Genomic DNA, 72,089 nt, shown 5'->3' on the forward strand with positions numbered 1-72,089 from the left:
AGTCCAATGAGACTAACGAGATATTATTCTGAGTATTATCACTCACTTGAGTTCATTATCATAATCATGTATTTTGGGATTAGTATTGAACATCAATTTAGGTAAGATTTTAAATAACACAAACCCCATAAACAATGCAATCAGCGTAGGATAGGAAAGAAAGGGCATTTTAGTCACAAAAACGAAATGGGGTGGGACCCACCTCCGGACCTCAAAGAATTTCGTTCGAAAGATGGAATCGTAGATTCCGTCGATACGAACACAACGAAAGTTACCTCACCCTCAGATTCCATCTACAGGTCCTCAAATTTGCAAAAGACTGAAGTGATCACTGTTCATTATTCGAGTGAGGAGCTGCTGCAAGCTGAAAAAATCATATCCTTGAGAAATCGTGGATTGCTAAAGATTATAAACAATATTGGAGATGATTCTTCATCCCATATGCCAACCACAGTACAAAATTCACAAAAATATTTTGTCCCAATTGAGAAAAATGCAGAGGCGCATCAGCTCAGCATCGCCGCCAATGCGCCACCACTGCGCCTTCAATTTCCAGCCACCTCCGGCGATATTCTAGCCCTCGCACCACCTGGGCTTTGTTCGCAAGGACAAGGCGCCCCGCTAGGAACAAAAATCTCTGGCGAAATCAACTCCGGCGAACAAATTATTGTCGGCGCCGGAGCTCCGGTAAGCCATAACGCACAAGATGAATGCCAAAATGTTCCTCAAGCTGTTATCAATCTCCCCATCCATGTGCGCCATCTCGAATCACTGCCACACTATTCGAATTTATCCTTGAGCTCTGACAACAATGGAGTCGCCAGAGCTCCGGCGAGTCAATCCATCCAAGACCAATACCAAAAGGTGCGTAACAGTGTGGATAAGGTTTCTAACTATAACACATGTCTCGAATCTCTACAAACAAGTTCAAATTCAAAAAGTCGTCAAGACGACTTTGGTGGTGCCGGAGCTCCGGTGAACCAATTGGCAAGAGACCAATTCCAAAAGACTCATCAAGGTGTTATGAAGCTTCCAAGCTATATAGAGTGACTCGAATCACCATCAACAAGCTCAAATTCAAAAAGTCGTCAAGACTTGCATCTCCCTGAAGAACACTGTCACAGTGTTGTTCGATCTGAAGCTGTGGCTGTTGTATTGGATCATGTTCAAAATGACCAACAAGGAAATAGAATGCTAATTTTGGAAGGCATTGAAGAAAATGGTCATGCCCCAAAAGAAATTTCGAAGGGGAACTTCACTGATAAGCAATGGAACAGTGCTCCTACTGTGGCTCATCCAGGTAAGTCTTCTAACTATTTCAACCAATATCTAGTAAAAAGTGCTGATCATAGTAACAATGTTGTTCAAATGCATAGTGACACTGTCGAACCTCATGAACTTAGCTTACTTGATAATAATGTACAAAAAGGAAATTTAGCTAATGCTGCTACTGTTAAGCCTACTAATTTGCATCTAGTTGTGACCAAGAATAATGAGGAAATTCAGAATTCTACTCACAATGTTGATGCTGATCTTGTTGCTAAGCACAAGGAGCAGGGGAACATAATACTTGGTAATGTTGAAAAAAACAAACAACCTGACCAGTTGAACAGGGGGCTCAATGTGAAATCTCAACCTGTCCATAGACCTTATGTTCCTAATAGCAATCCTATGAAAGTGTCAAATAATTTTGATGTTATTAAATCTACTAACAAACCTGCTGCTCTGAATACTGGAAGCAACCTAGGTTCCAGAAACTCAAACCAACTTAGAGCTCCAAGTTTTAATACTCCTACTCCTAATAATCATGTGGTGCTTCCCAATACTAATTTACCTGCCAAACAAACCAAGCACCCCAATACTAATACTCCAACCCCTCCTAATCCTGTCATCCACCAAACTCTGGCTACTAAGTTGAGAGCCCAAGAAGCTATGAAAACAGACACTATTGATATTACACCTCCCAAAATTACCACAAAGCAAGGCTATCCAGCTGTAGTTTTTACAGAAGAAGATTTCCTGGTGAAATTGGCTAGTGATTGTAAGTATACTCTAATAGGAAAATTCACAAATACTATGCCTAAGATGGAAACCATTAGAAAGGAATTCATCTTGCAAACAGAGCTCAGAGGAGGAGTGAAACTTACCCATTTTAACTCTAGGCATCTGTACATAGACTTGGACAATGAGTATGATCACTCTACTGTTTGGTCCAAAGGAAGAATGTACATAAATGGCCAACTTATGAAACTCCAGCTGTGGACCCCCACCTTCAAGCCTGAAGAAGAAACATCTCTAGTTCCTATATGGGCTATATTACCTGAATTACCTTGGCACTGTTATCGTCTTGCAGTGGTAACCCCATTACTATCCCCAATTGGAAAGGTGTTGTTCTTGGATTTGGCAACCTACAAGAAAACAAGGGGTAGTGTTGCAAAAGTCAAAGTACAAATTGACCTTACAAAACAAAGACCACAACATGTATGGATGGGGTATGGTGAGGATGAAAATGGAGCAGGAAGGTGGCAGTCTATCCAATATGAGGGGGTGTCAGATTACTGTCAACACTGCAAACATCAAGGTCACACCATTCATTTTTGTACTGTGAAAAGAAGGGATGAAGATAATAAGAAAAAGCAAGTTCAAGAAGAAGAAGCAAGAAACAAAGATAAGTCCAGCAATGAAAAGAATAAGGAACAACAGAACAAGGAGCTAAAACACCAAGAAGACAAACAAAATAAGGAACAACAAAACACTAGCAAAGCTGAAGCTGAAAAAAGAGACCAAGAACATGCAGGTTGGCAAATTCAAAGGAGGAAAGGCAAAAAAGATGGACAACACAACCAACAACAACCACAACAACATAAAACACAAGTATCCATGACAAAAGGGGAAAGTTCAGTACCACCCCAGCATATTATCAGCAGCAGCAAAGAAGGAAAATCTCAACAGCAGGCAGGTATGCTTAATAACTCTAACTTTAATACTTGTAATATCCAAGCTTGTAATGTAGACTCCGGAGTCCAGAGCCTACTCCCCACTCCCCATACAATATTGGATCCCAGCCCCCATAATCCCATACAGCAGGTATTACATGTTAATGAAGATAGCAGACCTGCAGACAAACAAAAAGAGCAAAATTTTACTGCTAGGTGTGCACCAAATATTGGTTTGAATAATGTGGAAAGCAACAAAGCCAATGGAAAAATCCTAGTCTATGGAGGTCAGGTTGGAGGAATACAGGAGCAAATCACTAATCTGCAGGAAGGGGAAACCAAGGGGAGGGAAAGTCTATTGGTTGACCATAGGAAAGACCCTAGAGCCCCTGCCATTGGTTGTTTTGGACTAAGGATGTGGACTGCTCTATTGTAGATCAAGATGAACAACAGTGTACTTGTGAAATCAAACATGTGGCTAATCCTAATTCTCATATTATTACATTTGTTTATGCCAAGTGTAAGGATTACCTGAGAAGAACTCTTTGGGATAAAATGCTGCAGTATGCTGACACAGACAAGCCATGGTGCATTATTGGAGACTTTAATGTGATCACTGATGTTGATGAAAAACTAGGAGGACAACCATACAACATGAACAAAAGCTTAGAGTTCATAAGTGTAATTGAGGCATGTGGTCTCACTGATCTGGGATTCTATGGGCAGAAATTTACATGGTGCAATAACAGGGACATGGAAGTTAGAATTTGGAAGAGACTGGACAGGGCCATGGTGAATGATAGGCGAGCGACCTTGAAAACAATCAGCTGCCTTAAGCATAAAGAGAAAGCATTTTGCTGTTTGGAACTTCCAACTTGGGCAAAAAGCTTTCAAATTTTTCAGGTGTAAATAAAAGGCTATAAGTGCAGACCTCATAAAGTTTCAACTCAAACGGATAATTGGAGACGTTAGTCGAACGACTTGGAAAAAGATAATAGCCTCCAAAGCTATTACTGAGGTCCCCCCCTTTTTGTTAGTTTGTGCAAGCTCTGTTTTGTTTGGTTTTGGTTGTTGTATTATTTCAGGTGACTGGAGTGATGTATCAACATTCTTTAACAACCAATACATAGAGAAAAGCATAAATACAACTTCCAACCACCCTGCAACAACTAAGCTTCAGCAGGGCAGCATGTGCAGGGTGAGATGCAGCATGTAGACCTGTCCAAATGGCTCCAAGATTTGCAAGGTTTCAGAAAATAATATATTGACAAGGCTGAAGAAGTTTCAGCCCAAACGGACAATTGGAGGCGTTAGGCGAGCGACATTGAAAAATTCAGCTGCCTTAAGCCTAAAGAGAGGGCCTTTTTCCCAACTTGGGCAAAAAATCTCCAAATCTTGCAGAACTAAAGAAAGGGTTGTTTGGGTATATCTCAAGAAGTTTCAACGCAATCGGATAATTGGAGACGTTAGTCGAGCGTCGTTGAAAATTCTGACAGACTCCAAAGCACTCTTGGAGGACCTTTCTTTTTTGTTAGCTGGTGCAAATTCTTTTTTGCTTTTGGTTGTTTGTTGTATTGTTGCAGGTTGTTGGATTGATTCATCAACATGCAATGACAACAACTACATAGAAGACATCACAGAGACAACCATCAAATCAAATAGAATCTCCAAGACCAATGCACAAGGACCATCCTGCTGTCTGTTTGGCTATTTCATACCTAGGATTAGAGTAGCCTTTTTCTTTTTCTTTCCTTTCCTTCTTCTTTTTGACTGTGCAGGAACTTGTACACATGCAACATATCAATCCACAGTTGGAGGGTCAGCTATGTGTGCTGCATATTACAGCAGTGGCATGATGGAGCACTTCACTATTTGGAGCTTGCAGCTTGTGGAATTCCTCCATGCAACCAGAACTATCAAGGGGATGGTGCTGGAGGGTCAGCAACTGAGTTTGGAATTCCAACAACATGCAGCATACAAGGAGAAACTACAGCACAGTTTTTGCTGTGCAGAACTCTTTGCAGGTGAAGGGATCACAAAGTGCATGGTTGCACTTGTAGGTACAGCCAAAAGCTACCCTGCTACAACACCTGCAGCAGCCCTCCTGAATTGTGTGCAGGCTCACAAGATCCATCCAATATCCAAGGCACCATATTTTAATCCTCCTGGCAGCAGCAGCACCCTCTTTGGAAATCCATCCTTTTGGACATGGCCTTTTTCCCTTTATGCAGACCCTCTTTGGAATTGCTATAAGGGCTGCAATATCCTGGGGATTCTATGGAGCAGCACACTCAGCTTTCCATCCACATTCTCTAACATCAACACACCCCAGCAACAACTCCACCAAATTGCAGCAAACAAGGACCATGGTTACAGCAGCATGCAGATTTCTTGGGTTGTGTGGTTTGTTGGTTTTGTTTGTCTGTGCAGGTACTCTAAGAAGTTGAACCATTTCAAAAAAAAAACCAACAAGCAGCCTAATTACAATGGCAGCAACAAGAAGCTGCACACAAACCTGCACCAGCCTTTTCACCTCCCACAATTGCTTTCCCTTTTGTTAGTTGCTAATGCAGCACAGCAGCAGCAGTATGCAGCATATGCAGCACTCAATGAGCATCTACAAGTCACTAGTACATGGTACAGCAGCATCCAAATTTGTTTGCTTGTGTATTTTTCTGGTTTTGTTTGCCTGTGCAGGTATCCCAAGGACTTGACCACCATCCAAAAGAGGAATCTACTACTGAACCTAACCTGCAACAACAAGCTTATTATCACTGCAGCTAGAGAGGCAGCAAGGAGCTGGTCACAGGACTGCAACAACCATGTTGGTTTGCTTCCTTGGCTACTTGTAGGTGCAGGTCCACATAGTTGTAAATGAATGGACACTAAAGCATGGCTTACTAGGGCCTCTCCAGCACACCCCAACACTCTTCAATACCTGCAGCAACCATATATTTGGACCCCCATGCAGGTGTTCGAATGCAACTACACTTTTCTCCACAACAACTCCAAGGCTGTTGGCTACTATAGCTCCATATACTTCCTCTCCTTTCAGCCTCCGTAGCTGGTAATCATGATACTGATACAAAGGCACACTTCACGTGGATTTACTTGGTACAACAAGACTAAAAAGAGCAAAGATGAAAAGAATTTCCCATCCCATGCGAGATAGAAGTTTCGTATACTTGTTCTTCTTCAATGTAGCTATGTCTGGTACATAGCATAGTTGGAATAGGACTAGTGTAGGTTACTTTCCTTTTTTCTCATGGAAGGGGAGAGTCTCCCTCATTTATGCTTTCATAGTTGAATTGTACCGGGAGGAGTCCTCTCACAGGTTTACTGCTTTCTAGTTATAGTTAGTCTCTTTTTTGTATCGGGGATGAGTTAGCCGATCTTAATAGGTTAGCCGACTTATGAACCACCATAGGATCGGAGGTAAGGTTTATGTCCCCCTCCTTGTATTTTATTTTGATTATTTATATTAAGGCTTGGGGGTGTTGCTTAACCCCTGACTGTGCACGAGAGGTGGAAGCCTCGTGTAGGGTCTGTTCCCATTAAAAAAAAAAAGCGTAGGATAGGATCGTACTATAGGTTTAGGAAACTCCTCTCTTCAGTCCCTAATATGTACTTTTATTGGATCCATGAGACGAGTTGTTTTCCTTACCCTAGCAAGGTATTAGATGTTTGTGGCAATGACAGTTGTTCGTTGTATCATTACGAGGTTCATAGTGATGGTTGTCGGTTAGAGAAACTCCCTAAAAAGTAAATAAATATTATTTTTTACTGAGTTGCACTTACTTATTTATACTTTGTAAAGCATTGTCTTATTCATATATTGCTTGCTTTATTGAGTTGAGTTATTTTTGTATTCATCATGTTGAGTTATTTGAGTATTCTTTTAGCATATTTCCTTTCAGCTATTTTACATACCATACATTTCATATATTGATATCTTTCAATGCTACATTATTTTATGCTACAGATACAGGTTTTAGAGATCCTCAACAGATGCATCATTGAAGATGAGTCTCTTTCAGCTTTTGGTGAGACCTCCTTGCATTTGGAGGGACTCTCTTAGTTTCATTCAGTCTTATTTCATTAGTTCTTTGAGGTAGTTGTGGGCTTGTCTTGTACCTATTTTATGAGTTTTAGAGGCTTCATAGACAAAGATAGAGATGAGTCGGTTTTACCTTTCAGAGTTTGTTTTAAACAACATTTCATTATATATATATTTCAGAGTATTGAGATTTATTTTAAAGAATTAAAATTTATATTCTTTTGCATTCCCCTCAATGTAAACTATCATTATTGAGTTGAGTCATTCGCTGAGTAGTTTGCCAGGCCTAGGGTTCACTTAAGAACCAACATTTATTGTCGAATGCCGACCACACCAGCATGTAGAGTCGGGGCGTGACAACTTATTTGGATTGTGGTGAGCTCTTGACGACCAGAGGCTTGCCACTTTTCCCCTCTTTTGTATTGTTTATGTATTTTGTATTTTGATTAGACAGGTTTGTTGTGTATATTCCTTTTTGTACTTAGATGCACTTGTACTGGTGACACCAGGTCCAAAGTTGGTTCTTGAATATAGTTTTGCCTTTTTCAGTCACTTTCGGTCCCTTTTGTATATTTTGTGTCGTTATATACACATGTATGCTATGGGCCCCTCTTTTTCTTATTATTGCTTCCGCATAGTTTTATTTTTTGGTGTATTTATCACTTGTAGTTGGGTCTTAGCTTGCCTACGGGAGGTTTGTGATAGGCGTCATTATGGTCCGATTTTGGATCGTGACATTAAATGAACTAAAAAGAAAATTAGAATAAAAATCAACTAATAATTAAAATTGAAAGTTACATGCAACAATCCATTTCCAAGATGCTTCAAAAAAGCAACTGCCTTTCCATCTCACCTTTTCAACTCTTTTATTTGATTGTTTCCAATCCATTTCGTTACCTGCATTAAAGCGTAATTAGTAAGAACAACAAACTTTTAGATGCACTAACCTAATTTATAATACTAGAAACTCCAACATGTGAAATTGTGGTAACATATTATATTCACTAAATAACCTAGAGAAAGAATCGTGATTTACTTTAAAGTGACATATTTCTATTCTTTCTTCTCATGCTTCTACTTTTAGTTCTTTATATATATATATATATATATGTATGTATATATATATATATGTATGTATATATATATATATATATGTATGTATATATATATATATATGTATGTATATATATATATATATATATGTATGTATATATATATATATATATATGTATGTATATATATATATATATATATGTATGTATATATATTAAGTTTTTAATTATCGTGACTTACAGTACTGTTTACTTAATTTTTGAATATATAAAAGAATATAACAAATATAAGATAAACAAATTAAAATGGAGAATGACCAAAGTGTTTGCCAAAGAAGACATGTTGACCTGCTGCTTGCTTTGGCATCAGATTTTTATCTTACAAGAGAGTAATAAAATAATAACTTCCTAAGGGTGTGCAAAAATTGAACAACCAATAAAGCGAATCGAAAAAAATGTTATTGAAATATTGCTACTAGGTTATTGGGTTAACGAGTTTTTAATGGTTTTATTAAAATATATATTGAGTTATTCGGTAAATCGATAACCTATTAAAATAGTAGTAATTTCCTAATTTACCCCTACATAAATATTAAATATTAATATCAGTACTTTATTGGTTATTACCTGTCACAACCCAAAAACGAACATGATGACACTTGCCTTATTCCACCAAGATAAGTCAGCCTATTACCCCAAAAAAATCAGAAATAAAAAAAAGGGCAGCCCGGTGCACTAAAGCTCCCGCTATGCGCGGGGTCCGGGGAAGGGCCTGACCACAAGGGTCTATTGTACGCAGCCTTGCCTTGCATTTCTGCCAGAGGCTGTTTCCAAGGCTTGAACCCGTGACCTCCTGGTCACATGGCAGCAACTTTACCAGTTACTCCAAGGCTCCCCAAAAAAATCAGAAATGCCAAAGTAAAATGAAAGAAAAAGCAGTCTAAACTTAACATATCGGATAAACATGCTCATAATTCAAAATCCCACAAGGACTGATTGTCACATGTACAAGCCTCTAAATATAAAAATATATTTAAAAAAATACAAGTCTGAATGTCATTGTTTCTAGAACAGAACAAGAACATAAACAAAGAGAAAGAAGTGTCCGCTTAGATGACGAGCGGCAACCTCTCAACTCTCAAGAGAAAGCCTCGGATGCAGAAGAGAAGGAGTAATCACAAAAACTCGGGCTCATAATCTACACAAGTGTAGAAGCAAAGAATGAGTACCAAACAATAAAGTATTCAGCAAACAAACGACTAACTTTAACTAAAGCACACAGAACACTAGTACTCTCAATACTCCAACCGAACTTCCAAAACTACAACCTGCATAGAACTTGCCCGATCTAAAAGTGCTCATAAAGTATAACACACAGCACGTACAACAACACCTCATAAGCAGGATATCAATACATTATTTCATATTCAATAATCGCATGGTCAATACACACTCACAAAGGCTACAATGATAATGATGTGCAATGCAACGAAATGAAATGTCAAGTAAAGTGATGCATGTATGTCCTAATACTACACACCCACTGAATCTCAATCCAGGATCCATGAGGAACATATTTGTCCATGTAAGCTGTCACAGAGTGTGTGACCCCTCATATAGAATATTCCATGGAGTGTGTGACCCGAATCCTCATGTAGAACATGTCATAGAGTGTGTGGTCCGATCCCTATTTCTCATAGAATCTGTCATGAAGCATGTGGCCCATCCTTTATTTCTCATAATTTCTCAAACTATCTCATCATTGTTTGTCCTAGAACCTGTTCAAACAAGCATACTCATATGTATAATAAGAAAATAAGAATGTCCATTTCAAAACATGATTCATATCAATACATTCACGATGCATCATCAATAACGAATCAACCAAATCACTCAAACCGTTCACAACATATCACATATCATTATATCATCAAGGTTCCTCTTATTTCCCTTTTTTTCTTAATTAGAATTATTTAACATGAACAAGTGATCTCAATTATCAAATGTTTCACCAATTTCCATTACTACCCAATGCGCGCAAGTAAGCAATACAAGATTCTATATACTTAACAAAAGTTTAGAAGTTCATTTACTTCAACTAAAGAACACAATCACTCCGTAACGTGGGTCTTTTCTTTTTGATGGGTTTTCAAATCAATACAATATATTCAAATATGAATTCACAATAAAAGTTGGGACTATCAACACCCATACCAACAATTTAGAAAAATGGGGTCAAATTGACCCAAAAATCTAATTTTGAAAATGAAGAGTAAATATGAAAATTTGCGTAAATTCATGTTGCCCTATGAATTTGAAACTCAATAGTGAAAACCATTTCAAAAACGAAGTTGAAATCAGTCTATAATCATCAATTTATCAAAACTTGCAGTTCTTGAGAAAAACCACAAGGTTTGAAATCAAAGAGGAGTTTAAATCATCAAAATCACGAAATATTTAGTGGGTATTGAAATTTTTAAGTTAAAATCACTTACTCAATCGAAAGTTTTTTAAAACTCACTTCACAATCGTCTACACAAGGCTTGAAAAATTCAAAAATGAAGGACATGGGGTTGGATACCCAAATTTTGGAAATAACACTATCAGGCCTTGCTTATGCGAGCTCAGGCCAGCTTTCGCGACCATTGCAAATGCGATGCCTTGATCGCGAAAGCGATCTTCGAATAAAAAGACCCATAACAAATGTGCTCGGATTTTCGCTAATACGAACGTCGCGAAAGTGACCAACCCATGCTAACGCGAGGTCTGCAAACACCAGCTCTCACGAAAGAAACCAGCCAACACACAAGTCTTTAGATTGACCTTCAAGATTCTTTTGGAACCTCGTGTACACAAACCAAATATGATGTCCTACTTAATTCAATGTCCTGGACTCAATTTAACCATTAACACACGGATTCAAGGTCTTCTTGATTCAAAATCCATTTAGTCGCAACCAAAGTAACTTAAGGCTCAAAAATACCAAATCAAGCTCGGGGCCTCTAAAAATTCAATCAAGATCTCTCTTAGGCCTAAAATCATTCTCTAAATCCAACAGAACCATTGGAAATCTATTCCAAGCGTCCGAACTCTGAATGTTCACCAAAGTCAATTCAAAGGCTAAATTTCATAAAGTTCCAACTTAAGACATCTCTGAAACCAACAACTCTCCTAGACCAAATTTCACATTCCGGAGCTGATAAAATTGAAGGAATTCCATTTCGAGAGTCATAGCTCCGTTTGGTATCAAAAAATAATTTTAAACAACTTAAGGCTTTAAAACTCTAAAACTTCCAAATTTTCCAACTTTTTAATCAAATTGCAAAACTGACTTCATAAACTGATCAAACATGACTCAATGCAACTATCGGGAGGGGTAAAACGATAAATTTTTAAAAATAACCTTCAGGGTCAACACTACCTTTGCCCTTTAGCCTTCAATTTACATTATTACTCTAATTCTTTTATTTGTGTTGCACTTTTATAGTTTTCTTCATGTTAGTTATTACAGTTTCTATTTTATGAGCATTCTGTAAAGTTAAATTATTGTCTTGTCGCACCAAATTATTGGAGAAGTCATATAGTTATTTTATGAGCATTTTCTTATTGGTTAAATCGAATACTGAATCGTTAAGGACCAAAAATCAATAAAAAAAATACGCCTTCTATTTCATATTAAGCGAATTTTTGGGGTTTTATTCATTATTCAAAATAATTGAATTGTTTAAATTTCAAAATAAATGTTTGAATTTTTTCCCCATATTTGTCATTTTTTAATAGAGTTTTATATTTTCTAGGAGATAAATGTACTACATGAGAATAAACGAAAGTGCAATTAGTGAAAAATATGGTTTAAATTATGTCTTTGTATGTTTTTCTTAATGGGTGTGCACTGCCTCACAAATTCACTTAATATGGAATAGAGGGAGTATCTTATTGGGTTGATTATTGATTTAGCGTATTTAAAAATTAAAAATCGATAAACCGAACTAATAATACATATAACCGAACTGATCGGTGCACACTCCTAATACTCCCTCTATTTTCAAATTAAGTGATTTTTGGAGCTTTTTTCATTATTTAAAATAATTGAATTGTTCAAAGTTTAAGATAAATGTTTGAATTTTTTTTTTCATATTTGCCCTTTCCTTAAATGACGTTTTATATTTTCTATTAGATAAATTGCAGTTATTTACAAAGTTATATTTATGATTTTATAAAATGATGATTTAAATTATGTTTTTGAATATTTTTTTCTAATAGGTAAGCATTACATCATAAATTCATTTAATATGGAATAGATAGAATAGCATCAACAAATAAAAACAAAGAGAAGAAAAAAAAACGCAGAATTCCACTAGTTGAATACAAAATTTGATCACCTAATTTTCTATTTTATTCGTTTCATATAAGCATCTGAAAAGTAATTAAAAAGAAAAAGGAAAGAAAGATAGGCGGGAATTATTCGACGCTCACGGTAAGCAGTGAAGATGTGAGAATCAGAAAGTGATTGAAGCGTCGCAATATTTAATTTAAACGTGATCCGACTTGTTCAACAATAAATCCCATCACTTTCATGTTCTTACCACATAGATTTAGATCTTCCTCAAATGAATTTTATCAACCAAGCACTTTGAGTCTTCTCTATATATTAATCTAAGTCTCTCTCCTTAGAGCATAGAAATTAGAAATAGTCAAGGGCTATAGCTAAAGAATTGTGTGTGGAAATGGGAAGTAGTTATAATTATTACAGAATGTTCGGGTGTTTTAACCGTAAATTCAAGATGAGGGAGACGGAGGCACCGCCGGACGTGAGGGATGCGTTTTGCCGGTACACGGGTAAAGGTAGCCAGATGAATGCGGATCAACTTCTCCGATATCTGGTTGAAGTACAAGGAGAGGAAGGATGCACTATTAAAGATGCAGAGCAAATCATACTGCATGTTGCCACTCGGCGACACCATCTCATCAGGCGCCTCAACCATTCACTTGAACTAGATGATTTCTTTTTTTTTCTCTTTCAGGACGATCTCAATGGACCCATCAAATCTCAGGTTCCTCTCCCTCTTCCTTATTCCTGTAATTGTATTTGTTTTATTCTCTTCATTCCCAATGTGTATTTATTTAATTTGTCGTCCTTCCAGGTACACCATGACATGACTGCTCCATTGCAACATTATTTCATCTATACAGGTCACAATTCCTACCTAACTGGAAACCAACTCAGCAGCGACTGTAGTGAAATTCCTATAGTTAAGGCTCTACAAAGAGGTGTCCGGGGAATAGAACTCGACTTATGGCCAAGTTCAGGGAAAGATAATATTCATGTTCTTCATGGAAGGTACAATATGCTCTCCTCATTCATAAACTCATTCTAATTAAACTTTCTTTTTTTATATTCATTAAGAGAGCTTAGTCTGCAACACTATATAGCTTTATAGGGTGGTGTCTCATTACTGTTTAACATGATAGCAATCTAAATACAAGTAGCATCTCTTAATTATCAATCTGAAGTAGTATTTCTTATTCAATAAATTCAGCGTTTCCTTTACCAAATATATAACTGGTTAATTGAACAGGTATAAATCTGTGTTATCGAATGTAATGTTCAAAGTAACTTAGCATTTCTTATGCTCTCTGATGTCCAATGTCTAAAGTTCCTAAATTTGACTTCAAATTTAGGAAGGTCCATTAATTAACTTTGTTAAATGATTCCGGTTCTAATCATTTGCAGGACCCTGACCACACCAGTGCCACTTCTTAAATGCTTAAAGGCCATTAGAAACCATGCTTTTGTTAAATCGCCTTACCCTGTCATAATCACATTGGAAGACCACCTGACCCAAGATCTTCAAGCTAAAGTTGCAGAGGTTAGAATTCGTTTCGCTTTGTGGATAACTGCTTGAAATATTACATGTTTCTTTTTAATCTAGTTTTAACTCCTGGGCTCCCCTTTGTTCCTCTAGATGGTTATCCAAATCTTTGGAGAAATGTTATATTATCCTCACTCAGAATTCTTAGAGGAATTTCCTTCACCTGAAGGTCTTAAGAATCGCATTATTCTCTCTACAAAGCCACCCAAAGAGTACCTTGAATCAAAGAATCTGACTGAAACATCTCCAGTTGGAAAAGATTCATTTAGAGAGGACCTTTTGAAGAAGGAGAAATCAGAAATTGGAGCCGAGGATCATGACACTTATGAAAGGGTAAGTCGACATTAAACGGTCTCTTGATTTTCTTATTGTGAGATGCTGATCTGCTTTTATGTGCCATTTTTTTATCTGGACACTAGAGTGATAGCGATCAAGATGATGAAGACGGTGATACCTCCAATGATCAGCAATCATCCCAACCAGGAGCACCTAAGTACAAGCGTCTGATAGCAGTTCACGCTGGGAAGGCAAAACATGGTTTGAAACGTGCACTAAGAGAGGGAAGTAATAAAGTCAGTCGACTTAGTTTGAGTGAACAAGAACTTGAAAGAGCTGCAGAAAATTATGGAACTGATTTGGTTAGGTACTCCACAATTTTGTGCATATAAAAGTGAATAAGAATGCTCTGGCTCTTCTTGACTGAGTTTTCCTCTTGGTTCTTTCATTTGCTAGGTTCACACAGAAGAATATTTTAAGGGTGTACCCTAAGGGAACAAGAGTGACCTCCTCAAATTTCAAGCCTATGACTGGCTGGATGCATGGAGCTCAGATGGTAGCATTTAACATGCAGGTTAGTTTGAACTTCTGAATGCTGGTGCATCCAGAATTGGCACCAGGTTTATTTGAAGCAGATCATAAATTTATGTGTGAAAATCTACAAAATTGCAATAAATAGTAGATATGTATTCATTACTTCAAAAATATAGTGGTTTTAGTGCTAAGATCCTTAAAGGTTGAACCCATAAAACTTAAATCCTAGATCTGCTTCTGGACCGCATGACCGCATCACCATGTTATATTTCCTGAACTTGCTATTGCTCCATGATATTGCATTTTTTGTATTCTTATCTTGGTTTCTCCTCTTCTGTCAACTCACCTTATCACTTTTCCCCCTGCAATTACCTTCTTATTTTAACCTTTTGTTCACTCTTCTTGTAGAAAGAAAAACTGAGTTTTTCTTATAAAATAAACCCCTTAATTGAGGGTTACGTCCAGCAAATTGGTAAACAAAATATTCCTGGGGTGGCAAAACTAAGATTTATGTTTGTACAATGTTGTGAGGATATATCCAAGAATTTGTCACGATATGTGCACTAAAATCATGATTAGTATGAGGTGTTTGTCAGAAGTTCTTGTACAGGCTGGTGTATATCAACCAAAATGCAAAGTTGCATCTAAGATACTGTACCAGCTCTGCAGCTTGAGCTTGTTTGACAAATGTTACATATAAGGGCATCCATGCCTTATATCTCATTTCGATTGCTTCTGCATTTCTCTGTGTCCCTAAGAAACTCCTCTTTCTTAAATGTGTTGGCAATGAATATGATTTAACAGATAATTGAACTATTTTGTCTCCCAATTTTATCGTTTTAATCAACTTGGTCCTATATCTGCTGTCTAATTGCTATATTAATCATATAAATAGGGATATGGGAAGTCACTTTGGATGATGCACGGGATGTTTAGGTCTAATGGAAGCTGTGGCTATGTGAAAAAACCTCATTTTCTCATGGATAAAGGCCCACACAATGAGGTGTTTGATCCTAAAGTGAAATTGCCAGTGAAGAAAACTTTACAGGTAAGCAAAAATTGTTTTCATGTGGAAAGCTTAAAAAAATTCAAGATACTAAATATGATGTTATTGCTTAAGAAGTACAATTCATTTTTTAAAATTTTCTGCAGGTTAGAGTATATATGGGAGATGGATGGCGCTTGGATTTCAGCCATACACACTTTGATGCCTATTCACCACCAGACTTCTACACCAAGGTTGGTGATGGTGACGATTCCCTCTTCCATGATTCATTTGCTTACCTGAATTCAGTGGCGGAGCCACCTTGTGCCGAGGGGTTCATCCGAACCCCCGTCGGCAGAAAATTATACCATTTATATATGGGTAAAATAATTTTTTATGTATATAAAGTAGATATCGAACCCCCTTTGACTAGCCCGTATGTCTACTTATTCAGATTTTGAACCCTCTTATTCAAAATCCTGGGTCCGCCACTACCTGAATTAACACACTCCTTGCCACACCATGCTTTGAGAAGCTAGATATTGGTTTGATCTACTCTGATCTTTCCATAATAGAGAAGTGTTGGTGACTTGATGAATAGTTCAAGGACTTGTTAATCTTCTTTTAGAATTCAGTACATTAACATATATCAAGATATCTAGCACCTGGTAAATTATATTCTGCTACTACTTTTTTACTGGAAAAGAAGAAGAAATCTGCATCATATTTGAGTAAATAAGATGATACCAACTTAAGAGATTTGTTCTCCAAAGTGCATCCTAACTGCAGGAGTATTTGTGCCTTTCACGTATAATCATTCAATTAAACATAATAGTCACCATCGTTGTCATTCAAGTATACCTGTTGTACTTCAGCAATATATATGTTATAACACACTCACTAAAGAAATGTTCACTTCTTAAATAGATCTTGAGCTCATAAGGTGTTATGATCCTTGTTTGGTGTGTCCTCGCCTTTTAACTTCACATATTTGCATGGTCTTTGGTGTTCTGCTTTATACTCCAAGAGGCTGCAGGAACTTACTACAACTCTATTGATCCTTGTGTGGCAGCTATATATAGTTGGAGTGCCTGCAGATTCTCGTAAGAAAAAGACAAGGATACTGGAGGATGATTGGTGTCCCGTATGGGATGAAGAGTTTAATTTTCCATTGACAGTGCCAGAGCTGGCTTTGCTTCGAATTGAAGTACGAGAATATGACATGTCGGAGAAGGATGATTTTGGTGGACAGACATGTTTGCCTGTCTCAGAGTTGAGAACAGGGATCCGATCAGTCCCTCTTTATGATAAGAAGGGTCATAAGATGAAATCTGTTAGACTTCTCATGCGATTTCAATTTCTCTGAACAAAGGTTTTTTTTTTTTTCCTATTAGGAATTTCTCTTGTACACACATACTTCACTTTTTGTCCCTCATGTAATTTGCAGCTTTGGTATAGTGGAGTGATATTGCTTGTATTATTAGGAAGAGAAACAAATCTTCAGGGATTACGTTATGAGATTCTGATTTTGTGACATTTGTTTTGTACTCTTGTTAACATTTTCAGCCTAAAATTATGTTTAAATTTGCCGGGGGCCTCTTAATTTGTATTTTTACGAACTTGTGGATATCTCTTAAAACCAAACACAAATTGTGTTTGGAGCTTCTCCGATCTTCCTTCACCTTCTCTTCCCCCCTTCTCTCCCTCTCTCTAGAAATCTTTTCTAACAGTGACTTGAATTTATATATGGAAAAAGGTCAAATATATGATTGTAATATTAAAAATAGTTTAAATATAAACATCGTTATACTTTTGATTTAAATATATCTCTTATTTTGATACAAATATACCCCTAATTTTAATGAAAAGGAAACATGTCGACTTAGGAATGAAATAACCCACCTCCAAATTTAAATACCCAAATACCTTTGGGAACCCACCCATTTAACCCGTTTTCAGAGTCATTTTGCTCCATCTGAAATTTCCATTAAAATCTCCGCCTCAATCACTACGGAAACTCCAGAACCACTTGGAAACAGCCTTTGATAGAAATACAAGATAAGGTTGCGTACAATATACCCTTGTGTTCGAACCTTTTCCCACACCCTACACATAGTGAAAGATTAATGCAATGGACTGCCCTTTTTTATTTAGAATTTTCAAGCAGTGAGTCAATATGGATTAACATATTGGGCAATATGAGAAACGGAACTTAGAATGTTATGCTACTAATTGGAATTGTTGTTTGTATTCATTATTGTGGTCGTTGAACCAATAAATACCCCAAACTTTCCTAGCTCTAACAAAAAGATTAAGAGCCAGTTTGGAAAACCACTTTGGTAATTAGATTTGGTATAATTGGATATAATTACATTTTTTGACATGTTTAGTTGATCATGTAATTACTTGATCAACAGATAATTGAGTGTAATTGGCAAGGGGGGGGTGTATTTGAAGGTTTCACCCATAAAGGGCCTAATGCATTTTGGTAACAAAGGAAAACCGAGTCTTAGATATGTAAGACTATATACGATATTGAAGCGTATTGGCAAAGTGGCATATGAGTTAGATTTTCAATTTGAGTCAGCTATGGTTCACCTGGTATTTCACATGTCAATGTTGAGAAAGTTTGTGGGTAATCCAAACGCTATTGTATTATTGGAGAATGTGAACGTCTAAGAGAACTTGACTTATGAGGAGATTCTGGTGGAAATAATAGATCGGCAAGTGAAGAGATTAAGGAATAAAGAGGTTGCATCCGTCAAGGTGTTGTGGAGAAATAACAAGCCAAAAGTGCTACATGGGAAGTGGAAGTGGACATGATAAAGGGTAATTCGTATATCTTTCCTTTCCCTCAATCCTATGTTAATAAGTTGCTCGTGTTCAAATCACTTAAACTCCTACATTTTGATTTCATATGTCCCTCATATGCATGTATATTCATGAAGATTGTTTTAAAGTCATGATTTATGTTAAGATGTAAAATCTCATGGTTTATGTTTTGCTACATGTCATTGCATTCATGTTGGGCTGTTAGTCCTCATTCCGTATTTTTCCATGCTAGTTGAAGCTCATTTGAGGACGAATATTCTCAAGGGGGAAATATTGTAAAACTTTGGAAGTTGAAAAGTCAAACAAAATAGAATTCAAGGAAATTTCGACAGTGTATAAGTCTACGAGTGGGTCTACCACTCGTAGGGACTCTTACAAGTCATAGAAATGATTCGTGAAGGTGAGTGAAGGACTGAAAATCTGATAAATAAAGTGTAGGGGTCTACGAGTTGTTTCATGACTCGTGAAGGAGTCTATGACTCGTAAAAGTTAGTCATAGTGCAGTGTCCGAACACCTGCAACTACTGACTCTCAGAGTTGAGTAGTATGAAACTTCAGAGACCCTCAAATCGGAGAATTTCAAGGACCTTCTAGACGAGTCGTAGGCAACTCGTCATCACATCTACGATTCATAAAAGGTCTTTCGTGGGTCCAAAAATCTAAACTTAAGAAGGGTATTTTTGTCTTTTTCCATGTTTGTTTCAATGAACCTAGACACTTTTATGGCAAATTTTAAAGCTTATAATTACCCTACTCTTCAAATTCCCCTCCTATTCTATTCATTCTCCTAAATTTTCCTAAGGAAAGACTTTAAAATCTCTCTCAAGCTTCTTCCATAATTTCAAGCTAGGGTTTCAAGTTCCTCAAGGTTCCTCTTCAATATCTGAGATAATTTCATCAAGGTATGTGAGGATTGATCCACGAGTTCCTTTCACCTATGGAGTCCCAAGGTTTTCCTCAAAAATCTCTTAAAATTCCATTACTTTTAAACCCTAGTTTTGATGAATTGTATTGGGTTGTTTCAATTGACTCTCCTTCATTTATTTCATCTGTTTTGTAAAAATCATTTTCCAAAAATATGACATCTCATGGTACAATTTCAGTAATACTTTCATCCTCCAATTCATCAATAAACACATACCCTTTGGAGCGTTCTAAGTGTCTTATAAAGATACATTTCTTTTCTTTTGTATTTAGTTTACCAAATTTATCAAAATGATCTTTAATATATGCAGAATAACCCCAAGGTTGTAGATCATTTAGGTTTATTGTATGACCAGTCCAAAATTCATAAGGAGTGGAAGATACTGATTTAGAAGTTACTTTATTCAATATGTGGGCCGCAGTCAATAAATCATCTTCCAAGAAAAAGATAGAAAAATTTGCTTGCATCATCATTGATCTTGTCATGTCCAACAATGTTCTATTCCTTCTTTCTGCTACACCATTTTCTTGAGGTGTATAAGGAGTAGTTAACTGTCTGATAATGCCCCTTTTAGTACATAATTTTTCAAATTGTTTTGAAAAATATTCACGTCTTCTATCGATTATTAAGGCCTTTATGTTTTTATCTAATTGATTTTCAATTTTATTCATATATATTTTAAAGCACTCAAGTGCTTCAGATTTATGGAAAATCAAATAGACATAATCAAAGTGTGTGAAATCATCATCATAATAGATTAATTCAAGTGGGAACTCAAATCTTTTAGATTTCCAAATGATTTACATGTAATCTTTCATCAAGACAATTTTCTTAAGTTGACATATCAATTTTGGAGAAAGAACCTAAATGTCCTTTCTTTGCCAACTTATTTATTCGATCTTTCTCTATATGACCTAAACTTATATGCCATGCAATAACATTAATATCATTGTTACTTGGATAACATGCCATTACACAACGATCAACATAATAATCATAAGTTGAAGGATTATAATCTAAAACGATAAAACAATCATAACGAAGTCCAAAACCATATAAAACATTATCTAGAGTTATTCCAACACTATTGCGACTAAAAAATAAATCGAAACCAATATCTAAAAGAATAGAGACATATAGGACATCATACAATATCAAAGATCGGTCACCATGCAAGTCAACTTTGCAAGTGCCTATTCCTTTGACTTCAATTCTAGCACTATTTCCTACATAAATCCACCTTGATCTAGGTGAAACTCGATGAAACTCCACAAACGCTTCTCGATATAGATTCAAATGGTCGGTGGATCCTGTAACTACAATTCACATAGGATAAGATTCGGTCAGCAAAAAAGTGCTAGAAACATATGTAGCACTTAGATATGTATTTAGAAATGCTATATTATTTGGCTCGGTACATTCACGAGAAAAATTAGAACTTGGCAATTGTAGCACTTCAGTTTTCTCTTGTCTCTCTTTTTGAAAAATCATCTTTCCTTCTTAGAATTTGATTTGTTCTTTTTCTTAGAGGGTCCTTCTCTAGTCTCCTTACCCTTCCCATTTTTTTCCAATTCTTATTGCGCTTGAAGCCTGAAGATTTTGTGCCACTTTATTCTACCACAAAGGTATTAAAAACAGCTTTAGTAACACCAAGCCGCTCATCTTCAAGTTCAACATGATGAGCAACATCAGAAAAAGTTTTGATGCTATCATTATGGGTGAAGTTAACCTTCAAATGTTCCCAATTGTTAGGAAGAGATTGGATCACTGCTTGAACCTACTACTCATTAGAAAGAAGTGACCAACACTTTTGAGTTGAACAATCATATTTGACATCACCCTAATGTGCTTTTGATATTCTGATCATTACGCTTCTTATAAGTATCAAACTTGATAGTCAACTGTTGGAGGCAGGTCACGGACGTACCCCTATATGTTCCTCTCAAATGTTCCCACATGAAATAAGCATTTGGAAATTCCTCACATTCATGTATGAGGTCATCAGAAATAGAACTAACTATTATTCCATGTGTAGTGGAGTTAGACTTTTTCCAAGTTTTATAAGCTTCAAGGTCTCTTATGTGTTGTGTAGTGTTACCCTCTTCTGGTTGGTTCAAAATATGATAAATACCTTCAAGATCATTTTTTCTTTCAGTACATACCATATTTTAGGAATCCAGACATCATAATTATCACCAATCAGTTTCTTAGCTTTGTTTAAGTTAGTAATAATACTTTTTTATGCCATTCTGTTTATAAGAGACAATTTAAGCAAGTTTTACTCATCAATATTAACTCTAATTATTTTAAGCATGATATATTTAAACACTTCACTCAAACAAATTAATTTTTATAATGACTTCACATTTAGAATCGAAATAATTACTAAGTTTCTGATTATCATCTACAATCTAAATATTTAATCAAAAGTAAAATTTATTTCTTAGTGAGTATATTAATAAAGATTAAGTTTCAATCCATTCTAATAATATAACATGGATTTAAATTAAGAAAGACAAACTACATATTTCTTATATTGAAAAATAAATTAACAATGACAAATTACAAGTCATTTAAAGACTAAAAACTTCCCATATATCTTCGAGACAACTAATATACACCCTAAAAGGCTGACTAGGTCAAACCTCGTAATACACATCTGTTAATCTACTACTCCAAAGTTCACGGAGAGTTTCTATTAAATAAACTAAGTGTAATGACCACCAAGGTCATTTTCGTGCTTTTGTATATTTTTACCATTTTACCCCTTCCTGTAGCTTTTTTATATCTCTTATGTGGTATTGGGATGGGTGGCACGCTCTCCATGGTGTTCGGTTTAGTTTTGAGGTGGTTTGGCTATTTTTGAGGCTTAAGATTTGAAAGAGTTGACTTAAGTCAACAACCGGAGATTCGAGCGTCGTATGAGAATTCTGATAGTTCCATTAGCTTCGAAAGGTCCATTTTGGTCTATAAGGAAGGTTGATTTGGGTTTTGGAGTTTTCATTTTGAGTTTAGGTGGTTTTGCCATTTTAACTTTAAGTTTTGGCCAAGGTTTGACTCTAGTCAATATTTTGAGTAAACACACTCGAATGAAAATTCCGTTAGCCTAGTTAGCTCTAGAATGCTGAGTTTAGTCTAGCACGCCCTTTGAATTGGTTTCTGAGGTGATCAGAATGAGTTTTTTTTTCTTTTGTGCATTTTAAGTATTTTCTTTAAAATCCTTTGATTTTGGTCAACTTTACATTGAAATGACCTCTATTGGAAAATCTGTCGATTTCATTGAGTCCAGAATGCCATTTTTAGCTGGGTAGCATAGTACATTTGTATTCGTGGGGTTCCAAATGAATTCTAAACCCCTATTGGAGAAAAACTTAATCCTCCAAAGTTCAGCACCAGCTGAACTACTGGTGCAAGGGCTTTTGCTCTTCGTATTTGCAACCCGGTGGTCCCAATGTCAAATTTTGACCCGATTTTAATTCTTTTTTAATTATAGAAGTATGGGTATCGTTGGTCTTATTTTGATGTTTGCTTCGATAATTTGATAGAGTGGCATCATTTAGAGGCGGCCCGAAAAGGAAAGACTAAAGTTTAGCATTTTGGGTGTTGTTCGTGCTTTGAGGTAGGTTATGGCTTACTCTTGTTAGAATTGGCTTGGTTAGAATTTTATATACTGAGAAGTAATGCATGATTAAGGTGGTGATTTAAGTGTTGATATCCTATTGAGAAATTGGGAGTCGATGATCATCGTTCGTGACTAGTTGGGATTTTAGTTGTTGGATTCTTAGTCTAGGTGATATCTTGACTTGTTTACATCATTTAGAGTCCTTAGAATTTACTCCTAGGTGATTTGAACTTAGGATACCGCTTGGTTGACTTGTACAGTTTCGGTTGGTCACTTGATATGATTTTTGGCTAGCTTATGCCTTGGTTGCTTATGATATTGAAATGTTGGGCCCGAGGCCGTTCTTTCAGTACACCAGACTTATAGGTGAGTGTCATATGATCTTTGACATACTATTTACCTCATCAGTGTTAAAAGCAATAGCCTACTACAATCACTCACATATGTACAAACACGCATTCAAGCCTACCATTCTAACCACTTTATGTCTCTCTTGAAGTCATCATCACTTAAGAATTATTTTTCCTATCTACATTAGCATCTCTACATCTACATTTGCATTAACTCCTACCAGTGAACACACCAATATACTCTTACCTATATATTATACACAACAAGATCCATTTAGATCTTCCTCCATGTCGATAACCTTAAATGAAATAAGTACATTTCAACCATCACAATACGGAACACCCACTCTTCTCTATCTATCGTGACTTGTCTAATATCATAAACCTTAGAACACATAACCGACCTTGATAACTAGGTACTCTATCTCCCCCTTAGGAAAAAACTTCTACTTTATTATCTCCCACCAATTCCTTCAACTTTACCAATGACGGATCAAGGTCTTCTTTGACTTAACACCTACTACCAAAGACGATTCAGACCCAATTTGCACCACCATAATCGGAACTACTCAACCTCACCCCTAATCTAGTCAACTGATAAATATTCCTTACAACTCCCTCTTTCATTCATCAACATGAGTCATGCTCCCCATAAACACCCTACTAAGTGCACCGTCTACACATTGGCCTTACACGAATAAGAAATCACACTCATGTCATAAAACTCATTAGCCACGGGAGTCGACTTAAGAGAAGGACTTTCAGAGTTGTCATCCCTAATTCACACAATATGATATATGCAATTGTTAGAATCAACTTTCGGGCCTTAAGAAAAGATATAACCTACCCTTAACTACTAAATCATGACCTTTCGATTCTAGAATAGACTCATTTGGGAATTGAAACTTGACTCAATGAGTTCTATAATCTATATAAGCATAAAATGCATGCAACCAATCCATACCAATCATTATCATTTCTATCACGACCAAACCCCGTAAGCTGCGATGGGTGCCTGAATTGGACACGCATATGTACCTCTGCCAACTATAAGTAAATTTGTGTCCTGCTTGACTCATAGTGTAGCCGACAAGGCTGTCATAACATATAGGGTCATTCCGTAATGCATACACACGCTAGATGACACAACTGTTACGACTTCAGAACGCCCAAATCATAAGTCATATGAGCCTAACTGTACATACATACACATACCATCCATACTACCCATGTACATATCCACAAACCTTTAAGAGTAAAAACAGAAACATAAGGCGGGACAGGGCCTCCGCCATACCCGTGAACAAAAGGAATATATACATCAAGATTTAGTACCCAAAATTAGGCTCCAGCACAATGGAGCACCTCTGGACCACTGAGTGGGACTCCTATGCTGGCGGATCTCCAAACTGTATACCTGTACCTGCGGGCATGAACGCAGCCCTCCGAGGAAAGGGGGTCAGTACGACATATGTATTGAGTATGTAAAACATAACATAACATATCCAAAAGCATATCTAAAACAGAAGTAGGGGATAAAACATCATAAGGAAATTATAGTTACCGTGGGGGTGCAGGGGACAAGTATAAAATTTAACAGAGTACTGTACCTGAGCCTTACAAAGTAAGGTCATGTATATCACTATCACATACTGTATCCGGTCCTCTTGGGGACCCGACATTACAAATGTATCATTTTATCAGCATAGGCATATGCATACTATTAGTGATGTGGGACGTATAGCCCGATCCATATAGATATGATAGGTTAGTGCCGAGGAACATCCGGCCCGATCCCTTCACATATAACATGTTAGTGCCGAGGAGCATTCGTCCCGATGCATATATATAATATGTTAGTACCGAGGAACATACGGCCTGATCCCTATACATATAACACGTTAGTGCCGAGGAACATACAACCCGATCCCTACATATAACATGTTAGTACCGAGGAACGTACGGCCCGGTCCCTATACATATAATAATGCATATACGTGCACATAAAACCTGGTAACGTAACAACCACCTCCCGAATATCATCATAAGATGTGTTAAAGAGTCTCTAGGTATAAGGGTTTACACATCCAATCATTACTCAGCCAATAAAAGGGTCGAGGAATATGAGTTTTACCACTTTAAGAATCCTAACCTCAAGAAGTGAGTACAAGTCAAATTTATACTCGAAACCTATAAATGGGATCACCTCTAACTCACCATATATCGCTTCACTTACATCCTACTGTTTCAAAAGAAGGAAGGGATAGGTTTCACGTGTACTACTTTTTGTCAGGTAGAAGACTTACAAGTCCATAACTCAACGATCGCAGGAGTTCTAATATTGAGAAGTGAATAAGATTGGCGAACCATACTCGGGGTTCTATGAATGGAATTATTCCCACATTACATACACAATCCACTTAGGACTGAGATATGCCAACAGAAAATAAAGATAGACTTTACGTACTCCTCACCTCCTAACGTATGAAAGGCTTGAGAGGTCCTAGTTCAATTAGTGTAAGAGTGCTTTCATTAAGAAGTAAATAAGGGTCGTGAATTACGCTTGGCATTTATGAGTAGATTTACCCTCAAGATCATATCATTCACTACTTAACTTGAAAACATGCCAAAAGAAGAGAATGAATAGGATTTACATACATTACCTTTTATCATATAAAAAAAACCTTAAAAAAGGAAATAGCTTGACTATTACAGGAGTTCCACCATCATGAAGTGGATAAGAATTATGAATTGTACTCGGAGCTTTACGAATGAAATAACTCCCAATTTTACATACATAACACTTACATAGACATGCCAAAAGAGAAGAAAGGGTAGCTTCACATACCTTTTACGGACTTTTATTAATTGTGTTCATGTCGTCGTCCTCCAAACCTATTTAACATGGAAGAAATACGAATATCAACCATCTTAGACTTTTTTAGCATCTTATATTACCTACGAGTATTCACAACATTCATTTCCTCGCTCGCCTTCTCGACTAGTTCCTTAACTAGTTAAGGCGTTAACAGAAATCGGACAACATCTCCCCTATAATATGCCCTATCCGAATTTCCAATTACACTCCTCATACCTATATTCAACCAACAACAAAAACCTGCAGCATATGTTTAAGCAATTCATATCAACAATATACAACATAAACTCGAAACAACTCGCTCGAAATTACACAACCAAAATAGGGTTTCTAGTTTCCAATTTGCAAAACCTTTAACCGTACGAAGCGGGGATCGTTTGTATGCCACCAGCAGCTCCCACAAATCTTTTAGGACAAATTTAGACCCTGCAACCCACATCAAAAAACCAGCAGCAGCCTCCACACACACAACGCCTCATTTTGACTATAATTTAACTACGACGACTTCAATTTTGATTGTTTCTTTCGCTGAGCATATCCACATCTTTTTTATACTTCAAGCAGTATAAAAGGTACATAATACACTTCATAACAATCCCATAAAGTCTAAATTTAAAGGAGAAACTTACCTTACCCGAAATTGGCCAAAACTAGCCAAAATTGTGCCTCGGAAACCTCTTTAGCGTGCTGGAAGTTGCGTGGACTGTTTGCTGTCCATTTTGGCTACACCAAGCCATGATTTTATACTTATAATACCTCCATATCATCGTGTTATATGCTGTTTAACTAATTTACGGAACAAAATCGGGACTTACCTATTTTTTTTCTCCCAGCCGTCCTCTTTTTCTCTCTAGACTTAGGGTTCTTTTTCTTGTTGCTGCTGAAGTTTTCTGCTGGTGACACATGTCCAGCCGTGATTGGACCACCGCATCTATGCAACCTATTAGGGGATGTCACATGGCAGTGGGGTCCACCCCTAAGCTGCTGCATCACCTACTTAACCATAAGTAGGTGCATCACCTGCTTGCTTGAGGTGCTGCCATGTGTCGCTCCTCCATTGGCTGCCACGTGTCGTCCTCTTCTCTTCCTCGTGGGTTCGTAATCTAGTCCTATTTTAAAAACCTATGTAATCCATGCTACGTAAGCTTGGTATGTACTCAAATAGCTTGAGTATGTAAGACTTCTAAGTTAGTAGCTTACGTAGGTAAATCGAGTCCTACGACTCATTACTTAGCCTCCAATTCCTTCCGGATTCTTATGAATTTATTTCCAACCTTCTCTACTATGGGGTATCACATTCGCCTTTTCTTAAAGTCATTTGATAGTGTCATAGCTTATCCGGCTCACATGATAATGTCTAAGGAACTTAAGAGACATTCCGAGCTTGAGAGTGTGGGGTGTAACCTCCTTCCCCCCTTTAGAACATTCGTCCACGAATGTTGAATAAAACTTCCCTTAAGACTTTATACAAACTTAAGGGAGATTTCTTTCTATTGCGATAGCATACATTTTCATCCAAGTAATTAATATACGAGTTCCAGGAGTGGGGGTTACTTGTAGACATTGGGGATAGGTATGGATACCTGTGTTTCGTGTCCTCTTCAGCTTCCCAGGTCATTTCTTCACGATTCTTATTCCACCACAGCACCTTGACAGAAGCTACGTCCTTAGTTCACAACCTTTTACTCTGCCGATCCAAGTTGGCGATAGGTTGCCCCTCGTAGGATAACTTTCCTTTTATGTGGACCTCACACACGAAGAATATTCTGGGAGGATCTCTTATATATTCCCGGAGCATTGATTTATGAAAACTGAATGTATTGCTTCAAATTGGACGGTAGGTCCAACTCATAGGCAGCTTTATCTATCCTACGAATAACCTGAGAAGGACCAATGTATCCCCTTCTTGCTGACTCTAGGCTGCTAATCGATAGCTTGTCCCTGAATAAGCTTCACTTTATCAATAATTTAGTGGATCACATCTGCGCCTGTCCATTTCCAAGTCAGAATTTCTATCTCCTGTAATTGGTCATTTGACTTCTGATACTCGATCTTGTTTAAGCTATTTCATAATTTCTCTTACGCCAACTTGTAATAATCCAGGTCTATTCCACTGTGCATTTACTCAAATCTTCTTTCCAGTTTTATTACCATGCATTATATTGTAATCCTTACACAACGTGTGTAGGTACTTAGAGCAATTCAGAAAATGACTTAGCATCGCTATATTAGTCTCTTACTTTCTTCAGTCGAGGTCAGGGCTCTACTATGGCTTTTGTCCTTAATACCAATTTTGTCTTAATAGTTCTGCCTCGAACCATCTTATACTTTTCTTTAAAAGATTCTGAATATGGCAATCACATTGCTATTACTGACTTCTTTTTATCGAATAATCACTTAATCCTACTCTTAAGATACCAATGCTCGTAGGCTGCACAATTATTCTTATGCCATTTGCATGAGGTGCATTCCAATTTAGTCATAATCTTTTGTGTTCTTAGCTTACTCTGTTCTATATGTGTTATTGTACTAACACGCGCTTACAATCTCTTTTTGTCCTACTTGTTTCGTTTCCTTTCTCACTTTCTAGGGGGTCACCCATCCCAGTGCTACTCTCACCCAAGCACGCTTAACTTCAGAGTTTTGATGGGATCCGGTGCAGTAGTGCGGGTATGATCGCATCCATCCCTTATGGGGTCTCGTTTGAAGTTTAAGCGTTCTCATTTACATATGATAGCGTCAGTTGATTTTCTCTTACGTTTGTACTTCTCTTGTCCACTTCCCCCCTTTTAGGGTGTACCCATGTCATCCTCCATTTATTTTCAGCTATTCACACGCAAATGATTCTACTCCAACATATTTAACGTGTTGCACTATATCTACATTTTCTGTTAAATCATCCCTATCAGTGATTAGCTCGTGCTCATAATTGGTTCAAATTCTCCACTTGGGAGCACTTATACTTTGATGATTCGTGTATCAAGCTCCATCATTATACTAGCCTTATTCCAGTGGATACCACTTATTCTTTTAATAACCTCGTAATGCAGATGTTGTTCTGCAAATCGACATTCCCTCTTCTTACAAGATCTCACTAATCATCAAGGTGGAGTCACGTATACACAATACTTGTTTATGCCTCCTAAACTTTCAGCTTTGTCGTGTTCTTAAGGCTCACTTCTAATCCTGCTTAAAACCATAGCAACTTCATTGTAGTAGTGGCCTTGTCTTATCACCTTTTCATCGTACTATACCTTCAGTTCGTAAATGACTATTTTCCTTTTTGTCCGATACTCATACTTAATTAATCACATCTATCTTGAGTGCCTCTATTCTAACTTCTCTATTATTCCTCCAGCTCATATCCATTTTTGGTTGTGCGCAAGGAATTCCATATTACTCTTTATTTCCTTGCACTAGCTATCCTTTTCGTCGTCACATACCTTTTATTCGAAACTTTCCTTACAGAACTTGATAAATCTTCCTTATTTAATCCATAGCTTGTTTTTCCATTTCACACCTATCTTTACATTCCATTCACATGGAAAACGCCATACCTTTTAGTTATTTCCTTACTATGGGCTACTTACCCTTCTTAGTTAGTCTTATCCTTAATGTCTCACAAGCTGTCTTAGGCCTCAAAAGGAACCATTTGGATGCTGGAATGATAACTGTTCTTGTATGCGAACTCCTCCAGAGGTAAGTGTTGATCCCACCGAGCACCAAAATCAATCACACATGCCCGTAGCATATCCTCAAGCACATAAATAGTCCTCTCAGGCTGTTTGTCCATCTGAGGGTGAAATGTGGTACTCAGATCCAATTGGGTACCCAACCCACGTGGGTATCCAATTTCTCATCCTTAAACTGCCTCTCTCAGATCTAATCCATCAAAGAAGAGCGGGCCTCTATGAAAGAAAACACTCAGCCTATATCAGAAAGCTGCAATCTCACCAACCCATTGGCCAATCTCTGAACATCTCTAGCCAATGGTTTCTCCTCAACTCGAATAGCTGCAAGACTTTCCATGCTAGAAATCTTCCTACTCAATGCATCAGCCACCACATTGTCTTTCCCGGAGTGATATAGAATAATCAAATTATAATCCATCAGAAGGTCAACCCACCTCTTTTGCCTCAAATTCAAGTCTCGCTGGCTGAAGATGTATTCTAGACTCCGATGATTAGTGAATATCTCACAATGAACTCTATACCAATAATGCCCTCCTAACTTCCAAACAAAGATAACTGCTGCCAACTCTAAATCATGTGTGGGGTAATTTTTTTATGATTCTTTAATTACCTCGAAGCATAGGCAATCACCTTCCCCTTTTGCATAAAACTCCACCTAAGCCCACTTCTAATGCATCATAATACACGGTGAAGTCAATGCCCTCCTCAGGAAAGGTTAACACAGGCACAATAGTCAATAATACCTTGAGCTTTTGGAATCTATTCTCACACTCATTCGATCAATGAAATACCACATTCTTCTGAGTGAGCCTGGTCAATGGAGCTGCTATCATACATTCACAAGTGGGTATGTTTTTTCCCTTGGTGGAGGAGCAGTCTATTGAAAATCATCTAAATAAATATGTATCGCTTGCTCTATAATTGAATCTGAATTTTTTACTTTAGATAAGGCCAGTGAAAAAGCTGAATGGCGCTGAAACTTTTTAGAAGACATTCCATTCTACACCAAAACTATGGGACCTATATGTATACATTGTGATAGTCAAGCAAAAATAAGTAGGGCAAAGATTGTTATGTACAATAAAAAATCTCATCATATACGACAAACACATAATACCGTGATACAACTACTCTCTAGTGGAGTTATCACTATTGGTTATGTAAAGTCTAAAGATAATATGTCGGATTCACTTACAAAAGGCCTAGCTAGAGAGGCAGTTGAAAGATCATTTAAGGAAATGGGTTTAAGGCTTAGGACAAGTCATCATGGCTGTAACTTTACCTAGCAGATTGAAAATCCCAAGAGATAGGTTCAATGATATCAAACAAAGTTGTGAATGACAGTTCGACAATATTGACTAACTCAATCCATTCTCATGATGAAGACAATGTTTAGGAACAAGGATAAAACATTAAGGCTTTTCAACGAGTTAATAAAACTTAAAGTTTTTTTTAATGATTTCTAAGTTTGACATATTTGACCAAATAGTGTATCTACGCAACAACACAGTTAGAAATCACATATGTGAGTGTGAAGTGTAAGCCGCTTCAAAGAGAATGATTGCAAAAGACCATTATCTATATACTCATGAAACCAGGAGGTGTTCATGGCTGAAACGAACACAACCGTAAGAACCTTAGACGACAAAGGGTTAATTATGTGAGATATAGTTGTCTAGGTATACACCAAAGCTTGACGGTTCAAAAATATTAAATTTACCGATTGACCAAATATATCCAACATATAGTCACTACAGAAAGTTCAATGAAAAACCTACTTATCCAGATACAATTAATCCTTGCTTGTGAAGTACTCACTTTGTCCGTTTCTTTTTCTTAGAGTCATTCTCTATTCATGCGGGGGATTGTTGGATTTTAAAAGGTGTGAATGAAAAATGAAGAGTTGTGACTCTTATGAAGAGTTATGACTTTTCTGGAGAGTTGCGATTTTTTTGAAAGGTTGTGACTTTTTCAAAGTGTTGTGACCTTTCCAATAAAGCACAATAAACACATGTTCACACTATCCTTTGTTGTCTATAAATAAAAGATTTTTTTCCTCATTTTTCAATAATGAATTTCTGGACATCTTGTTGTACTATTAAATCTGGTATTCTAAGTCTACTTTACTGATGTTGAGTGGTGTGTTGACATTGTGGTTTTAGGTATTGATATACCGGTGAGTAAGATCATTCTATCCTGGGAGGATATATTCCATTAACATTGGGTACTTGAGGAGAATAATTTCCTTGAGGGCATACTGTGCATTCAGTGGGCTCGATTAAAGTTTTGTTCTACAAAATGTACTACAAAAGATTTTTGTTCTATAATTTTTTTTGTTATCTCTAAGTGGTTTTCTAATACAAATTGGATAACAGTATGCTCTCCCCTGGCTGGGGCCACCAACAATGTTTAACTACAGTTGCTAAATATTCTCTCGATTTAGTGGTGTGCCTTGACTGAATTTGAGAAATTTTACAACATGAAACGAGCCAGAGATGGAGATTAATTCCGCCGGTTTTGAAAGAAGAAGAAGATAGAATTTTTTCTTAGGGCAAATTATCAATATTTATATTTTGACCACTTAATGTTTTCTTGGATCTTTGAGGCTGATTACTAATGTTATATAAAAAGTCTTAAATTAATTATTATTGATCCTAAAAGGGGCTTATATACAAAACAACAAAATTTGGAATTTAAATCCTTCGTTGTCTCTTTATGAAATGCCTTTTAATTAGACGATCCATTCTAGTTTTGATTATTTTACATTATTTCATGTTTGACTTGTAACCCCTGGCCTCAATGTTATTTCACATGGGACTTTCAGTAGAGAAATTCAATGTTTAAAATGTGAATCGGATAACTACATTATCATAAGCCGACCAAAATGGCAGATTAGGCTTGTGGCCCCTACGATAATTAGGAGCATATGAAACTTATTCAGCAGATGGCAATAAATACAAATTGTGTATTCACGTGTTGAATGGTCAGCTTTACTTTTATTCTACACAATTCGTTTTGTTTTTCAACACAATATTTTTAGTAATATAAACTACTCAAAACGTAAGTTTTTTTAAATTAGTTAGCACGACGATCGGATCCTGTTGGTGCCCTAAGCAAAAACGAAAATCGTTTTCCGTTTTGGTAACAATGTCCAAACAGACGTACAAAGTGGGATTCTTTTTCCGGCGGCAGTTCACAATGCCCGCCGCGGAAGCTCCGACGGACATTAAGAACATATTCAATGGTTATTCCGACGGCAGCGGAGTGATGAGCGTCGAGAATCTTCATCGTTTCTTGATTGAGATTCAGAAGGAGAAAAATGCAAGCTTAGAGAACGCTGAGGCCATTATGAATAACCACGGGGACCCCAAGCACAAAGATCTCCAGCTCGATGGCTTCTTCAAGTGTCTCTTTTCTGATGTCAATCCTCCTCTCGATCCTAAACTCGGGGTACTAATTTTAATTGCCATTGAATAAAATTATTAGTGAGTTTCTTTACAAAAAGTACTCTTCGATTATAGTTTGACTTTGTGATCAACCAAAGATCCTTTCCACTTAATAATATAATCTTTGTCGCCTATACTACTGAAAAGGGAAAACATTTCCTCCATACCATATATACACGCACACCTTTCTCAATTTTATTATATTAGATGTTCTGACACAACTCTATTTGGATATATACAACTCATGATGTACTCTTTGGATTCCAGATTCACCATGATATGACTGCACCTCTGTCTCATTACTACATATACACAGGCCATAATTCATATCTAACTGGGAATCAACTGAGTAGTGATTGCAGTGATGTCCCCATAATACAAGCTCTTCGGAGAAGTGTTAGAGTAATTGAATTGGATATTTGGCCAAATTCAGACAAAGATGATATAGATGTTCTACATGGAAGGTGTGTAATCTTCTAGTTTTTTTCTATCACCCATGACAATTCAAGAGCTAGACTCTAAAATTTTGCTTCCATTTGCACAAATAATGAGCTAAAAGCTCGTAAATAAGCTTATGCTTTTGCGCATAATTTACATGCATATCTTTACTTATATTATACACACATGCTATGCATTTCTACATGTATACTAAACACTAAACCAATAACGCTAACTGATTTAGACCAAGAGTGTAAGACTATAGCTGGCAAGAAAGTGGACAAGTTCTACTTACTATATCCATATTATGAGTGTGCTAAAGCTTTTGGAAGGTTACTGTAATTGTTTTGTGCTTTAGGTGTCTTGTTGCTTTGGTTAATGAGCTTCTTTTCCCTTTGAATCATTCGGAGGAAATTTGCATTTTAAGAGTTCATACAACACATCACAACATCTCCAGATTGTTATATTACTAAGGTACTAAATTTTACCATAAAATAATTAATTAGATGAAGTTTGAGGAAATCATTTCAGGTGGAAAGTGTTAAGAGATAATTAATTAAAATGAAAGTGTCCCTCTCTAAGTATAGTTTAAACTTTTAGATGAGGCGGCTCATACAATCTAATTAACTGATAGTGCCTAAAAGACCATGTTGTTGGCACCATTTTTGAGCATGCCATGTCTGAGGAAAAAGGGACCTGCAATTGTTTTATGAAACCAAGCGACCAAACTGAACCCGTTGGACTTGTGTTGACCAGACATCCAGCAGTCAGTAGTTGATATTACTGTTGAATGGATAAGTCATGGAGATACCCAATGAACAGATTATGACTAGGAAATCTGATATCATGCTTACATTGGAGTTAAATGTTGATAGCAATCTAATGGGGATCATATCAATCTGATGTGAGAAAAAAAATAAGTTTATTAATTGTCTGATTGCATGGCGGATGGTTGGCATCATCTTTTATCCTAGTCCATATGAGGCAGTTGGGAAGGCGAAAAGGGGCTACTATGTCAACAAGCAGGCAAGAGGAGATCGGGGATGTAGATTGGTGGTGAAGCAAAGTGTTACGAGAACAATATCATTTTTGTTCCATGGCACAATCCAAATGCAGTGATTACAGGATGATCCTGTATGCATTTCCCATATAAGAAATAGCTTGAAGATGCCTTCATGATTACTACTCCAGACGTGTTTAAATATAAAGCAGTTAGCACAAATGTCAAAGGAAAACATTCAAAGTTACATGCTGGATCCTAAGGTTTCCTAAGAACTAGAAAAATGAAACTTTTTCCTTTTATGACTTACAAGATAATTAAACTAGAAGGCCTTCTAACAGGCTGGAATAACCTAAGATGCTATGTTGTTCGGACTCTTCAAAAATGTCAAGGGGTGCGTGTTGGATTCACCAGAGGTAGTTTATTTTTGGAGAATCCGACACGGGTGCGACATCGAAAGTGAAAGAGTCCACGCAATTTAGCTAAGATGTGAATTTATGATTTTAGGACCAACACGAGCTTTCCCTAATTGTAATAGAGATCTGGTGGAATTACACTGGCCTTCTTTTGGGAAAAGGACATAGCTATTAATACCGGAGTTGGTAGAGGCTGACGTCCGCTGCCTTCATACAGAGAGAAATGGCTATATCTCTATTCCAGGATCAACATTTCTAGTTCTAAAAAACAGTCAAAAGGAAAATTTTATAGTGCTAGGTCAGCCATAACAGCTGAATTCAAGAGTACGCTTATTTTACCAGAAGTATTCAAAATTTCGAACCTATAACAATCCTTTACGATTTAATATAAGAAAGTAATAACTCTTGGCTTACCTTAATGCTTGAAATTTGTGTGAAGTATACCTTTCTCCTCAAGGTTGAATTCAAAAACTGCAGAAGACTAGCTAAAAGTTTTCTTTATTTAACACTATATGTTATTCTTAATGAAGTTTTGGGTTTTTTTAAACACGTGAATATTCAGATTGAGTTTCCCTTATAGTGCTTGTACTTTTTCATTCTCATTGTAGTTTTGAGTGTTAGTTTTTTCACGCAGGACACTGACTGCTCCAGTGGCTCTAGTCAAATGTTTAAGGTCTATCAAGGAGCATGCCTTTTCTGCATCGGAGTATCCTGTTGTAATAACACTGGAGGATCATCTAACGCCAGATCTTCAGGAAAAAGTGGCTGAGGTGTGTATATGTGCGTTTTCTGGATAAGATTACTGCCTGTTTTGATCATAATAATGCTTTTCTGACTACATACTAGATGATCACCCAAACATTTGGAGACATGCTGTTTTCTCCTTCAGAATGTCTGAAGGAGCTTCCTTCTCCGGAGTCACTGAGAAAGCGTGTTATGATATCAACTAAGCCACCAAAAGAATACTTACAGTCCAAGGAACTTAAGGAAAAAGATGACACAAAGAAAGAAGGTGAGGTGCGAAAATTGCATTACTAGTTTTTCAATCCAGTTATTCATTGTGTCCACTTCTTAACCGAATTTTTTGATTGACTTAGCGTGCAAAGTTTTCCAGCAGGATGACGTTGATGAAGGAGAAGATGATGATGAAGATGATGAAGGAGATCCAAAGTCAGAGAAGAAGGCAGCTTCAGAATACAAGCGCCTCATTGCCATTCATGCTGGAAAGGGAAAAGGAGGACTATCTGATTGGCTGAGGGTTGACCCCAATAAAGTAAGACGGCTTAGTCTCAGTGAACCAGAACTTGAAAAAGCTGTAGATACTCATGGAAAAGAAATTATCAGGTAATTCTCTTTATTCATCCATCAATTGAATACAAAGTTCTTCTATTTTTGTGATGTTATTTATGTATTGGTGGATTGATCTATACATGTTATGTGTAGCTAGAACATCTCAACGGAAGTTGAATAATTAACACATTGAATTTACGTTTCATTTGCTCCTGTTCTTTATTCTTTTTTTTTTTTTGCATGAATAAACTAAGATGTCTAAGTTTAACATATCTGATACTTGAAAATATTTGGCTGTAGCAGAATTGACTTGCCTTACTGTGTCTGATGTAGTGTACAAGTTTCCATGTGCATGCATGTGAAGGTTTCAGCAATTTTCTTATACCATGTATATGCAACTTAAAACTGTGCATATACAGAGATAACAGCAACAGCAAACCAAGTGTAATCTCACAATTGGGGTTTGGGGAAGGTAAGATGTATGCAACCTTACCTATGTGGGGTAAAGAGGTTGTTTCCGATTGACTCTCGGCAACCCCCTCCTCCTTTATCTGGACTTGGGATCGGCAATGTGAACGAGCCCACACAAACAGGTGCAATAAACGAAATTAACCGCAAATAAGTTGGTTTTAAGAAGTAAAGGCCATATTCAAGCAAATGTGAGTACATTAAGGGATAGATTAGAAAAGGAGACTCACCAAGTCAAGCAAAGGGGCTTATCGAACTTATTAATCAAGTTGAGGACAACATTTTCATTAGTGACAAGATCAAGCCTAGGACCAGGGAATTGACCATCTTCAGAGATAACATTGTAATTAATTGTCTAAGCAATTTACTCATATCATGCATATTTTCCAACTATGCATATCCCAAGAGGACATCTTAATTAATTGTCTATATCCCCATGATGGTTCGTTATAGGTTCACTCAGCAGAACTTGCTGAGAATATACCCAAAGGGCATACGAGTTGACTCGTCCAATTATGATCCTTTTGTTGGGTGGATGCATGGAGCTCAAATGGTAGCATTTAATATGCAGGTTGGGCTTCTTTCTCTGTCCTGTAGAAAGAAAAGTAAATTTGTGTAATAATGAGGTTAATTAGAGAGGAAGAATAATTTTTCGTGTGATTTCAGCTATCCTGTTCTTAGTTCTTCGTTGCTGATATTTTTTACATGAATATAAGATTTCAAACATGCCTTGTGTCCTCTTGAAGGTTCCTATTATTGTTATGTAACCAACCTTTTGTTTTGTGTTAATAGGCAGTAGTAATATTATAGTCCTTCTGTCCCGTTTATGTGATGCACTTTCATTTTTAGCGTGTCAACATTTTTTTTAGTCCGTTCCTAAAAGAATAACAATTTCTACATTTGGAAAAAAATATAACTTAAACTTTCAATTTCACTGACAATTTCTACATTTGGAAAAAATATAACTTAAACTTTCAATTTCACCCTTAGTGACAAGCTTTTATATCCACTCAAATATTATGACATATGGAAAACCACAAATTTTCAAAGTCTTATTGTGACCCAAATGTCATGACACTATCAAATTATGCCACTTAAATTGATACACAGTGAGTAGTAAATATGGTTAAATGTGTGTGTTAGATTGAAGACCGAGAATCTGTAAAATTGACTCTTGAAAACTTAAGTGTCTAAAAATTTAGGAGTAAGGGAGAATTAAACTTTATCGTTATTTCTTCTTTTTTTGCATGTTTATCAATCAACATAACAACTTACTGTTGTACGCAAAAGCTAATAGTTGAGGATTTCTTTAAAAGTGCAACGTTCGAATACTAGAATAGTTGGTTACTTTGAATCCTTACCACATATCAAAGGAATTGTGAAGTGGTGAAATTTAGTGAAAGAATTAGCATGTCCCCATTTCTTGAGAATTGGAGAGGAGCCACACCCATTAGTATGGGCCCCATTTATTACTTGTGTACTATAAGCTAAGCATCATATGAAATAGCTTTCTATGTGAACGGTTTTGTTTGACTCAGTCACCAGTTATGCCAAGCTAAATGCTATAAATTTGGAATTGAAACATTTGATTCTTGGCTGATAGTTTCTTTTACTATTGTTGGGAATGGGAATCAACTTCCAATTAGACTGCACCCCTTCAGTAACGATCCTTTGGATTACATGAGTTGAAGGGTTTACTTCTAGTCTCTAAGACATGTATTAAACCTGACGGGTGTTATTCCTTCACATCCTCTTTGTAACTAATTACCAATGTTCCAAGGAAATAGGTGCTGAGTAAGTGTCCTACGACAGGGTTATGGAAGATCACTTTGGTTGATGCATGGTATGTTCAGGGCTAATGGTGGCTGTGGATATGTTAAGAAACCTGATCTACTATTGAGAGCTGGTCCCAACAACGAGATCTTCTATCCTACTACAAATTTGCCTGTCAAAACTACACTAAAGGTACATGAGGGATGGTAATTTCCTTGTTAATGTAGTAGGATGTGATTCTTGTAATTTATGTACCATTGTTCTTGAAAACTGATCCAAGTCTTCCTGCATTAAGCAGGTGACTGTATATATGGGTGATGGGTGGGACAAGGACTTTGATCAGACACACTTCGACACGTACTCACCTCCAGATTTCTATGCAAAGGTAGATGAATAATACTTACCATCGATATTGTCTTCATCGTTATCCTTCAATGCTCTTCGTCGTCTTCTTGTATTGGCAATAATTGTTGTCACTATATCTGTAACGCAGGAATGTAAAGAAGGTTAAAGGAGTTAGCTTTAGTGTATTTTCTGATGTATTTCGTTTCAAGTGGATTTTAGAAAATAAAAGCTGATTGGTTAAGATTTAAAACTATGTGCAGGTAGGAATTGCTGGAGTTCCTGCTGATGAAGTAAAGAAGAGAACAGAGACAATGGACGACAATTGGATACCAAGCTGGGATGAGCAGTTTGAGTTTCCACTAACAGTTCCTGAGTTGGCTCTACTTCGCATCAAAGTTCTTGATTATAATTTATCTGACAAGGATGAGTTTGCTGGCCAAACATGTCTACCTGTCGCAGAGCTGCGACAAGGTATCCGAGCAGTCCCACTCTACGACCGGAAAGGAGAGAAGTACAGTTCTGTGAAGCTTCTCATGCGTTTCGAGTTTATATAACTTTAGACCAATGTAGTTCTTGAAACGGGAGCTTCGTATGCTTTGCTAGTTTCATCTATGTGAAGTGTAGCAAATTTTATAAACTATATACAACGACATGCAAAGTTGTAAGATATTTCTCTACCATCAGATAAGAGTTCACAGAGACTGATAGAACTAAGGTTACTTAAACAAAAAACAATAAAATGCCGTGGGAGCAAATGATGGGAAGATTGAAGGTAGAAAAATAAGCCAAGTGAAATTTGAGAAATAAATTCCCAAATCTCAATAAGAACCCTAATTGACTGTGGTGGACCTAATTAGCATATTAGGCTAGTCTTGTTAACTAGCAAATTCAATTCAAGAATTTAGATGAAACTGATCTATACCCTAATTGAATAGTTAAAGAAAATAAATAGAATAATACTTACATAGTTCTCATAATCTCATGTATATGATGCCCCTTACATTAATCCATTTCAATCTGCTTAATTAAGAACATATTCCCCCATTAGAAGTCAAGGCTTTAACTTAGGTCGATTTGAGCCAAGCTTTAAGTCTATCGAAAGCTCTACCACTTTTGAACGCCAAATGAGTTCAATCAATGCAAAAACACGCTATAGTGTTAAATGAGTTCAATGATAACCCATAGGGGTGTACATGGACCGGGTTGGTTCGGATTTTTTACAAACCAAACCAAACCATTTGTGTCGGGTTATTAAATCTATAAACCAAACCAAACCAATAAAAATCGGGTTTTTCGATATCAATTTTTCTCGGGTTTTTCGGGTTTTTTCGGGTTTTTCGGGTTTCTCGGGTTTTTTGTTTTTTTCCGGATTTTTTTGGGTTTCTCATAGTATGAAATAAAAAGCACAGAGCAGTGCTTCTTAAAAAGAGTTTTAGTACAAAATATCAACATATAAGATGGAGGCACAACACTGTTTGAAGTTTTAACTTTATAATATAACTTTATAAGATAAGTTTTTTTTGTATATTATTTAGATGGGCTACTCAAGTCCAAATCTAAATGTAAGAAAGAAAACAAAAATTATGAAAAAATTTTAAAAAATATTTATAAATTATATTTTAATAAATATTTTTATGTATAACATAATTTAAAAGTAGTATATCTATAATCGGGTCGGTTTGGGGTCGGTTTGACTTTTTTTAGTTAAAACCAAACCAACCCTATAATGGTCGGGTTTTTTTTTCAAACACCAAACCAAGTCAAACCAAACCACTAGTCGGGTTTTTTTTCCGGTTTGGTTCGGTTTGTCGGTTTGGTGCGGTTTATCGGTTTGTCTTGTACAGCCCTAATAACCCATATTAACATATCAATAACTGGCTCAAAAGGTCAATAACAAATCCACCGCAGCCTCTAAGGTCCAAATCTAGATTTTCTTTCAAAATTGGGTTATCCATTTCTTGGGGAATCCATATTTAAAATTGGGTCAATCACCTAAATGTACGATATTCAAGAAATACTTACCATATATAGCAACATAATTATTTTAACCATATATAGCAAATAGTTTGAATTAAATTAAGTACGGTCCTTACTCTTATAAAACTCTCACCCGCGATTTTCTCTTCCCTTGTTTCTCTCCAAATTTGCTACACCAATATTCTCTCCAATCTTCTCACCCACGATTTTCTCTAAAATTAGGGCAATACTTACCTTCCTATCTTCTCAACCACGGCTTTCTACAACATTAATACTCCAAGTTTGGAATTCAGTGATGTGTATTCGATGGTTATTGCAGAAGAATTGTGAATTTTAAGTGAATGCATATTTGAATCAATTGAAGAATTGTGATTTTTGAGTAGAGATCTGTGATTAGTTAAAGGTTTGAATGATTGAATGTTTAATTGTTTGAAGGTTTGAATTAGATTGTATGCCTAATTCATTAGCGATACACGATTTGTATTCAGTTGTGATTGAATATGAAAGTTTATTTCTATTTCTACATTTATCACAATTACTTGTTTACTTGTTTAATATGTGTGTAATACAGTTTTTGTTCGAGTTTAATTCATTTTCGTGGCCTACAGATCACTGAAGGCTGGTTTAATTAGATACGGATTTCATTCGTGTCTAATTTTCTTCTAATTCAAGTTTAATGTGTGTGTGTAATACAATTTTTGTCGAGTTTAATTCATTTTTGTGACCTACAGATCACTGAAGGCTAGTTTTATTAGCTACATGTTTTATTTGTGTCTAATTCTCTAACTCTCTTCTAATTCAACAAAAAAAATATGTAGGAGAAAAACATGGCTAATCTGGCTGTGCTGCTTTACTTCAATGGTCGATGAGATTCTAGCAACAAGTATATTAATTGCTTGGCAGATGGCGTGTTGATAAATACTGATTCAATATTTGCTAGCCTCGTTTCTGGGATTGCTTCTCAATTGTCAATAGTCACATTAACAAGTAAAGTTGAAATCAGATATAAGATTGATGAAATGTTTCATCCAATTCAAATTCATAACGATATGAGGGTAAAAGTGTATGTTGAAATCAAAAAGAAGCAAAGAGATATGTCAAAATACCCTTTATTTGTCGCAACAACTGAATTAGTCAACTTGAAGAGTGATTCTACCCTAATTCAATTATTATGTTCAGACAGTTCAGAAGATATGAGGATTACACACAATTCATACTTTTTTAATGGATTTAGTGGTATCAGTGATGCGCTAGAGTCAATTGGATTTGGATCATGTGAGGAAGCTGATGAGCAAGAAGACATACAACCAGTAATCATTATTAACCCAATCAATCTTTTTTTGAGAAAGATCAAGTTTACAAAAATAAATGTCCTTATCAGTGCACTAAAAATACATTCCATTCTTAAACACTTTGAATTCAAGATATTGAGATTAAGCTCAACATGATAAGACTCAAATTCAAGTTAATTTATAATATTGATTGTATATTAATAAATTGTTTTTCAATAGCTATTCAATACAATGCAAACTGTAGTTGGAATTTACGTGTTTTAAGCGTAAATAAATCTCAAATATTCGCTATTAGAGATTTTGAAAGCGAACACACGTGTTTGTTGCTACATAATTCATTATCGGAAAGACAAGCAACCAAGACAGTTGTTGAGAGTATTATTATTGCCAAATGTATTTATCCAGATGCCAACTATCGAAAGCCTCAGGCGAAAAGACAGCTTAAAAGTAACAAGGTTCTGAAAGAAAGACAGGCCTTAAGTTTAGAAGGCAAGAATGATAAGCATTCGGGCCTCTAAAGCAAGATTAAAGTGTCCTACCGGGAATTCAAAAAGTTTTTTTGTACGCCACTAAGAGATATACAAAATGACATGTTACAGGAATATGGTGTGCGGCTCACATATATGCAAGCTTGGAAAGCTAAAGAAAAAGCTCTTGAATTAGTCCGAGGTTATCCAGCTCAATCCTATGTAAAATTGTCAAGTTACTTTCACATACTATAGGCAACTTACCTTTCACGACCCAACCCCATAGGACATGACTAGGGTCTGACCTTGACCCCCATATACATACCTAAGAACCCCCAATGGGTCATGATATTTCTATAGACATATAACCCTTTTTTTTCTTTTTTTTCTCCGGAGTAGTTACCATTGATCGTATCATGAAAGGGCACGCAAACCGACAAAGCTACCATTTCATATTAAGAGGCATCATACATCGCATAGACGCCGTTGAACAAAACATACACACAACCCACACACACATATCTACAATCCTCTAAGAGTATTAACTATATCATATGGCGGGACAGACCCCCGCTGTACTCCTGAATAAACAGTTATATACATTTGAAGAAAAGTACCAAAATCTAGGCTCCGACACAATGGAGTTCTTCCCAAAATTACTGACTAAAAATCCTAAGGTGACGGATCCCCAAAATGCGTACCTATACCTGCGGGCATGAAACGCAACCCTCCGAAGAAAGGGGGTCAGTACGATATATGTACTGAGTATATAAAGCATAACACCGTATAATTGAGATTACAGTAGAATTAGGGAATGCAGGAAACAAGTATAACATTTAATAAATCACCGCACCTGCATCTTATAAAATGAGGGCATGTATATCTTCTTCCCATACCATACCCGACCTGCTGTGGGACTTGGTGTTATCATATCATCATATACGACATCATACCATTGTATACGACATCATCTCATATGTTACAAATGCATCATTATGTTTTCATATGCATACCTATACACTGTATTCAGCCCATCATGGAACTCGGTGTCACAATTGTTTATTAGGTCATTATATGCATATATGTGCCATACCCGGCCCTCTAGTGAGGGACTCGGTAAATAATCATACTATTATAATAATCATACCATCATATATCATACCCGGTCCTTTATGGAACTCGGCCGTACCTGGCCCTTTATGGGACTTGGTGAATGGTCATATCATCATATATCGTACCCGACCCTTTATGGGACTCAGTCATATCCGTCTCTTCATGGGACTCGATGAATAATCATGTCATCATATATCGTACCCGACCCTTTATAGGACTCGGTCGTACCCGACCCTTCATGAGACTCGGTGGAAGATGTATTAACAACATGCACGAGTAGAGTAGCGAGTAACCATATGCAATTAGCTCATAATCTGAGACTCGGTATAACAATCGTCATGAACTATCCTTTGAGGATCAAAATGATCATCATTTCAAGTATCCTCTAAATGCCATTAGGGCCATATCAGCGGAGTCTCAGGAATCATAGACTTTTATTAAGATAATGCCAAATGGCTTATGAAATCAGAGACACTTGTCATTATAGAGTCCTTAGGCATAGGAGCTCATACATTCAATTACTATGTCACATATAGAAGGCTCGAGGGTGATAGCTCAACTACCTTAAGAGGCTTTTCCATCAGAGAGTAAACAAGAGACATGAATCGTATTCAGGACTTAGGAATAGAGTTACCCCAGAGATCGTATCATACATCACCTATCTCTCAGACATGCTAAAAGACAAGAAGAAACAGACTTTACATACTTACTACTTTCCTTCATATAGAAGACTTGAGAGGCAATATCTTACTTATTGTAGGAGTTGTAACATCAAGAAATAGGTAAGAGGCATTAATCATTCTCGAAGCTTTATGAATGGAATTATACTCAAAGCACATATTAAGTTCTACTTATATCTAAGACATGCCAAAAAAGGCTAGCTTTACATACTCATTACTTCCTAAGTATGGAAGGCTTGAGAAGCCCTAGTTCAGTTACTGTAAGAGTGCTTTCATTAAGAAGTAAATAAGGACCGTGGATTATTCTTGGCATTTATGAGTAGATTTACTCTCAAGCTCATATCATTCATTACTTAACTTGAATACATGCCAAAAGAAAAGAGAGATAGGCTTTACATACCTCTTATGGATTATCCATAACCACGTTCGCTTCGTCTCTCTTTGAACCTATTTAATATGAAAGTAATATCAATGCTAATAACCTTTCACTTTCCATCTTCTCAATCTATAAACAAGTACCCATAGGAATCATTTCCTTATCCATTTCCTTTGACTAGTTTATTACTAGTTCCGAAGTTAGCGGAAATCGGGCAACATCTCCCCTATAACTTGCCCTATACAAACTTCCATTTTAACCTCCAAACATTAGTAGCCATATTAACAACAACAACCAGCATCTATACAACATTGAATTACTACAATACGACGCAATACAAGTTCCAAATGACTCGCCCAAAACCACAATATCAAAATAAGGTTTTCTATCTCTATTTCATAAAACCTTTAACCACATGAACCGGAGGGTTATGTGGCTGCAAACATCAGGAACCACAACCCTTTACACCACTGTACATCCCTGCAACACACAATTAAACCATCTCCAACCACAACACCACAATCACAACAACACTACTCAACTTCAATTTAACTAAAACGACTCCAATTTAGTTTGGTTCTCACATCAAGTATACTTGTGAAATTTTCCTACTTTCAGCTTCATTTAACACATGTATACTCCATAACAACATCATTAACTCCAACTCGAAAGGAGGAACCTTACCTTGCCAAAATTCAACTTCGGAAGCTCCTTAATATGCTGAAAGTTTGCGGGTTGTTCGCGTCAATTCTTTGCTGCCCCAAATAGAAATTTTACGTTGTTAAACACCTTCATGTAACCGAGGTATACCTTATATAATTAATTTATGGAGCGAAAATCGGAGCCTTACCTTGAAGGAACCCTAGCCGTAGCTCCTTTTCTTTTCTCTCTAACGTTTTCTCCAAATTCTTCCAAGTTAAAAGATGAAATGAATTCCTTAGTCATATTAGACATTTATATATCACCTTTAAGAGTGACATGTGTCATCCCCTAAGGGTGACACATGTCAAGTCCTTAGGCAGCCACCTCACACCATGCGGCCACTCATGTGCTTCCACGTGACATGTGGGGGTCCACCCCAAGCAGGTGAGTTACCTACTTGCTTCGAGTAGGCGCGTCGTCTTATTATTTATCTTTCGTGGGTTTGTAATCTCGTCTCACTTTAATAGCCCATGTATTCCTTGCAACTTAAGCTCGACGTGTACTCAAGTAGCTTAAGTATGTAAGATATCCAAGTTGGTATCTTACGTAAGTAAGTTGAGTCCCACGACTCATTATTTGGCCTCCAACTTCTTTCAAATCCGTATAACTCTATTTCCAACCTTCACTCTTATGGGGCATCACATCCTCTCTTCCTTAGAGTTATTTGATAACGTTATAGATACTCTGGGTCACGTGGTAACTTTTAAGAAGTTTAAGAAAGTATTCCAAAGTACAAAAGTATGGAGCATAACATTACCCTAGTTCTTATATAAGATTGCACAAATTAGAGGATGACCATTTCTTATATGCATTTGTAGCTCTATTTAAATCGATAAAAGGATGGGAGTATTGTAGACGAATTGTAGTTGTTGATGAAATTTTTCTAAACGGAGCATACGAAGGGACAATACTAATAACTAATACCTTAGATGCAGTAGGTGAGACTTTTTGAATATAATACTAGTGCTTCTATAAATGAAATTTTAATTTGTATGAAAAGTCTGCACTATGTATTAAAATTGTATTATGTATAGAACAAAAATGTATTAAACATTATACCTGATGTAGGAAGTATACTACCACTTGCTTATGCCATTGTTGATTCAGAGAATGCTGCATCTTGGAGGTGATATTTTAAATAATTTAGAGAGACATTTGGTCAAAAATCAGAGATGTGTATCGTTTCGGATAGGCATGCAAGCATTATTAAGGCAACTTCAATAGTTTTTTATGAAATACCTCATTTCACGTGTATATAGAACTTGTTGCAAAACATAATGAAAAACTTCAAAAGAGTCAACAAAAGGTAATATAAATATTCTACTCTATGGCAAAAACATACACCATGGTAGAGTTTAATCAATGACAATTGTTGAGAAGATAGACAAGAGGATTAAAGACTACTTGCTGAACATTGGATACAACAAATGGTCACATGTTCATGCTCAGGTAAATAGGACTTGGATGATGACATCCAATATTGCAAAATCAGTCAATTCAAGAACAAGACATGCCAAAGTTCTTATAGTCTTGCACCTCCTAGAATTCATGAGATAACTTGTTCAGAAATGAAATAACAATAACAGGTCAAATACAATATTTTCAAAAATTTACCTTGGGAAAAAGTATGAAGAAATTCTACAACATAACAAAACTGCATCAGAGAAATTAAGAGTATGGTATCTGTAAATTTCTTTTTGCTAATATTTTTTCTTCTGATTCACATCTAACATCCCTCTTGCTTATATTTCTTCTTATATTTCATAGGTTAGGAAGACAAATAAATATGTGTACAGTACTTGATGGTATTACACAATTTACGGTATGTCTTCAACAACATACATGCACATGTGAGAGATTTCAATTGAATGAGATGCCATGTCCACATGCTTTGGCTGTTTTAACAACAAAGCACACCGGTTAAGAAAAATATTGCTCTAATTACTACACAAGAGGAAATTTATTGTTGACATACCAGTTTTACTTGAATTTCCTCCTGGATGAAAGCACCTGGAATATACCAACACACATTCTTGAAGAGGTTGTCCTTCCACTACTTCGAAAGAGACCTCCCGGGAGGCCAAAATATAAAAGACACACGCAATTGAGAGAAGATTGATTCAAAATATCAAAAATAACATGTAGTAATTGTGGACAGTAAGGTCACAACAGGAAGAATTGCAAGAATGTTAGGCCTTTGGATAAAGAATAAAGAATGACATTTGAAATAAAGAATAAACGCTGTTTTAGGTCATTACTTTGCTACAAGAATTTATTTTTTTAGTTCAGGTTTAATTCATTTTTGTGGTCTATAGATCACTGAAGGTTTTTTCATTAGCTACAATTTTTATTTGTGTCTAATTCTCTTCTAATTCAATTTTAGTGTGTATGTAATTCATTTTTAGTTCAAGTTTAATTCATTTTTGTGTTTCTATAGATCACTGGAGGCTTTTTCATTAACTACAGTTTTCATTCGTCTTTAATTCTCTTTTAATTCAACTTTAGTGTGTATGTAATTCATTTTTAGTTCAAGTCTAATTCATTTTTGTGTTCTATAGATTACTGAAGGCTTTTTCAATAGCTACACTTTTTATTCATGTCTAATTCTATTCTTATTTAAGTTTAATGTGTATATAATAATTTTAGTTCAAGTCTAATTCATTTTTGTGCTTTATAGATTACTGAAGGCCTTTTCCTTAGCTACACTTTTTATTCGTATCCAATTCTTTTCTAATTCAAGTTTAATGTGTATATGATATATTTTAGTTCAAGTCTAATTCATTTTTGTGCTTTATAGATTACTAAAGGTCTTTTCCCTAGCTACACTTTTTATTCGTGCCTAATTTTTTTCTAATTCAACTTTAATGTCTGTATAATATATTTTAGTTCAAAATTAATTCATTTTTGTGGTCTATAGATCACTGAAGGCCTATTTCTTAGCTACACTTTTCATTCGTATCTAATTCTTTTCTAATTTAACTTTCTATATAATATATTTTAGTTCAAATTTAATTCATTATTGTGGTCTATAGATCACTGAAATCTTTTTCATTAGCTACACTTTTCATTCATATCTAATTTTCTTCTAATTCAACTTTAATGTGTATGTAATTCATTTTTCATTCAAGTTTAATTCATTTTTACTTCAAGTTTCATTTTTGTGGTCTATATCACAGAAGGCGTTTTCAACACAACATTAATTCATAATGCAGGTTTCAGTTTGATAACACTACTGCAACACTTTAACATTAACGTAGCTATGTCTTACATTATAAAAAAGAAGAAGATAAATTTTACATGAATAAAAAACTATTTTTAAAAGTGTATTTTACATGAACAAAAATAACCTTAAATAAGATAGCACAAAACAATTTTCAAAACCTACCTAATACACTAGCTATAAACTATTTTTAGAAAATATAGTTTTCATAGACATATTAACTAATATAGTTACATTTGTTTATTTATGTGGTCTTTTGTCTTCACTTTGAAGGTTACTCTCTTGCTTCTTCACTGCATATTACCATAGTAGAGCCCAAACCTCTTTCGGAGACTATCTGTACTTAATTGTTGATTTGCTATATCCTGACCATTGCTCACTAACTCCGCAAATGAAGCCACAAAAACTCCATAGTCCCTACAAAATTTAAAATATAAAATCATTATAAAAATTCTATTGAGAAACTAAGACCAATACAAAAGATAGTATCTATTTGATAAACAATTAAAAATTACAATGAATCTTCTTGTTGTCTAGGAATCCCTTTAGTTATAACTTAGATTCAACGAGCTCAAACTCATTTTTTCCATTGTATTTAGGTGATTTCTTCAATTCAGGAAGCTTATCATAGAACTTACATTGAATCTTCTTGTTGTCTAGGAATCACTTCAATTATAACTTAGATTCAATGAGCTCAAACTCATTTTTTCCATTGTATTTAGGTGATTTTGTCAATTTAGGAAGCTTATCATAGAACTTGACCACACTCAAGTAGTATGATAAAACAGATGAAATTATTCCAACAATGTTTTGAGCCAGATAATTCGCCCTCCCCCCTAGTCAAAAATAAATCATACACCTTCAAAGACCTTTCAACAATATCAAACACAACAAAAATCTAATGATAACCCTCTTATGTTTACTGGAAAGAGAACATAGTCCACTTTGTCCATGGGTTGCTTGCCAATAAACGGCATCCACATATATACTCAGCAATAGCATTAGAAGCTTTGATTCCGAATTTCTTCTTATTTTCATAAGCTTCATAAAGTTAAAAATAAGATTGAACAATTTTTGTCTGGAATAGACAATCAATAGTTGTAAATCAAACATTATTGTTGGTTTCATACTTCTCTTTCTTTCTAATATAATAAAAAATGGCGTCAAGATACTACAAAAGATTAAAAAATGACATTAAGTGTCAGATAATACTACAAATCTGTAGCAAGTGTCAATTTAGTGAGCTCATTAAAGTTCACCTACTTTTATGACTTTTAACTCCCTATTTCTTTCGCAGGTTTTGAAGAAAAGTTCTATTTTATTTCATACCATTACATAGTCTCCTCTTAATTCAGTTTTTATTTACTTTTTGAATATGTTCCTATAAGGCATCTTAAAATGGTATTACTTTTCCAGGAACTCAAAAATATTTACAGTCAGGAGAGTTGAGATATAGCTTATTTTGTTGATGTTTTATTATCTATCTTATTCATTAGCAGCAGAATCATGAGTTTCTAACTTAGCAGCAGAATCATGAGTTTCTAACTAACTCTGTTCTTTTCTTATTCAGCAGATATGTGCTCTTCCACGATGTCTTCACTTTGAACAGAATCAGCTATATAAGCCTTGAACTTTTGAACAGGGATAGGTATGTTTAGCTAAAGTTTACTAAATATATAAAAGCCTCCATAGTAAGTAGAAATAATTGCTATGCATATGAATTGTGAAAGAAAAATGGAAGACAAAGTTCATTCAGAAACATGAGGGTGTTCAACTGGAGTTTACATAACTAGAGTTTTTTTCAAAATCAAATCAAAAATATATTCTAAATATATTATAGATGTATTAAAAATACTAAAAGCCTCCATAATAAGTAGAAATAATCGCCATTGATATGGAAAAATGGAAGAAGAAGTTGATTTATAAAAATGAGAGTGTTCAACTAGAGTTTACATAACTAACCTCGTCACTCCATGCTTGTCCAGAATGTGTTAATTTCAAAAACAATTCTTTAGCTTGTACATTGCAAATACCTAATTCAAATGCTGGTTTGAGGACATCAACAATATCTGGGTAAGATTTCTTTCCCCTTTAAAACATAAAAGAAATAAAATTTTCAGTCAGTTAACCCATTTAAACTAAATAAAATTTTTGACATATAAAATAACAAACATAAATAAATTACCTCTTTTTTGTACCCATATAAAGCCACGAAGTGAATGAATCTATCAAATCAGATTCATCATCTACTCCGATTAAAAGTGAAAAAGGATGTTTTATCTTAAATATTTGGCGTGTTACACATAAAGTCTCTCCAGATTCAAAATATTGTATATAAGGAGATTTAATTAACTTTCCTGTATTTTTTTTCTTCTACGCTTCTTCGGTGTCGCTTTCTTTTTATTTTCATCAATAGTGGCTTCCTTTTTCTTTTGTTTTCCTCAACAGTGCCTTCCTTTTTCTTTTTATTTTTCTCAATAGTGGCCTTATTTTTTAGATATGATGCTTCTGCCTTCCGGATCTGGGAAATATCTTCAGCACACAACATGAAGTCATCAAGTGTTTGAGGAGTTTTTTGACAACTCTTTTCCATATCGGCATCAGTAGATGCACCACTATCTAGTTCATTTTTGTTAGATACACTACTATTAGGTTGCGTCTCAACTTTATTAAGATCAACAACCTTTTCACCTATATACAAAATAAATATTTTAGTAATGCAGTAAGGGAGGAGCAGGTAGAGTAATTGAGATCACATGGGAAAGAAGCTTATTTGAATTTTCAAAATAAAACTAATACCATTTATATAAACAACAACCTCAGATAAAACTTGTTCAATAGCAATTCCTGCAACATCTTCATCTGTACATAGCATGAATACTTTAAAAAAAAGTTGAATGAAAGTATATGAAATGTGTATTACATTTGTATTAAATCCTTCATTACCAATTTTGCTTTCAGAATTTCCAACAGCAGCAAATTTAACTGAAGCTTTAAGCACTTGAAATTTTTCATATTGATTTGATTTCACAACTTGAGTGTCATGCCCTCTTGATACATGTATTGATGGATCAACACAAGGAGAAAATATTGTGTGTGTAACTAAAATATATTACAAAAAAAATATGTGAATAAGAAATCAAGCTTAAACTACATCTTAGATAAGTAAAAAATCTAAATAGTAAATAAACTACTAGTTAATTCCCTGCCAGCAAGTAAAATAAGATATTAATTATAGATGTATTAAAAATATAAAAGAACCTTCATTGAAGTCTAATCCACTAGAAAATATCTCACCAACCTCTTTGTTAGATGATTCCCTAGCTTTTTGAGTAAAAGAACTGTTGATGTCTCTCTTAGGAAACAACAAAGAAATATCCTTCAATAAATGTTTGTTGGAATTCATCACAAATTCTTTCATTTGAATAGATTGTAACTCTATCTTCTCTTCAAGAGCTTTGTGATTTTTATTCGCCTAGTATATAATCAGATATAACACAAATATTAGAATACCAGTTTTGAAAAAGATAAAGCCTAAAGCCAAGTTAGCTTATACCTTTACAAGTTCTTTTCTCAACTTTATAACCTCCCTGATCAGCATATCTAGACTATACTTTGATCTTTTCGGCTTCAATTTCAAGATTTCAGAATGGTAATCACGAGGTTCAGAAAGCCTGAATTTAGATACCTCATCTTTACTTGCCACTATATTCTCAAACTGAAATTAAAATATAGAAACAAATAGATGTATTAATTTGAGTTGAACTAATGTATATATGTGTCATAAATTGTATTAACTTTGTATAGATACCTTGTGTTTCATAGGCATGAAGATGCCATTTTCAATATGCTTTTGCCAAGGGCTTTCAACAACTATTTTCCACCTTACAATTCTTGGAATAGAATTAGAAATCCGAATAGCTAAATCTTTATCGACTATAGAACAACACTCAAATATCCAAATTTGAAGGGCAAGAGGCAATCCACCTAATCTATAGTACTGATTGGTTGAATTAAGCTTATGCGTCACATTATAAAGCAACTTCTTGTACACATCTAAATTCCACGAGTAAGAATTGAATTGTCCACTTTTCACAAGGTAGAAATATCTATTACTAATTTGGTATTCATTATTTTCATATGAGAACAAAAAATTATTAATAAAGAACAAAACAGTTAGTGAAACAGCGGAATTATCATCTATGAATGTTTTTGCTAAAAACAACTCGTGTAGATGATTCTTTTGAACAGGAATTTGTTCAGGAAAATAATTGCTCAACAACCGACAAGGAAAATCTGGAACATTAACAGATAAACCATCACTAACATAATTTAAGCCTGTAATTAACCCAAATTCCCTAAGTCTGAAAAACAACCTCTTCTTATTTAATTCAACATTAAACACATCATCTGGTGTGTGTTTTAACTCCTTGTTCATAAGTCAATGAATAAGTTGGAGTTGTGTGGTCACTTTTGAAAGGTCAAGAAAGTAACCAAAATAAATATTCCTAAACAACTCAAGCTATTTTTCAGATAAAGAAAATTTTATTTTCTCAATCACGTCATGATTAGTATATGACGACCACCTATTTAAAGAATACAAAATATCTGAATGTCTCCAGAATTTAAGATCTTGCATATAGATAATATCAATCTATCACTATAGATAGTTATATCTTAACATGAACCCTCAAATAGGACTCAAAATCAGCAGCAACATACAAACTCAATTAGAAGAACAAGAAAGTTTAAAGGCATATGAGATATTCCAGCAAAGCATTATAACATGAAATTGCAATTTTTAAAAGAGAAACCAAGCATTTGATTAATAGAAACTGAGAAGAAACTATTGAAGAGAAAATCTTAATATAACTGTCAGGAAAGGAGAAAATGAATAGGCTATGACTAATACATGAATAAGAAATATGCAGGGAGAGGACATAAATAGGAGACCAAAGTAGACATGAAAAGAGCTCAAACTAAGCAAGTGATCACATATTTCAAGGTGAAATTATCAAATAATAGATAAATCAAGCTTAGACGAGTATTATATTTAAAATAATAATGAACTCAAGACAAGCTACAATCCAATACTCAATGCTTAAACTATAACAAAATCGGAACAACATGTTTAAAGATTTCTAATTCACATTTTTTCCAATGTAAGATTTAGAACAACATGTTTAACATCTAAATCAGTCACATAACGAAGTAGTTTTATTCATAGAAAATAAAAGGCTAAATACAAAGTTCATAATACACCAAAAAAATGAAAAAAACACATCAACCAGCAGTAACTAAAACAATTTAAAATGACTTAATAGAAGAGGCTAAAGAACACTAATTTCACTCCATAAGAAAAATAAAGAACATATTAAATTAAAATAGACTATAATAAAAGTGTCAGATACACAAAAAATTTCACTTTTGTTCTTTATAAATCACTGTCTCTAATTCTCTTCTAATTCAACTTTAATGTGTGTGTAATACACATTTTAGTTCAAAGTTTAATTTATTTTTGTGGTGTACAGATCACTGAAGACTTTTTTCATTAGCTACAGGTTTCATTCGTCTCTAATTCTCTTCTAATTCAATTTTAATGTGAGTGTAATACATTTAAGTTCAAAGTTTGATTCATTTTTGTGGTTTACAGATCACTGAAGATTTTTTTCAATTAACTACAAGTTTCATTCGTCTCTAATTCTCTTCTAATTCAACTTTAATAATTGTGCAATAAATTTTAATTCAAAGTTTAATTCATTTTTATGGTGTACAGATCACTGACGAATTTTTTCGTTAGCTACAAGTTTCATTCGTCTTTAATTATCTTCTAATTCAACTTTAATGTGTGTGTCTATAGATCACTAAAGTATAATAAACTTGAGAAAATAAATTTAAACTATAATAAAAGCATAAAATACACAATTCTTTTCTTCAACATCTAGAACACAAGTTCAAAACAACAACAAACTAAGAAAATACAGATAAACAGATTGAAAATGCTATCAGTTAAATAATATGTTAGTAGAATGACATATCGGATATAGACTCTCCGATAGAACCGTATTTTTGCACAATCGATTTTGACTTTTTGGATTCTTCTCCTGAGTAACTGTAGGTCTCACTTTGTTTGAACAAAATTGAGGAGGTATATCCTCAAAATCATCATCACTGTCAACAACTTTCTTAGATGTCGATGCAACATCAACTCGTTTTCTTTTTGATTTAGATTTAGAACTCAACTCAATGGTTTTTTATTACTTCTACCACCATTTTTCTTCACATGCATTGCTTGGAAATTTTGATTAACCTCACCACCAGCTTCTTCTAGAGATTGATTTACAGAAATTCCCAAACTAAAAGTAGGTCCATCATTCACTTCACCATCGCCAGTTGAATCAACAATTCAAATTCGTGCGCTTCTTCTAGGAGATTTCTGACCTTTTATTATAATTATACACCTAAAATCTATGAGTTTCGTCTGAAATAAAAAAAAAGGAATAAGGGAAGAAGGATGAGCCGGAAAAATGAAGAAAAAGCCCTAAGAGAAAGAGATAAAGAGAGAAAGATAATGACGCGCCCTTTTTCTTTTCCCCAAAGTGTATATAATGTCTTATTTAATTAAAGTATTATTACGGATTGTTAAAAATGGTAATAAAATAAAAGTATGTTTAAAAATGATAAATATTTTTTAAAACACATTCAATTAAGTAATTTTTTCTTTAATATTTCTTCCCAAACTAGAGATATGCTTGAGCCTGATAGATTATCGTAAACTTGTTTTATTAATTTAGTTTAGTTTATTTATTTGTTCTACTCTGTCTTTGTTTTTAGCATCGGCGATTGAAAGAGAGTAGGATCCCATTCTATTATATCTATCTTAGAAAGAAAGTCTCAATCCTATGGTACAAAAGTAGGCCCTAGATTCTCAATAAGTCATTTAATGAACTAACTATACTTAAGATGTGAGCTATACCTGTTCCTTCTTTCCTTATCCCTTCTCTTTTGGGTCGAATCGAATAAAGAAATGAGCTAAGTAATGAAATATTCAACAAGGTGGTCGTTACATCCCTAAGCAAGCATAATTAGAGTTTCTGACTTCAATAGCCAATCATGTACTAATAGATTGCAACCATAAATTTCCATTCTCTTAAGTTTGGAATAAAATCCCTAATTTTCCAACTCAAATCATGAATTAAAATGCTAATAATCACATAAATTAATGAATAAACATTGAAATAGAGGTTAGAATCTTAACCCCCAAGAAGAATCTCAAAAAAATCTTTTAGAATCTCCTTAATATGAGGTCTAGAGATTAAATGTGTTGTGAATCCCCAAATCTCAATTACGAAAAATATTTAATCTATTTTGGGGTACTTAATCGCAAATGTAGGGTCCGATTCACTATTACGTCCATGCAGCCAGAGTAACCGAACACGAACATAACTCCAGTATGTGTGATCGTTACCCATCTTTAAGATCCCAAAAGTTGGAAAGTCTGAAAACCGAGTTTAAAAGAAGATCTTAGAAAAATCTCAACCTTTTGCACCATATGGGTTTTACGGGTCATGTACATGGACCGTGGGAGTGAATTGGAAAGTTGAGGAATTAGGTGAAAGTCCAAGATAGGATTTATGGGTCGTGGTGGACACCACAGACCGTAGACCTATCTATGAATTTGACTCCCCAAGACCCGCAAAATTGATTGAGGACCATGAATATGTCTATGATCCATGGATCTCTTAAAGGGTCGTGATGAGGATCGTGGAAGGTGACCCCTCAAGTTAGTTTCCCCCTCCAATTCACGACCATCACCATGGACCATGGTGACTTTGACGATCTGTGGTGACCTCCCGTCGAGGTAGTCTGTTCAGTTTTAAATGATAGCATTTTCGTCTTTACCTTATTATCTCATTAATGTATTTAGATGCTTTTTGGTTACTAATCCTATTATATTAACTACCCCAAAACCTCGTAAATCCCTCATTTACTCCTTAACACTCCAAAGTTAAATCATCTCTTTAAAGTTCTCTCCCAAAGGTCTTCTTTTTCCTCAAGCAAGGTTTCAACGAATTTCAAGTTCTAGTCTCCATATTTACTGCATTTAAGGGTTAATTGATCAAGGTATGTGGAATTCATCCATGGATCCTTCCATCCATGGAGTTCCAAAGATTTCTCTAAATTCTTTTTCTATAATTCTAGCCCTAATTTTCATGGAATAGCATTGGGCCATCTCAATTATGATTTATTTCATTATTATTGATCTAATTGTGCATAATACAAGTTGCATTGTTGTCATGACCCGAATTAGGGCCAAGCTGTGACACGATGATCAAGATGCGAGGGACCCCAACCAAGCTATCTTAACATACATCACATACATAAGGTAAAGTAGCATGACAAAATAAGTGGAAATAACAACTTGAGGGGATGGGACTAAGGAATAGAAACTCAATAGATGTCCAATCCGGACTACATCACATAATGTCTAAACATGCCTCTACTCTAATCTTTGATGGGTGCTTAGGAAATGCTCCTAGCTCACCTGAACATATGATGAAATCAAAATAGTAGCAATATGAAACAAAGTCATTGCCCTCGATAAGATAGGACTCACCAACTCTTGATATGTAAGCAACTCTATCCACGAATAGGGTGATCGTGAGTGTCGTCGGTCCCTATATTATGAGAGAATGTATGTAAAATATGCGTAAGTACATGGAGGGTACTAAGTATGTGAGATATGCATGAACAAGTAAAGAAACGTGAACAATATGCCATGAGATGTATGACCAATCATAATGAACATGAGTAATGATAAAAAAATATTTGAAAACATATGAAAACTCATGGTCAATGCATATCATTAAAATTCATCATATAACACGTAACTTAAATTCAACTTGTGTGGGATAAGAACTTCAACCGACATCTAAGACCATGAGAGCTATAACATAAAATCCGATGGGACCCTCATCGAGAAGAGGGACGCTACCTTGCCAGGGTATACTCTATTGAGGTACTCAACTCAATTTAACTATGTTATATGTTTATCCACTAGCTAGGCCATTAAGGCAATCCTACGTGGGCAACATAGTTTGGGACTTTAGGTAGCTATTGGGATTCCCTTGGGTAAATAACTGCGTTACCGGACCGAACCCCACCTAAAAGTTGTCACGACCAAAGCCTAGGGCCTAGATGTGACACGGCGAATGAGAAACCCAAAGGTACCTCATCCAAGTCTCTTAGCATTCATTAAACATTTCATTGTTAATGATAAGAAAATAGAGTGGAAACATAAGGGATATAAGGACTAAGGGGCTTCACATTAATAAGAGTCAAAGACAACATAACATTCTTTAATATGTCCAACAATACCTTCTACATTAAACTTTGCGAGGGCTAAGACATGTCCCTCGCTCACCCTCAAGATTAAGTCAAAATACCAAACTTAATTTAAGTGTCTAAACATAACATAACCTAGATAAGATAGGATTGTCGTTCCTGGAACATGGGAACTCACCAAAGTGGTAGCCTTCAACACTCAACTTAGCTATGAGAAGGAGAGTGTGGAGCGACATCGGTCCCTACATGGTGATATCATGTAGAAAAAAGTATGCGTTAGTACTTTGAATGTACTAAGTATATGAGTGTGCTATAAAGTGAAGAACATAAGAGAGAGACATATATAGGAAATATGCATAAGTGAATGCATGCATGAGAAATCATCATATGAATCCTTAAAACATTCATTTTATGGGGAAATGACCTTAACCGACATTTAAGACCATGCGAGCTATTACATGGAATCCAACATAACCCCTACTTTGGCACAGGGAGACTACATGCTAGGTAGAACTCCGTCAACTTTAAATCATTTTTTTAACTTTGACTTTAAGGGCTAATTGTAGATTCACTAGCCTAAATAGCCTACAAGTGCTCCTATGTTGGTGCATAGTTAATGCAACATGAGACTTTACTTAAGGACCCCTTAGGTCGAGTTTCCATCTACATGCTACATTCGGTGCTAGGTCAATTCTGCACAATAACATTTAAATATCATAGTAATATAAGTATTATATAACTTTAGAAATCAAATCATCATCGGTGGAATAGCTCATTAAAACATTTCATTTGATTCAAATATGTGAGAATTGTCCTTTCACCTTGAATCCTTTCTTTGGATAAAAGACCTTTCATCATCATTCAATCATTTCACAAGACTCCTTTAAACATAGGCATTTTCTTCATAAACTTTTATTTGGAGTCAAAACTTTCAATTCAACTTCATTTCAACATAAGAAGACTAGGTGGGTTCATTTCATATAACTATTAAATACATTTAATACATGAGAGTGATGGAAATATATCATATGAAACATCATAAAATTACCCATTGTAGAGTCACTTTAAAACTATCTTTCAAGCCCTCATATAAGAACCCTAAAAAAAATCATTCATTTCATGAAATATAGAGTCAATATATATCAATTTAAGTAAATAAACTTTAAATATAACATAATATATGCATTTGGAATCATCATGTAAAAGCCCATAAGAATTCACCATTTAGAATTTGAAATATCAAGTTGAGAAAATATTTGGGCTCCATGGGTGGAAGAACCCATGGATGAAAACCACATACCTTAATTGAATTCACTAAGAATTGAAGAAGAACATTGAAGAAATTGGAAACCCTATCTTGAATTTGGAGGAAGACCTTGAGGGACCTTATGAGTTCTTGCCTTGGAAATTTTGAGAGAATGAATTCAATAAGAGGGGGAGGGGGGGGGGGGGTCTTGAAGAGAAGAGTGTCTACAGACTTTGAACTTGTAGAGTCACTTTAAAACTATCTTTCAAGACCTCATATAAGAACCCTAACAAAACCATTCATTTCAAGAAATGTAGAGTCAATATATATCAATTTAAGTAAATAAACTTCAAATATACCATAATATATGCATTTGGAATCATCATGTAAAAGCCCATAAGAATTCACCATTTAGAATTTGAAATATCAAGTTGAGAAAACATTTGGGCTCAATGGGTGGAAGAACCCATGGATAAAAACCCACATACCTTGATTGAATTCACTAAGAATTGAAGAAGAACCTTGAAGAAATTGGAAACTCTAGCTTGAATTTGGAGAGAAACCTTAAGGGACCTTGTGAGTTCTTGCCTTGGAAATTTTGAGAGAATGAATTGAATAAGAGGGGGGGGGGGGGTCTTGAAGAGAAGAGTGTCTACAAATCTTTGAACTTGGCCATAAAAGTTTCTAGGTTCATTGAACCAAACTATAATTCTCACTATCTAATAGACCTCATCAATGAACTCATGAGGATCCTCATCGAATTTCTAACCATGGAACTTCAGAGAGTTCATCCTTGCAAAGACCCTCACCCTAGAAGCCAGAGTAGGAGCATTGGGAGGTGCCACAACTCCTTGATTTAGCAAAACATGGGCGAGCATAGTAATAGCCATTTGCAGCTCCGCATTAGTCACTTGGTTGGGTAGAAAACTATTGTCTTTAGGAATCATAGGAGCTTGGTCCTTGTTAGCATTGATCCCTCATTGCATAGGTTTTCTTATTGGAGGCATTCTCTGAAAATCACAAGGGACAATCGTTAGGGAAAGTAAGTCTTAGGGTAAACTCTATATCACTACATAGATCATGGAAGAAATGAGAGTTTTCTAAAATGTCTTATAGCCTCCTATTCATATATGTGGCATGCTTCACAACCATGAATAAGAATCTACTTGATGTGGTATGTTGGACACCTTAGAATATATTAAACCTTGTGTTGTGATACCAAGTTTGTCATGACCTAACCTAGGGCCTAGTCATAACATGATGATCAAACGTCCAAAAGGATCCAACCAAGACTTTTGACATATCATAAAGCATACATAAGGTAAAGTAAGTGCGGAAATACATAAAAGGAGTTTAAATCATAAATCATAAAGAGTATAAGAACTTGACAACATAGACTCTAAACATATGTCCAACAAAATGCCTCTACTACATGAAAATAAAGTGGGCTAAGACATGTCCACATCTCACCCTAAAAGTGAAAGAAATAAAACGCCATTGAAAGAAGAAATGAGCACCTCATAACTAGTCCCTGGTAGATGAAGACTCACCAAATACTTCTCTAATAAGAAATTCTACTAGCCACATGTGATAGGAGCATGATCCTCAACCCCTACATTATGAAATGATATAGATAACAAATATGTGTTAGTACTTTTGAATGTACTAAGTATGAGGACATGACATGTAATATAAATCAAGAGATACAATGATCAATCCTTGAAAACATGATAAAGAGGATAAATGGACTCATGAGAAAACCATAATGATCAAAGCATAAAAAGCACATAATTGAAATCATAATTAAGAATAAGAGAGCATACATATGTGGTGTAGAAAAATAAACGACAATTAGACCATGCTAGCTATAACATGGAATCTTAATGTCTCCCCATACAATGGAAGAAAGGGGAATCTACTTGTCAAGGTAGACTCTAGCCTGCTAGGCAGGTCATGTATATATGCTATATATAGATCTACTAGCTAATATATGAAGGCAATCTATGGTGGCATATAGTTTATGAGACTTGAGGTTGCTACTAAGGCTTTTGGTAGGGACCCCACTTCAAAGTCCACTCGGTTCTAAGTCAAATCACACAGAATACATAACATAGTAAATATACTTAGCATAAATCATAACTTGTTCATAAGCTTCATAATTCATAGAATAGCTCATTTCATAACATAATTATAATTTGCGTATTGACATTTCATCATTACAAATCATACTTGCATAATTCATGTCATTAGGTCCTAGGTCACCACATAGGGCCCTAAGTCACCTTTCTTCATACTTGCTTGAAATTTGTAAATTGAACATAATTATACTTCATGATCATAATTCATACTCGAATTTAGAGTAAAACTCAAAAACATAGTTAATTGGAGTGAAAACCATGCAAATAACTTGAAATCATTGAACTTGATAATCATACTTTATAATATCATCATTTAAAATAGCTTCATGCATGGACATTCGTAATTCAACTTTAAATCATGTAATTTATGTAGAAACATACTTATAACGATCATCTAAAATGATTAAAAATATAATTGAAACAACCCAATGCAATTTATCAAATTAAGATTACAAACATAATTGAAATTCATGAAATTGTGAGTAGAAACAATGGTACTCCATGGGTGAAAGGGACCCATGTATCAATCCATACATACCTTGATTGAAATTGACATTAGAATTGCAAAAGTAGACTTATTCTTGAAGAAACCCTAAACAAAATTGATGAAGAAGATGAACCCTTGATGATTCTTGAGAGAGAAGTCTTAAAGTTGATTGGGAATTAATAAGCTAAAAGAATAGGTTTAGGAGTATTTAGGATATTTTCATAATGAATCTAGTCCCAAAAATGTCCACATATGTTAATAAAAGAATATGAAAATAACTAAGATACCATTCATTTAACTGGGACTGGAACTCCCTATGGAGGACCCATCACGGTCCGTGATGCTCATTATGGCTCTTGGTGGTATCTGTGATGATTGACTTGGAATTAGAATTCTGAAGTTGCAAGGGAAAGGTTTCAAAAAATCCTCCACGGAACCCTTCACGATTCGTGGATTGCATTATGGCTCATGAAACATGGGTATGGTGCAGTCCCTGTAGGAGTGACCACAATGGAACCCACCATGTTCCATTAAAAGGATACACTGCCTATGGTGGTTAGGCGTTGTCCTAACCTTGGAAGCATGTTCTGAGGTCATCAGGGAAGAGGTCACCGCGGTGGGCTTCACGTCCCTCATGCTCACCACAGTCCGTGGTGCCCTATTGTAGACCTCATCCTATAGGACTGAGCCTCAGGTTTACCACCATGGTGGCTCACCACGGTATATGGTGCCTAGCATGGCCCGTTATGGCCTTCCGTGGTCATCATCTGGTGCCAAAATTGTAGGTTTTAGTAATTTCATCTTTTGATCCCCATTTTTTGAGTTATCAAATTTTGGGGTCTTGCATTAATGAATGCTCCTATAGATTTTATGTATTTGATGAACAGGGTGTTCAAGAAATATTTAGATATGTTCATAATTGTATTCATTGATGATATTTTTATCTATTCACGGAGTGAGAAGGAGCATGCCGATCATTTGATAATTGTCTTGCAAATTCTCAAGGATCACCAGTTGTTTGCTAAGTTTAGCAAATTTTTGGTTGAGGTCATTGGTTTTCCTTGGTCATATTGTCTCCGGTGATGGTATTATGTTGATCCTAAGAAGAACAAAGAGGTAAAGAATTAGCCTAGACCATTGTCTCCTTCTGATTTTTGGAATTTCTTGGGCCTAGCCGGTTCTTGTAGATAGTTTGTGGAATGTTTCTCTTCCATTGCATCTCCCTTGAATACTTTGACTCAAAAGAAGGTGAAATTCTAATGGTCCTAGGCGTGCGAGAAAAGCTTTCACGAGTTGAAGTATAGGCTTACTTCCGCTTCGGTCTTGACTTTGCCGAAAGGTTTTGATGGATTTATTTTATATTGTGATGCTTTAAGAGTTGTTCTTGGGTGTGTTGTAATGCAAAATGATAAAGTAATAGCCTATGCTTTTAGGAAACTCAAGGTTCATAAAAAGAACTACCCGACTCATGACATAGAGTTACCGACAGTAGTTGTTTCTTTGAAGCTTTAGAGACACTACCTTTATAGTGTCCATGTTGACATATTCACTGATCAAAGGAGTTTGCAATATGTATTCACTCAAAAGGATTTCAATCTTCAACAAAGAAGATGACTTAAATTGTTGAAGAATAATGACATGAGTGTGTTGTACCATCTGAGAAAAGTGAATGTGGTTGCCGACACTTTTAGTAGGGTGTCCATGAACACTGTTGCCCATGTTGAAGATGAGAAGAAAGAGTTAGTTCAGGATGTTTATAGATTATCCCATTTGGGTATTTGATTGGTTGATTCTGAAGATGGTGGTATGATTGTTCAGAATGGTTTTGAATCATCTTTTGTGATGGATGTTAAGGCCAAGAAAGATAATGATCCTACAGTGGTTAAGTTGAAGAAGTAGTCGCCGAAAAATCCATTGAGACTTTCTCTTATGAGGGATATGGTATTTTGAAATATCACGCCCGATTGTGTGTTCCCATGTTGATGGCTTAAGGAAAATGATATTGTCTGAAGCTCATAGTTTGCGATATTCTATTCATCTGAGTTTTATGAAGATGTATCAAGATTTGATGGAAGTGTATTAGTGGAATGACATGAAGAGGGATATTGCATAGTTTATGACTAAATGTCCTATTTGTCAACAAGTGAAGGTTGAGCATAAAAAATTAAAAGGTTTGGCTAAAGATATTGAAATTCTGCCATGATCCGACCTAGGTCCTAGCCATAACATGATGATTGAATTCCAAAGGACCCTAACCAAGCCTCTTAGCATAACATTCAAGAGCATATATAAAGTAAATGAACAATAAAGCTAAATCTAGATACGGAAGAAAAATCTCAAATAGAACATAAGTCTCGAAATAAAAAATGACAACATAAACTCTTTACTATCTAACATGCCTCTTCTACTAGAAGCGGGCGTGAGACAATTTCCTAGATTACCTAATAGACAACATAATAGTAATGAAGTACAACTGGACAATGTGATATAAATGTCATGTCGTTGAACTGTGAGGACATACCAATAAGAAGCTAAGATCAAACTCTAGCCAAGAGCGGGAGGAGGATAAACATGATCATCGGTCCCTACATTATGATATAATGTAGGCAAAAGGTATGTGTTAGTACATGGAATGCACTAAGTATGTGAGAATATGCATGAACAATACACATAGTATATAATAAATATGAATTATGGATTTCAAGATCAATATCTTTAAAACATGAATAAAGTCATGAAAATATTAAAACATTTATCTCATTGGTCAATGCATCAAAATCTCATAGCAATCCTAAGAACTTAAACTCAACTGAAACTGTGTGAGATAGACCTTTCACCGACATGTAAGACCATGTGAGCTAATATATGGAATTCGATGACTTGTGCATCGAGAAATGGGAGACTACCTTGCCAGGATATACTCCATTAATAACTCTCTAAACTTTGCTATGTGTATCAACTAGATTTTTTATATTGGCATCCTTGAACCTATGTGGGCAACGTAGTTTGGGACTAAAGGTTTCTACTAGGATTTTCTTGGGTAACTAACTGCATTACCAGACTGAAATCCACCTAAATTTCTTCTCGGTGCTTAGTCATTATCCCAATGGAACTCATAAAACTTGATCATAAACATCTTATGGAAAAGTAATACTAGATATCAATCCATCTTTACAAGATAACATAAGAATAGCTCATCTAACATCATCATAGCAACATCATAAGATTAGCTCATCTATCATACAACTCATGCAATGTGGGTGTAGGCCTTCTATCATTACATATATTTGATCATAAACATCTTTAGGGACTTAACCTTCTCTATCATTACTTTGTTTGAAACATCATAGAATCAACATTGATAAACTTCTTTGCATAAAGCATCTTTAAACTCATTCATAAAACTTTCGTAGGATCTAACTTGAAAATTATAATCATATCTCATAAATAATAATTGAACTAGCATATAGATTAGTCATTAAAATTCAAATTGAAATCATGCAATATGATGTGAATTATAAATAATTAGGCTAACAGCATTAAAAAATATCATAATTGAGAAGACCCAATGAGAATTAAACAATTAGGACTTTTAATCGAAGAAATCATAAGAGGAATTGAGAAGAAATCTTTGGAATTCCATGGGTGGAAGGTACCGATGGATGAAGTCCCACATACCTTGACCTTGATGAGCCCTAAATAAAAAATAATAGGGGTTTGACCTTGAAGAGATCCCTTGGATTGCTTTAGGAAGAACAAGACCTTAGAGACAAAACTTGGGAGAGAAGGTTCTATGATTTTGAGAATTATGGAGACAATGAGAGGGTTAGAAGACTTTAGGGTAGTTATTAGATAGGAATCTAGTACCAAAAACCATCCACATTTATAAATGAGATATAGGAAAAATACTAGAATAACCCTCATTAAAACTGAAAACTAGGGGGAAAGGAGGACCCATCGCGATCTGTAAACTTCACCACGGCCCGTGGTGGTGCCCATGGCCAATTCCTTAAGTCTTTGGGAAAAAGGAGAATCTTTAGGACCTCCTTCATGGAGACCATAACAGACTGTGAAGGTCACCATAACCCATAGGGAGGGGCGTGGTTAGGATCTTGATAGGAGGGTCTACAGGGGTGACTACCACAGAACCCACCATAGTCTGTGAAGGGCAATGTGGCCCATGGAAGTAGGGATATGGTCTCTGCCTTAGAATGGTTTCTGAGGGTCTTTGGGGTGGGTATCACCATTGAGGGCACCACGGCTCATGGTACTTGCCACATGTAAGACCCTATAAGTTAGAAAATTGGAACCAAGGAGAGAGGTCTCAAAATTTCAAACCCATCCATGTGAACGAGCCCCTCTATGGCTCATAGGGCCTTTTACGGCTCATAAGGTTGGGTCATAGAGCGACCCTTCGAGAATAAAATTGGAGTTCCCCTCAGGAGAGATTCTACTACCTTCCAGGATGAGAAGTTCTCGACAAGATAGGTTGTAGAAACCTCTCATAATCTAAGTTCAGAGGCTAAGTTTCAAGGAACTCTTAGGGCCAATTCTATGAACTTGCAGAATGGGATATTTCCTTGAGATGGGTTGTATACACGGGCCATTCATAAACTTTAGAGACTTGAATTTTAAAGGTTTTGGGGACCTGCAGGACGAGCACAAGGAAGGGGTCATTTCCATGAGGATGGGCCATACACATGAGTCATTCCTAAACTTCAGAGACTATGTCTTAGGCTCTTTTCTCAGGCTTGTAAGAGGGGTCATTTACACGACTCATAGTTATGATGACGACCCATAGAAGGGTCCCATAGGGCTAATGTTACAGATTTAATAAAGGGCAATTATGGCTTTTCCAAAGTTTGATTCAATGAACCTAGAAAATTTTATAGCCAAATTCAAAGTCTGAAAAAACTCTTCTTTTCAAGACCCCCCTCCAATTAAATTCATTCTCTCATAACTTCTAAGGCAAGAACTCACACGGTCCATCAAGGTTTCTCTCCAAATTCAGACAAGGGTTTCCAATTTCTTTAAGGTTCTTCTTCAATTCTTAGTGAATTCAAGAAAGGTATATGGTTTTTCATCCATGGGTTCTTTAACCCATGAAGCTCAAATATTTTCTCAACTTGATATTTCAAATTCTAAATGGTGAATTCTTATGGCTTTTACATGATGATTCCAAATGCATATATTTATGGTATATTTGAAGTTTATTTACTTAAATTGATATATATTGAATCTATATTTGATGAAATGAATAATTTTGTTACGGTTCTATATGAGGGATTGATAGGTAGCTTTAAAGTGCATATGGTGGGTTGTTTTAAGTTGTTTCATGTGATGCATTTTTATCACTCTCATGCATTAAATGTATTTGAAAGTTATACGAAATGAACCCACCTAGTCTTCTTATGTTGAAATGAAGTTGAATTGAAAGTTTTGACTCCAAATGAAAGTTTATGAAGAAAATGCCTATGTTTAAGGGAGTTTTGTGAAATGATTGAATGATGATGAAAGGACTTTTAGTCAAAGAAAGGATTGAATGTGAAATGACAATTCTCACATATTTAAATCAAATAAAATATTTTAATCAGCTATTCCACTGATGATGATTGATGTCTAAAGTTATATAATGCTTATGTTATTATAATATTTAAATATTATTTTATGGGATTGACCTAGCACAGAATAGAGCACGTAGATGGGGACTCAACCTAAAGGGTCCTTAAGTAAAGTCTCATGTTGCATTAACTATGCGCCAACATAGGATCCCTTGTAGGCTATTTAGGCTACTGGATAGACAATTAGCCCTTAAAGTCAAAGTTAAAGAAATAATTAAAGTTGATGGAATTCTACCAGGCAAGTAGTCTCCCCGTGCCAATATAGAAGATTATGTTGGATTCTATGTAATAGCTCGCATGGTCCTAAATATCGGTTATTAAGGTCGCTTCCCACAAAATGAATGTTTTAAGGATTCATATGATGATTTTTCATGCATGAATTCACTTATGCATATTGCTTATACATGTCTCTCTCTTATGTTCTTCATTTCATAGCACACTAACATACTTAGTATATTCAAAGTACTAATGCATACTTTTTCTTACATGATATCACCATGTAAGGATTGGTGTCATTCCAAACTCCCCTCCTTGTGGCTAAGTTGAGCATTGAAGGCTACCACTTTGGTGAGTTCCCATGTTCCGAGATTGACACTCTTATCTTATCTAGCTTATGTTATGTTTAGACATTTAAGTTTGGTATTTTGACTTAATCTTGAGGCTGAGCTAGGGAAATGTATTAGCCCCCACCAAGTTTTAATGTAGAAGGTATTATTGGACATACTAAAGGATGTTATATTGTCTTTAACTCTTATAAATGCGAAGCCCCTTAGTCCCTATATCTCTTATGTTTCTGCTCAATTTGTTTATCATTACCAATAAAATTCTTAATGAATGCTAAGAGGCTTGGGTGAGGTACCTCCGGGTGTCTCATTTGCCATGTCACATCTAGGCCCTAGGCTTGGGTCGTGATAAACTTAGTATCAGAGCAAGGGGTTTTGAAATGGTCCTTGGAGTCCATCATACCATGTCAAATAGGGTCTTGTTCATGGTTATGAAGCCCACTACTACTATGAATAGAAGACTATGAGACATTTAGGAAGGTCTTCATTTCTTTTAATTTATGTCGTGCCCTAGAGTGTCCTAAGTTTTCCTCTAACTAAGAACTGATTTTATGTTCTTTAGATAATGCATCATGGAAGAGCACCTCCAAGAGCAAGAATTGACGATGAGGACCAAGCTCCTTTGGATTCGGAGTCCACAATGTGAGGAGGGGTAACTCATGCCGAGTTCTATAAAATCATCGCATTATTAGCTCAACTTGTATCCCACCAAGGGAATCAAGGTGTCCTTCTTGCATGAAGTCGTTCCTTGTGATCTTATAGAGCTTGAAATGGTAGATTTCGATGTCACCCTTGGGATGGATTGGTTGCATGCATCTTATGCTTCCATAGATTGTAGGACTTGTCGAGTCAAGTTTTCATTCCTAAATGAGTCCATTTTTGAATGGTAGGGTCGTGATTCAGTGGTGAAGTGTAGATTTATTTCTTGTCTCAAGGCCCAAAAATTGATTGCTAAAGGTTATATTTACCACATAGTGAGAGTTAGGGATGTCGACTCCAAAAGTCCTCCTCTTGAGTCGGTCTCCGTAGACAGTGAGTTTCCCAATGTCTTTCTCGGTGTCCCTCCTAAAAGTGAAATTGATTTTGGTATCGATTTCCTCCTTGATACCCAACCTATCTCTATTCCTCCATATCAAATGGCCCCGGTGGAATTGAAGGAAAAATTAAAGAATTTGTTAGAAAAGGGGTTCATAAGGTCAAGTATTTCACTGTGGGGTGCCCTTATTCTATTTGTAAGGAAGAAGGATGAGTCGCTTCGAGTGTACATAGACTACCGTTTATTGAATAAGGTGACTATTAAGAACAAGTATCCACTTCCTAGGACAAATGACTTATTTGATCAACTACAAGGGGTGAGTCGCTTCTCCAAGAATGACCTTCGGTTCGGCTACCACCAACTAAGGGTGAGGGAGTGTGACATTCCCAAGACGGTATTTTGGATAAGGTATGGTCACTTTGAATTTGTGGTAATGAGTTTTGGGTTAAAGAATGCGTTGGCGGTGTTCATGGACCTAATGAATAGGGTGTTCAAACCCTATCTTAATACTTTTATTGTGGTGTTCATTGATTATGCTTTGATCTACTCTCGGAGTGAGAAAGAACATAAGGATCATTTGAGGGTTGTGCTCCAATTGTTGGGGGATAAATAGTTGTTTGCAAAATTTAGTAAGTGCGAGTTTTGGTTTAAGGAGGTGGCCTTTCTTGGTCATATAGTGTCCAGAGAGAGGATCAAGGTGCATCCTAAGAAAATGGAAGCAGCCACGAATTGTCCTAGACCATTGTCTCCTTTGGACATTAGGAGCTTCTTGGGTCTAGCCGGTTACTATAGAAGGTTTGTTCAAGGATTTATGATAAAGTTGACTCAAAAGAAGGCGGAGTTCAGATGAAAGGATGAGTGTGAGAGAAGTTTCCAAACTTGAAAGATCGACTTAACTCCGCTCCTATGTTGACTCTACCAGAGGATTAGAAGGGTTTGTGGTTTATTGTGATACTTCGAAGATTGTTTTGGGTTGTATCTTAATGTAAAATTGTAAGGTCATATCATATGCTTCTATGCAATTGAAAGTGCATGAGCGTAACTACCCTACCCATGATCTTGAGTTGGTGGCCATGGTTTTTCTTTGAAAATTTGGTAGCACTACCTCTACGGAGTACATGTAGATGTGTATACCGATCATAAAAGTATTCAATATGTGTTCACACAAAATAACCTCAATCAAAGATAAAGAAGGTGGCTAGAGCTCCTCAAGAATTATGACACGAGTGTGCATTATCATCCAAGTAAAGCCAATGTGGTGGTCGATGCACCTAGCAGAGTTTTAATGGAGAGTGTGACCCATGTTGATGAAGGAAAGAGGAAGTTGGTGAAATATATTTACCGTTTGTCTAGATAAGGGGTTAAGTTGTGCGGTACCAATGATGGTGGTATAGTTATCCAAAATGGGTCTGAATCCTCATTAGTAGTGAATGTCAAGTCAAAACAAGACCTTGACCCGACACTTGTTGAGTTAAAGAAGTTGATGAAGGAAAAGAAGGTAGAGGTCTTTTCACAAGGGGGAGATGGGGTGTTATATTATCAAGGTCGGTAATGTGTTCTGGATGTGGAGGGCCTAAGGAGTTTGATCTTAATGGAAACACATAATTTTGCATACTCCATTCACCCCAGTTCAACGAAAATGTATCAGGACTTGAAAGAATTATATTGGTGGGGTGGCATGAAGAAGGACATAGTAAGGTTTGTGTTCGAATTTCCGAATTGTCAACAAATGAAGGACAAACATCAAACACCGGGTGGTCTAGCCCAAGATATTGAAATCCCTAATGGAAAGATGTTAATGGATTTTGTAGTGGGTTTGCCCCACACTCGGAAATGACATGCTTCTATTTGGGTGATTGTTGATAGAATGACTAAACTAACTCAATTCCTATCAGTTAAGAATTCCTATAGGGCCGAAGATTATGTCAAGTTGTATATTCGGGAGTTAGTGAGGTTGTATGGTATGCCTTTGTCCATTTTTTCAGATTGTGGTACCCAATTCACTTCTTACATTTGTAGATCATTTCAAAAGAGTCTCGGTTTTAAGGTAAAGTTGAGCACCGCATTCCATCCTTAAACCGATGGGCAAGCCAAAAGGACAATTGAAACACTAAAGGATATGTTAAGGGCTTGTGTGTTGGAGTTTAAAGGAAATTGGAATGATCATCTACCGCTCATCGAGTTTTCCTATAATAATAGTTAGCACTAGAGTATTGAGATGGAGCCATTTGAGGCTTTGTATGGGAGACGATGTAGATCCCCAGTTGGTTAGTTCGAAGTGGGTGAGATGACCTTGTTGGGCCCCGACTTGTTACTGGATGTTTTGGAGAAGGTGAAGATCATTAGAAAAAGGTTGAAGACTACTCAGAGTCGTCAAAAGTCATATTTTGATACTAGAAGAAGGGATCTTGAATTTGATGTGGGTGATTAGGTGTATTTGAAGGTTTCACCCATGAAAGGTGTGGTTTGATTTGGTAAGAAGGGAAATTGAGCCCTAGGTATGTAGGGCCATATAAAATCTTGAGACGTGTGCAAAAAGTTTCTTATGACTAGGAGTTGTCATTGGAGATGGCCATGGTTCACCCGGTGTTCCATATGTCTATGTTGAGAAAATGTGTGGGTGATCCTAGTTCCATTG

General features: G+C 35.8%; 2 protein-coding genes and 1 long non-coding RNA gene across 6 annotated transcripts; 2 read left to right on the forward strand and 1 right to left on the reverse strand.

Annotated features, from left to right (window-relative positions):
• The first annotated feature begins 12,528 nt into the window (after window positions 1-12,528).
• Window positions 12,529-17,297, forward strand: LOC129901461 (phosphoinositide phospholipase C 6-like). The gene is made up of 9 exons (XM_055976646.1): window positions 12,529-13,099; window positions 13,190-13,386; window positions 13,780-13,915; window positions 14,012-14,251; window positions 14,338-14,561; window positions 14,651-14,768; window positions 15,624-15,776; window positions 15,881-15,967; window positions 16,786-17,297. The coding sequence occupies exons 1-9, from the start codon at window positions 12,773-12,775 to the stop codon at window positions 17,077-17,079; spliced, it is 1,776 nt and encodes a 591-aa protein (XP_055832621.1). The 5' UTR covers window positions 12,529-12,772; the 3' UTR covers window positions 17,080-17,297.
• Window positions 17,298-33,010: 15,713 nt separating this feature from the next.
• Window positions 33,011-40,158, forward strand: LOC129901462 (phosphoinositide phospholipase C 2-like). Of its 4 annotated transcripts, none has more exons than XM_055976649.1 (9): window positions 33,011-33,462; window positions 33,726-33,922; window positions 35,947-36,082; window positions 36,159-36,329; window positions 36,427-36,656; window positions 37,524-37,641; window positions 38,883-39,035; window positions 39,142-39,228; window positions 39,449-40,158. In XM_055976649.1, exons 1-9 carry the CDS (start codon window positions 33,160-33,162, stop codon window positions 39,740-39,742), a joined length of 1,689 nt encoding a protein of 562 aa, XP_055832624.1. In that variant the 5' UTR covers window positions 33,011-33,159; the 3' UTR covers window positions 39,743-40,158. The 4 variants fall into 4 exon arrangements, with proteins under 4 accessions (XP_055832624.1, XP_055832625.1, XP_055832622.1 ...); XM_055976650.1 differs by having other exon boundaries at window positions 33,012-33,462; window positions 36,430-36,656; XM_055976647.1 differs by having other exon boundaries at window positions 33,012-33,462; window positions 36,159-36,324; window positions 36,410-36,656.
• Window positions 37,573-40,221, reverse strand: LOC129901465 (uncharacterized). Its single transcript, XR_008769840.1, has 3 exons — window positions 40,153-40,221; window positions 39,248-39,325; window positions 37,573-37,661 (listed from the first exon to the last, which is right to left on the reverse strand). It is a non-coding gene; the product is annotated as an uncharacterized LOC129901465 (long non-coding RNA).
• Between the last annotated feature and the right edge of the window lie 31,868 nt (window positions 40,222-72,089).

Source organism: Solanum dulcamara, chromosome 8 (genome assembly GCF_947179165.1).
Source record: "Solanum dulcamara chromosome 8, daSolDulc1.2, whole genome shotgun sequence".
Taxonomy (NCBI): Eukaryota; Viridiplantae; Streptophyta; class Magnoliopsida; order Solanales; family Solanaceae; genus Solanum; species Solanum dulcamara.

Coding starts and splice junctions, on each gene's coding strand:
- LOC129901461 (XM_055976646.1), top strand. CDS start 12,773: ATGGGAAGTAGTTATAATTATTACAGAATGTTCGGGTGTTTTAACCGT. Junction 13,916..14,011: donor TTCAAGCTAAAGTTGCAGAG/GTTAGAATTCGT, acceptor TTGTTCCTCTAG/ATGGTTATCCAAATCTTTGG. Junction 14,252..14,337: donor ATCATGACACTTATGAAAGG/GTAAGTCGACAT, acceptor TCTGGACACTAG/AGTGATAGCGATCAAGATGA.
- LOC129901462 (XM_055976647.1), top strand. CDS start 33,160: ATGTCCAAACAGACGTACAAAGTGGGATTCTTTTTCCGGCGGCAGTTC. Junction 37,642..38,882: donor TGGTAGCATTTAATATGCAG/GTTGGGCTTCTT, acceptor GTCCTACGACAG/GGTTATGGAAGATCACTTTG. Junction 39,229..39,448: donor CTCCAGATTTCTATGCAAAG/GTAGATGAATAA, acceptor AACTATGTGCAG/GTAGGAATTGCTGGAGTTCC.